This window comes from Leiobunum rupestre, chromosome 8 (assembly GCF_980474605.1).
Source record: "Leiobunum rupestre chromosome 8, qqLeiRupe1.1.hap1, whole genome shotgun sequence".
Lineage (NCBI taxonomy): Eukaryota > Metazoa > Arthropoda > Arachnida > Opiliones > Sclerosomatidae > Leiobunum > Leiobunum rupestre.
Genome location: NC_143391.1, coordinates 6,733,158 through 6,794,105, shown reverse-complemented (window position 1 = coordinate 6,794,105; position 60,948 = coordinate 6,733,158). Strand labels below are relative to the sequence as shown.

General features: G+C 36.3%; 2 protein-coding genes across 2 annotated transcripts; one reads left to right on the top strand and one right to left on the bottom strand.

The window, feature by feature from the left end:
• Positions 1–6,336: 6,336 nt before the first annotated feature.
• On the bottom strand, positions 6,337–6,933 carry LOC149932258 (uncharacterized protein F54H12.2-like). The gene has a single exon (XM_090157092.1). The coding sequence runs from the start codon at positions 6,931–6,933 to the stop codon at positions 6,337–6,339; it is 597 nt and encodes a 198-aa protein (XP_090013218.1).
• A 24,077-nt stretch (positions 6,934–31,010) lies between these two features.
• Positions 31,011–31,760, top strand: LOC149932257 (uncharacterized). The gene has a single exon (XM_090157091.1). The coding sequence runs from the start codon at positions 31,011–31,013 to the stop codon at positions 31,758–31,760; it is 750 nt and encodes a 249-aa protein (XP_090013217.1).
• Positions 31,761–60,948: the final 29,188 nt, after the last annotated feature.

The following is a 60,948-nucleotide window of genomic DNA, read 5'->3' as shown; positions in this document are numbered from 1 at the left end:
TTGCTCACTTAGAATACTTCTATATCATTGTAACTGGGAAATCATGTTTAGCAACGTAAAGGCCAAAAACTAAATTTTCAGGAATAAACAGCACGGATCTCAACGAAAATTTGGTCTATTTGTGAAATTATCAATGAACCCCTCACCACTTCATACCATCATGATCCCTGATCCGTTCACCGACTAGAGTCTTTAAAAAAAAATCAGATAGACGGCGCTAAAAACGGTGCGTGTACTGCGTCGTAATTTTTCCAACATTCGCGAGCCGCCTCTTGAGTGTTGGCGCGTAAAGAGAAAGCGGCTAAATTTCGTCTCCCGTTCTACTCCCTGCGTGTAATATCTTATTTAAAGAATTTGGCGATCCCTTGATCGTTACATTACTAAAAAATACACAAATTATTAATATATCCCACTAAGGGGAGCTGGAATAGGTTGAAATTCAACAATAATATAGCATATACAAAAAGAAATACATGTTTGTTTTTTTGCGTTGGATGAGCATAAAGGCTATAACCTTTAGCTACCCTACATTTTGACGCAACCTAAAACATCAATGTTTCATACCCGAGATAAATACATTGTTGACACGCTTCTGTTACTTTCTGGTATTGAATGGAAATTTATCTTGGGGCAAAGGGCGTTCTACTCTTCGGACCTTTATTTTAGCCAGGCCTTTAGTTGAAAATCAGCCCCTGTACTGAAATGGCCGAATCTAATGTAGATAAACGTTTTTTTAATGTTAAAAGACAGGAAAGCTAATCGTTGCTAGCGAAGCTAGGATTACGAAAATAATTAATTCAAGTATTACTAGAAAGAATAACTACCGCGTTGATTTAAATCAAAAGTTAAATGAAAATAAAACTTTTACTATATTGTATCACAAAACTTGTGTTTCAAAGTACAACTCCAAAGACGCTTGAAAAACTGGAAAGCGAAAACGCGACTTCTAATGTAGATCCACCCAAAGACGTCAAAGTTCGATGCCGTTTAATTTCAATTGTTTCTAGAGGTGTGCAAATACTATTTTTTGGGGATCGAATCGAACATCAAATATTTTTTTCAAGGCACGTCAAATACCAAATCGAATATTTATAACGTCAAATAATTTGGTCTTATATTTTTAGAGCAAAATTTTAAGCCAGTTAACTGATAGTATTTCGAATACCAAATAATTCGACGTATTTGGTTTTGAAATAACCAAATAGTTTGCATATTTGTCAAAAAAAAGTAATTGAAATCACTTTTCATTTTACTTGCAATAGTAAAATACTAAACAAAATGTATAATTTATATCTTATTTTATTTAATGAATATAAACTATAATACTAAACATTTTCAAAGACAACTTTTACAAACAAATTTTAAAATACACATTTTTAAAGTTTAACTACCCCAGGTCCAAGTCAGCTAGCGACTTTTATTTTTTAGTAACTACTAACTACAATTAAAAAAACTCGCCTGTAAAAAGGGTCTCATCTCCAGACTATTTTTCTCGTAAAAGAGTAAGAGTTGAAAGTGGTAAGTTTCTTAAAGAAAATTTTATTATTTGTCACATAAAATATTTTTTTCTTTAGATAGTCAAGAAGACAGAGTGATTCGACAATCAGAAATCTACGATCCCTTATTATTATTATTATTGAGTGGGGTGGCAAGCCAAACACTTCGACCTAAGGTCCATTGTGCATCCCCAAACTGGTTGACTTAAATAAGTCCTATTGCCGACATGAAGCTTAAAATCTGCCCGGCCGTGATATTAGAGACGTCATACGTCTCCAACCGATGCATACCCAAATGCTCAAACCTCTGGGCTGCATAGTAATCGCAGCTACAGAGTACATGTGAGGCAGTTTCCTCCTCAGCTAGACAAGATCTGCAAATCGGGTCATCACTGACCCCAATAAGCGTTAAATGTCTGTTAAGATGGCAGTGACCTGTTAGTAGGCCAGTAACAATCCTAATACTGGACCTAGAGAGCGAGAGTAATTCTCTAGCTCTCTCCCTAGAAGGGCCAAGAGTGAACTCTTTGGCCTGCCTTTGACCCTCAATTTCAGACCATTGTCTGAGTTGACGATCCGACATAAACTTAAAGATTAAGCCGCGTACAAGTCCTCGGGAGATGGGGAGAGCAGGTTCTGGACCAATGAACCCAGCCCTCGCACCTTCCTTGGCCAAGGCGTCGGCCCTTTCATTCCCAAGATGCCCCTTATGCCCAGGTACCCAACAAAGTTGAACTTTATTGTGCAACCCAAGAGTGCAGAGGAGATCTAAGCAGCTAAAAACCAGTTTAGAAAGAATACTATACTGGCTGAGAGCTCTAAGAGCAGCCTGGCTATCTGAATAAATCTGGATAACCTTCCCATGATACCCCTGATGTAAACAGTGAGCAACACAGGAGCAAATTGCAAAAATTTCAGCCTGGAATACACTAGTGTGTATCCCTAGACTTTCATAAAAGCCAAAATTATTAGTAAGGCAATACATCCCCGCACCAGTGCCATAGTGTGTCTTAGACCCATCAGTGAACCAGACGATTTCTCCTCTGGTACCGAGGGTCAAGTGACTCCACTCCGCACGGCTAGGGAAGTTGACCTCAAAAGGTTTACTAAAGTGGAGTTTAGTAACCATCAGATCAGAGCCCATTGTTAAAATCGGCATCTGATTGGACATATCTCGGAAGAGCTTGGTGTGGCTATGCTCCCAATTATTAGCCTTCCACCAGCCATTTTGGTTAAGCCTATGGGCACCTAAAAGGGCAGCTTCCTCAATAAAAAGGTGGAGAGGAAGAATATTCAGGAGTATTTCCAGAGAAGCGCTTGGGGCTGTTCTCATGGCTCCTGTAATGCCGACACAAGCCAGCCTTTGCAGAGTGCGCAGATCAAACTGCACAGTCCTTAAAGTAACCCTTGGCCACCAGACCACAGCTGCATAAGACAGGATAGGTCTGATGATCATGGTGTACAGCCAGTACACAGTCCTGGGGCTTAAGCCCCAGGTCTTGCTAACTGCACTTCTAGTTCTCCAAAATAACATTTTGCCCCTCTTGACTATGTAGTCAAGGTGTGGTTTCCATGTTAGTTTGCTATCCAGGATGACCCCGAGGTACTTCACCTCGGTGCTCTCCACTAGGTCCTTTCCAAATAAGGAAATACCCTCAAACATACCTTTTATCCTTCTACGAGTAAAAGGAACCAAGACAGTTTTATTAGGATTAACCATGAGGTTGACCTCCCTGCACCAGCTCTCAACTGATGCTAGGGCCCTCCTCATTACGTCCTTCACTGTTGCCGGGAATTTCCCAGTAATGATGATAGCAATATCATCGGCGTAACCGAAACAGCGGCATCCTCCCCTGTTCAACCTCCGAACGAGTTCATCCACCACCAGGCACCACAGAAGGGGAGAAAGAACGCCCCCCTGTGGGCAACCACGACTGGTGGAGACCATAAGGGAGTCACCCAGCAAGGAGGATACCACTTTTACGATCCCTTAAACCATCTATTAGAGTCTCAAGCGGGAGACGAGTGGCTTGCGGATCATTGGGATGAGCTTCAAGCAAATCACCAACAACCAATATAGTTGATCCATCCACTAATCAATTTACTAACCGACCCGCTAACTCACCTATAGTCGTCGAACCAGTTAACCCACCCCTTTGCACCTCAACCCAACCCGCTAGCAATTCAACCAGCCAATCAACCAATTCAAATAGAAGAGGTTAATGCACTTGGTGACCCAATTTTTTCGGCCCGCATAACAGCACCAGATGGAGTTACTGATCCAGTGTTATTTATAAATGAGCACCGTGACACCGTCGAAGGTTATCTCCAAAATAAAGGGTGGTTCCCAAACATTTTCCGCGATCAACTCTGTGTTTAGTCTCGAAGAAGTTAATCTTCTCCTTCGGAAAGGGGTTTATTCATATTCATATATGGATTCTGATGATCGTTTCAAAGAAACACAACTGCCACCTAACGACTGTTTTACAACGATTTAACAGACGAACCTCTGAGTGAAGCCGACTATGAACATGCTCAAAGCGTCTAGAAATCGTTCAACATAGAAAATTTGGGTATGAATTAATTAATTATTGCTAGTTTAAATAAATTAAAGATTTTATATCTTTAAACGGGGATACCACGATCTATATGTATTGTCTGATACACTCCTTCTAGCGGACGTTTTTCAAAATTTCCGTCAGATGTGTAAGAACTCATATCGTCTAGATCGTTTCCATTCCTACACCGGCCCAGGATTTGCGTGGCAAGCGGCCCTTTTTATGACAAAAGTACGCTTAGACCTCTTTTTGATCCCTCCAAGCTTGATAAATATATTTGCTATCTCGGTAGGAATAATAAAAATTTTAATAATACATTTAATTATACAAAAATATAATTAAAAAAATTATTTAAAAAATTTTATTTAAAAAATAAAAAATTATTTAAACATTTTATTTAAAAAAAAATAAAAAAAAATGTAATTATAATAATTTTAATTAACAGATGCAAATAGCTTGTATGGAACCGTAATGTGTGACGTCAAGCCCATGAAGGGTTTCAAATGGGTTGAGCAGTCTCCAGACAGTGAACGTGAAATTCTAAATTGCCCTGACAATGCACCGGAAGGTTTTATTGTCGAAGTAGACCTAGAATATCCAAGCGTGTTACACGACGAGCATAATTGTTACCCGCTAGCACCCGAATCAATGTCCATTAAACCTGAGTTATTATCCGACTATTCCAAAACCCAGATGACCGAATTGAAAATTCCTATAAAAGAAAGCCTACCGAAACTAGTCCCCAACCTTTTCAATAAAGAACGATACGTAGTTCATTATCGAAACCTGTAATACTACGTAGAAAAGGGGCTCAAAATATCAAAAAATCACCGAATTTTGAAATTTGAGCAAGTAACCTGGTTAAAGAATTACATCGACTTCAACACGGAGAAAAGGAATATGGCGGCTAATGACTTTGAAAGGATCTATTTAAATTAATGAACAACGCAGTCTTCGGTAAGTAATTAAATTAAAAAATATTAAAATTAGAAATTAATTTTTTTTGTTCTCCTAAGGTAAAACTATGGAAATTTACGTTTACGTAAGGATTTCAAACTAGTCACGAAAAGGTGGTAAAGAAAGCGAGTTCCACGGCGTTTGAAAAATTCTCTATTTTTCAAAATGACCTTGTGGGAATTCATTCGGCCAAGAAAAAGCTTATTCTAAACCGACCTATTTACACGGGGTTTGAAATTTTAGACCTATCGAACCTGCTAATGTACAGATTCCATTATGATATCATAAAGCAACAGTATAGTGAACTACTTGTTACCGACACCGGTAAGTACACAAATCTTCTAAAACCATTTCAAAGTCTCCGTTTAATATTTTATTATATGCTTACAGACAGTCTCACGTATCAAATCGAAACCCCTGGTTTGTACGAAGATTTCGCCAAACAGAAGGAAATGTACGATTTTTCGGGATACTCTTAAGATCACCCTCTGTTTGACGAGACCAACAAAAAGAGACTCGAGAAGTTTAAAGATGAGATGGACGGTACACCAATTGAAGAATTTTGCGGACTTCGACCCAAAATGTACAGCATCCTGTCTGCCAAAGGCTAGAAAAAGACGTGCAAGGGTGTCTGCAAACACGTAGTACAGAAGCGCGTCCGTCACGCGAAGTATCGCGACTGTTTGTTGAACCGTAAATTAACTATCGCGGAGATAATGCGTATTGTCAGCAATAAACATATAGTGTCAACTGTGTGCCAGAATAAATTATGTCTAAGCCCCTGTGACGACAAACGTTATATTTTGGATGACGGTATCACAACGTTAGCCCATGGGCATTATAAAACCAAATAAAATATTTTTATAACAAATTTATTGAGTATTTCTTATACATGAATTCAGATATCATACGATCGTTTAGATTTTTGTTTTCAGAAAATCTTTCCAATATACTAAACAATTTTTTTCCCCGACACACGTTAATAGCAAAATAAACGCAATAACCACCGCAGGTCTTACTAGAGTTTCCTTGTAATTGAACAGAATTATACGTCACAGTTATGCTGTTTCGCTCTATAAAATAGTTAAATTTAAACAAATCAGGGCTGTTCCCGAAACTCTCGAAGAATGTACAATTGAGTGATCTTGAGAGATATATCATACACCAATGTTATCCTACCAAATTGGACGTATCAGTGTTCACGATGTAAAGTGAAGGATACGTTTTCACATTCTTTGGAAGTTTATCGGCAGGGAAAACTCCTCTGAACAAATTTTTGGTATACGGGTCAGTCTTGAGTATGATTTCAAGTTGTTGCGAGTCCATTATGAACTTTGGTCATATAAAACTGCTCTGTTCTTGTCGATCTCGACCAAAGATTGATATTCGGAATAGTAAATCACGCTAACTGTTGACGGCAATGATTCTCCGAATATTAATTCGAGACGAACGCTCCCGTTCTTTACCAGGTTGAAATAGTCAGTTGAACTTCCGTTGAGATCGGGAGTTAAGTCAAATACGAATAGTGCGTTTCCATTGGTGAATTCATCACGGTCGATGAAATTTCCTTTGTCAATATTCCATTGACCAGTTTGAAGAAAGGGGTTAGCGTAGGATCGCATAAACAACTTATCTTTGAAATTTTGATTTAATGGTTTTGCCGGGACACTACTACCATCAAGGTATAGGGTGATTTGAGTTAACGAAAATTTTTTAAAGTTAATAGGTGACATTTTGTAGTCTCCCAAATACGCATTCTGGTCTACAAATCCGATCACCACCTTACTCGGTATTTGACCATTATATAAGTTGTCTTTGACGCATATTTTGTCCCCTTGCGAAATTGAAAATGAATTACATTCCGTACGGGTGATATGATATTTCATCGTTTCCAGTTCTAAAGTTTTAGCGTGGGATAACATAATCTCTGTCGTCAGTCTAACTTTTCTGACAAACATTGATGCATGTGTAAAAATGACTTTGCATTTTCACCGTCTGTTTGTAAACAAAACTCGTTTGAGCTTTTGATAAACTTGAAATTTAGGTCTATCAGGTTAGGAATAAGTCGATTTTGCTGACAAATATTGGCTCGTACAACTCTTATCATGTCAATAACACCTTCTTGGGCAAATTTTGCACGTTTCTTAAATCCGTCGTTATTGGAAAATTCGTCAAATTTCCCAGCTTTGTCTTTATAGAATAGAGACGCAGTTAAGAAACTTTCCTTGGCTGGCCCACCATATATCAAGAGCATTTGAATCATACTCTTGTAAGGGTACTGTTGAGGGCATGACGTAACTGATCTGTCACCCAATGATACATGAACTTCGCCAAAGAGACTATGTAAAAACAAATTTTCTGGACCAACTTTGTCCGCAGGAGTTGTAGTTTTAGATACAGCGTCGTGAATATCGGGTTTTGGTAGAGTTCCATCTGCTTTCACAATTTTCACTTGAACTTTAAGTAAAGTATTTTTCAAATCAATGTACGTCTCCAGCGATACTAAAGATAATTGCTTGGTTTTCATTTATGTTTGATGTTGGATTATATTCAACCCATTGACTTCATATTATGCCAGTGTGAGTATAAGGTACGTGAAATAAATCAAGTTCCGAGCTAATGCTGTTCTGCGAACTGGGGTGAGCTAGAGACATTGTTCAATGATGATGATTACGATAATATATCAGACTGAAGCAGATAACGTCTTTTCTTCTTCCTGGTTCGAGCTGAACTGATGATGGGAGACGTTTTACGTTTCCTTTTACGTCCATTTCCACTAAGTTTACTCCCTGCTTCGGCGGCTCTTCTTAAGGTTTCTTTCCCCGCCTCTTTCCCCCGATATTTTAACGCGTCTTTAATAGACACACCACTTGAGACGTCGGAAGCAATTTTTGCTCCGGTATTTAAAAATTTTCGACCGAGGAATGTGGCTCCCTTTTTGAGTAAAGGCATGGCCGACCGAAATGCTGAGGATAATATATTTCCAAGACCATATCCTCTTTGCACAGCTACTCAACGGTATACCGGAATTGATCCGTGTCCAATTTGATTTAAGTAATAGTTATTATAGTCGTTTACAGAAACGTGATCTAGATTACGTGGAGACATGTTTCTCCTTTGACTCGCTAGCCACAAAAAGGAGAAAGATTTTGCACCTGATTTTATAGATAAGCCCATGTTCTTCGGGGTTTAAAATGAAGAGTGACGTGAACTTTTATCTATTTTAAACAAACAGTTATCGAGGTCTTTCCCGATTTTCTGTAATTCCTCCTTGTAGAACACACCCGAAATGAGCTCAGTCTTTAGATCCTCCAGCTTATATACCGGAGGGTCTCTCGGTTAGCGCTCCAGATCAAGTTGCCATTATTCGTCTATCCCATACACTATCGTCTTGTTTCTTCGGAAATTGCGTCTCACTGGTCTGTGTAACGTGTACGTATCTTGCCGTTTTAAAAATTATCTCACGTCGTTTATGTTAACTTGAATTCCCTTCGCCCGGGCAGCCCGATAAAGACCACGAATGCCTCCGTAACTACCGGCGTCCTTTACATTGAAGTATATTTATTCTATCTTATCCATTCATCGTACAGTTCATTTTCCGTTCATGATACCAGTACGCGAAATCAAATAGTTCAAAAACGATAATGATAAATAATAACATAATCGCCGTAATAACTTTGGGTGATTTTAAGTATGATATCGATAAAGAGTTAATTAACCCAGACGGAGTAGGATCGATGCCACCTTCCATTTTGAGGTGTAATTCGTGAACGAAAGAATTGAAACCTGATATATTATTATATTCCTTATTTCAAATTTATCCAACTCAATAATCCATTGCCATACATTGATTCGGGACTTGGGGGAAAATAACCTGAATCATCATACACCTTTTCTGGTGAATCGTTAGAACTATTTGGTACATTATCAATGGAGGGTTCAAAGGGGAATTTATTTTTTACAAGTTATTTGGGTACATTGTCTTTGGTCAACAATTCATAAAATTTATCTAATCCAACAATTTCATGTTTCGGTTTGGTTTTGTATCCTTTAACTGATTCGTGTAAAATGTCCATGATATTAGATCTAACTATAGAGCGTACTTTATAAATAAGTTCACCACTGGTAGACCAATCAATTTTACTGTTTCGTTCAATCCACTTGAACAAAGCAATGACGGGTTTAAGATGAGAATCTGGTATCGCGATAGCTATTTCCGAATACCAGTCTTTCTTTCTTTTCGGTTCTTCAACGATTTTCACCTTCTTAGTTCTTTTGTTACGTTGTAATAAATGGTTGTACAACTCCACTTTTTGTGACTGATTAAATTTCTGATTATTTAAAACCGTTTTCGTATCCAAGTTTTCGTCAAGTTTTGGTCGCGAATTGAGTCGTCGATAAACGTCTTCGGGAACTAGGATCATCTTTCTAGCCATTTTTCATAGCTCTACTTATAGCCGCGCCTGCCGCGCTGCTCACAATTGAAAGAAGTGGTGCTAAGACTAACGGTTCGTAGTCTGTCATCATCTGACGTAGTTGGTTTCAAATCCACCCATAAATGCCCAAAGTCTCTAGCAATTGCTTGATGAAAGGCGTCGATGACGTATTTACTGTTAGTTGGAGAAATCTGTTTAGCTAAATGAAATATCACCGATTTGTCACGTGGTGTCTTGAAAATTATCAGATAGTGCGCGTTTAAATTTAACGTTCTAATTTCCTTCCCAGGATAATACAAATTTTGCATAAGTACAAAAACCAACGTGTTTTTGCGATGAGAACCTCTTATAAACAAATTCGAGACATCCTTGTTATTTGATATTTCACAAAGTAAATCATCAAGAATAACAAAATTCTTGATATTTGGGTCTAAAATTTTAACGTCTAATAACCCTTCGTAAAATTCAACTGTGGGTGTATCATCTAATACCGAATTAAAAAGTTTGGGCTGAATTCTGTATAGCACCATATAATTCTCTCTGGTGGGGGCCAAATACACGTATCTTTATATTTGATAAGACTAGCCACGAAAAAGGATTTTCCTGACTGACAAGGAGACGACCCGAGGTGATAATCACCGATTTTGTTCAAAGTCGGGTATAATGTACACCTCAATGTAACTTGAAAAACCTGCAAGGGAAAAGTTGCGACGGGCTTTCGTTTTGGCATGGCAACCGAAAACGTTTTTGACAACATATGATTTGGAATTATTTCCATTGAAAATAACATGGGAATCTGAAGGATTTTAAGGGTCCCCCAAATTGACCAAATTGCATTTAAACTTGATTAAATTAAATTTTTAAAATCAATTTAAATTTTTTTTAACATTTTTGAAATTTTAAATTTTTTTCATTTTTTAAAAGGTTTCACAGGGGGACCCTTAAAATCCTTCAGATTCCCATGTTATTTTCAATGGAAAAATCCCAAATCATGTTGTCAAAAACGTTTTCGGTTGCCATGACAAAACGAAAGCCCGTCGCAACTTTTCCCTTGCAGGTTTTTTAAGGTACATGGAGGTGTACACTATACCCGAGTTTAAACCAAATCGGTGATTATCACCTCGGGTCGTCTCCTTGTGAGTCGCACCCGCGATCAGACCGTTAAAAGGATGATGCAACCTGAAATCCATTTTAAAGAATGACACATTTTCCCCAAATCAAATAGTTTTTATTCACAAAAGTTGTTTAGCGTTACACTATTCTAGCGACCATACATTTACAAAGTTCTTCATTTAAAAAGGTTTTTAAAGTAAAATTTTTATAAATCTCAATGTAGTCAAGATTTCTTATCGCAGTGTTGTGGCTCATTTCAACACGCATATCCCAGTCTTCTAGACAGTTGTGTTGAGTCTGTGAGGGATGGTCCACGGTATAACCGTAGCAACACTGGCGGATATTAACACGCAACTGTTCCAAAATACTGTCCTTTAAAAGATCATATATCCTATTTGCTTCATTTAGGTATGTTACAACGTCTTTATACATATCCATTAGAACCTTGGTGAGAGTAACCAATGGCAAACCCCTTCTTAGTTGGGAAAAACTTTCCATACAATTCACCGTACCCCGGAATCATCTCCCGGATATCTAAAATTTTTAGATTCTGATACGTTCTTAGTTCAATACGTTTCACTTCAGAACCGCTGAAAAAGCATGATGATCCCGAGGCGTCATCCTTCTCGAAGAAAGCTAGTATTTCATCCTTTTATCGGTATAATTCATGAAAATCGGATTCGTCTAATGTGGTTGCTAGTTCACCACCCAGCACCACCCTGCCTTTGTACGTTCACCACCAACACCACCCCTGCCTCTGGCTGTATACTCGCGGGAGGAACGGGTGGGACTGGTGGGACTAGTGAGACTAGTGGGACGGGTGTGACTGGTGGTGGCCTTCCACTGTGCCTTTTGGTACCAGCTCGAGGACCCTACTGGTGCATTTGTTTGGTTAAAATCGTCATTTCCTTCCGAACCGAATGGGTGCGTAAAGGGGCATTGAGGGGGCATGGTGCATTATGGGTGCATTTTAATCAAGTAGTTAAATTTTTTAATTGGCTTCAGGAGGGGGCCAACTAAACCAACCCAAATATAATAAAATATTCAAAAATCGACATCTCAAGAAACGTTTCTAAAAAATTCACACAGTTCTTCATAGAAGATTTAGTAACCAAATTTCTAGCAAATAGATTCTCGGTTAAAGAAGTGAAAGAGGACGGAGACACACTTATTGTTAACACCACACTTGATGTACCTCATAACGGACGAAAACAAAATGTTGCATTGCTTGGAGAAGACACTGACCTATTAGTTTGGCTGCTTGCCCTTTCGAGTCCCGCTGCTAAACATTCTGTATAATTCATAAACCCGGACACTGAAATTAACCTCAATATATTCTTCGACATACGAAACCTACAAGAGACAGAAGATGTCACACAAGCGCTGCTCTTTCTTCATGCTGCGACTCACTGTGACCCAACGTCAGCACTTAATCGGCGAGGGAACAAGAAGGATTTTAATATTTTAATGAAGAATTCCAACTAAGAGAAACCGTGAAAATATTTCACATGTCCAATTCTAGTCACGAAGATATAGTTACGCTGGCGAAAAATTCTTATTGACCCTTTTAGACCAGTCACGTTTTAAAAAAAAACCAGTTGGCATGCCAAAATATACCCCTCCTCGGAAGAGTTTCTGATTTTCAGTAAAGCGTAACTTGTGTCGATGGTTCTGTGGTAGAAAGCTCGCCTATAGTGCAGGAGGGTTAGGGTTCGTATCCGACCCGTTACAAACGCAAATTTAAAGAAAATATATTAATCAAATAACCAAAAGTTTTTAACTAATTCCAAGAAACTGCGAACTCAGTGATTACCCTTTGCTCCGAAAATGCGTACGCGTTCCCAGAGCGCGCAGACCCACATACAGACAGACAGACACGGTGATTGTAAAACCCCTCCTAGGGAACATAGGAGGGGTAAAAAGTTTCATTTGCATTCGGTAACATTTGCAACTGCACGGGAAGATCCCAACAGATTTTCTGTACGTCGCCCTAACCACGCTACCTTGTCTGCCCTGGTAACGTGCAAATTTTTAAAAATAATAAGAACCATATCGTACGGATCAGTTTTCATAGCCACTCGGCCACTACTGCCCTTAACACTGCTAATTTTGTAAAAAATGATAAAAGCATTATCTGAAGGGTCGATTTCTTTAGCCATAGCTCTATAGGAAAACGTACCGCCCGCAGTCGGCAGGATTCGATCCTGCGCGGGCACAGCCCAACAGGTTTTTAGTCACACGCCTTGACCCTTCGGCCACCACCGGCCTTGATATTGGCAAATTTTTGAAAAATGATAAGAAAAATATATTACGGGTTGATCTACACAGCCATTGTGATAGAGATAGAATTGACAACCGCAGTTGGCAGGTTCCGAACCTGCGCGGCAAGATTTCTAGTCCGTAGTCTTAACCACTCGGCCACGACTGCCCTTGTAGTTCAACAATGTGTGAAAAATGATAAGAATAACATCTTACGGGTTGATTTACACAACCAAAAGCGATAGAGAATAAATTGACAACCGCAGTCGGCAGGATTTGAACCTGCGCGGGAAAATCCCAAATGATATCTAAACTGTCACCTTAACCACTCAGCCACGACTGCCCTGTTATTCCATTATTTGTAAAAAAATATAAGAATTAAATCTTACGGATTGCTTTACACCGGCCAGGCGATAGAGACCGAATTGACAACCGCAGTCGGCAGGATTCGAATATGCACGGGAAGATACCAACAGATTTCTAGTCTGTCAACTTAACACTCGGCCACGACTGCCCTGTAGTTCAATTATTTGTTAAAAATTACAAGAATGAAATCTTACGGATTTATTTACATAGCCTATGCGAAAGAGAATGAAATGACAACCGCAGTCGGCATGATTCGAACCTGCGCTGAAAGACCCCAAGAGATTTCTAATCTGTCGCCCCAACCACTCGGCCACGACAGCCCTTGTAACTGAATAATTTGTGAAAAATTATAAAAATGAAATCTTACGGATTGATATACACAGCTAAAGCGATAGAGAATGAATTTTCAACCGCAGACGGCAGGATTTGAACCTGCGCGGGAAGATCAAAACAGATTTCTAGTCTGTCACCTTAACCACTGAGCCACGACTGCCGTTGATGTTCAACAATGTGTGAAAAATGATAAGAATAACATCTTACGGATTGATTTACACAGCTTAAGTGATATAGAATGAATTGACAACCGCAGTCAGCAGAATTTGAACCTGCGCGGGAAAATCCCAACTGATTTCTAGTCGGTCGCCTTAACCACTCGGCCTTGACTGCCCTAGACAACCGCGAATTGATTTACAAAGCCAAAGCGATAGATTTGACAACCGCAGTTGCCAGGAGTCGAACCTACGCGGGAAGATTCCAACAGAGTTCAAGTCTGTCGTCTTAACCACTCGGCCACGACTGCCCTTTACTATCACCAATTTGTGAAAAACTCTAAGAATAACATCTTACGGATTGATTTATACAGCAACAGCGATAGAGAAAAAAATTACAACCCCAGCCGGGAGGATGCGAACCTGCGCGGGAAGATCCCAACAAACTTCGAGTCTGTCACCTTAACTACTCGGCCACTAACTTGTGAAAAATGATAAGAATATAACGGATTGAGCAATGAAGCATGGAAGATGTGAAAATAATCATTCTTGAAGTGTTTTCAGCTTATGGCAAGGTGGCAAGGAAAATAAGAAATCAACCATTTAAAGATTTTAAACATTGTCGAGAGCGGTCGCATAACTTGGTACAAGTCAGTCCATTCCTCATGTACGTGCACGTGGCAGTCAGGCACTGGGATGAACAATTACAGTGTACGATATCCGTGCAGGCTTTTGGGGACGGGTTCAATGGTCATAAGGATTGGAATGTACTGGTTTGAGAGAAGTCTCCAGCCATATGACTCAGGATTAATCACCACCGGTCGGGCATGATGAGCATTTTCCCACACGTTCACCTGAAAGCATTTTTAACTTGTCAGTGCCGAAAAGCAACTGGTTTTACCCGGAGTATGCCACCGCTTTCAAAATGTTTTTAACTGGTAATGGCATCTTAGCAGGTGTAGTCTCAGCGCATCGCTTGTTGGAGGTAAGGCTTCCAGCTTTTTCACAACACGGAAAAGCTGTTGACTCGCTACATCCCCGCTGGATTCGTCTTTGCCCAATTGTTAAGACAAGAAGAATTGCTTTAACATTAAATAAACTGAAGTTGGTCTTGCTGAAACACCAAAAAAAAATTACCAGCCTTGTAGAGCTGTACCAGGAATGTTTCTGCATTGGGCTTTGATGAGGGAGTCGGTGGAGAGTGCCCTAGTTCGTTCAGAAGCCAGCAGGACGTTCCCTTGAAGACTTTCCACGCTGATTTTTTCGTTATCGTTCCAGGTGAGATGTTGAGTCGCAACCCGTGACTGCGTGGAACGCCAAGATGTTCTTCTTTTGAGCATTGGGAAGTTCTTGACAGAGGAAGCGGGCGAGGTCGGCCTTGTTTTCCCCCAGTGCTAGAAAATTCTTTCAAGCTTTTGGCAGTGGAACGGCTGCATTTGTAATGTCCCTTCTTACTGGAGCGGCTCCCCTGGTTCATCTGCTACGGGTCACACTTTCAATTGACTTCGGACGATACCGATCGAAAAGGATGTCCACTCTGGCATACGATCTTCCAAGGTGAACTACCCTGTCGATGAAGATTGCAGCAAGGTCTCCGAAAGTAGTGGCGTTTGCAGGTTTTCCAATGCTGTTCACTAAAGCTTGACCGTCTATAATAAGTTGTAAAGTCTCCCGATCAATTTCAAATGAGTGTGGGCATTTCACGCCTTCAGCAACGAGTTTTACCACTGATGCCTTTTCCGACGATCTGAGGGTGCCATTCATTTCCGCCAACGATAAAGGTACAGGAAGAAGCTCGTGTTTCAAAATGGAGGGCAAGTCAATTTGTCTGCTTGCTTCGTTAGATACAATCAGACGACGTAGAACATCCCTGTCAGCCTCTACAACCTTCTTCCGATCTTTAGAGTCCTTAACTTTAAAGAGTTTTAAAAGGGTCAAAACAGAGTTTTTCGGTATGGTATCATGAAAACTATTAAAAACTTTTCCAGATGACTCTTGAAGAACAAGCCGCTGTTTCACAAGATTGATTAGCAGATCTGAGCCGCGCTTCTTTGCTACAAGGTGCGATGCCGGAATCTCTTTGGTTGCCCGGTCTTTTGTGGCGACGTTGCAGACACTTGAGCTGGGAGCCGTAGAGTCTATCAAGTTGAACGCCTGCATAAACTTGAGAAGTGCATCTTCGTATGAGTTATCTCTTTTTCTTCGACCTGGTTTCCCCTCCCAACCCGTTTTCAATAGGCCTTGTCCATACCTAGCGAAGGTTTGTTGAGTGATTTCTCATCTCCAGTGGAACGATAGAGCCCAGCGCTGAACCGTGGATACATCTTGAGTTATCCCGACTAATCCACCGGCGCCCTTGCTGATGCTGACAACCCATTCCTGCTCGTGGTCTGGATCAACTTCAGAGAATTCCTGGTGGGAACCTAGCACTGCTAAGTCACCATTCAAGAACTCGTCTTCAACTTCGGCCGGCAACTGATTCATGTCACAGATGTACGCTGTGAGAGATCTGAAGTAATTTCGGTGGTCATATCGGGCGATGAACGGAAGTATTTCTGTCAGAGATGCTCGATATGTGTGCCACTTGCCATCTCGGATACCTCTCGTAAACATAAGTAGCGTCAGAACCATGTCCATGTAGGACCACCAAAATTCAAAATTTAGGCTTTCTTTGGAATTATTTCAACTGTAGAGGGTCTTTCGATATGCGCATAAACTCTGCAGGAACGACGCCGTGCTCTTCAAAGAAAAACGTGATCTAAGGAGTTAATATCCGCCATATAGCTTGAAGCGTAATCTTGTGAGCCCTCATTCTTTTTCCATAAGCCTTGCCGTCGAGAACTTTGGAAATACTGCTTTAACCCATTAGTCCGCTTTCTAGCCACATTTCGTTGAGGCCGCTCCCTGTCGTGTGCTTTTCGATAACCTTGAGGAAGTGCATAGCTATGTGAAGGCCGCCCATCCTTAGAATAACTCGGCTCTGCACCTCTTGCGAACACCATTTCAGTTAAAACAGCCCGGTCTATTGTCAGTATTACATGACGCTTTCCAAGATTGTCAGCAGTCACAATGAATCTTCGGACGACTGTGTTTAGTGTTATCATCTCATGAGCGGGGCTCAGAATTCAGGGCATAAACCCAATGGCCGAAACGTCGTAAGTAGAGCCGGATGATTTTTTATTGAATTCCGTCCACCCTAGCTTAATCGTATCGTGTACACGAGACATCCCGAAGGCCACATATTGAAGTCGAGACTCCTCGACACATAGCGGTAGGTTTTCATATCTCCGGGCTCACTGACGCGAAACCAATCGGCTTCTACTGCTTTCGCAAAATGAGGCTCTGGTCTCACCTTTGGAATGTTTGGGGGCAACAACACATTCAGCACGCCGGGGACCTTTAATGTTGATTTAGGGTCAAGCTTCACGGTGCGCAAGACTTCATCTGTACTTTGGTCAACTCGCTGGAAAGCGACCATCTGGGGCCGTTCAAAGGTATCTGTCAGAATGTCGAAGTTGTCCTCCGTTATATGCAAAGCTGGTTCATTGCTGTCGTCAGTTGTAGCCACCTTGAATTTTGGGGGGATTACGGCACTGGTAGCTTTGTCGAGGAACCTCAAAGTTAAATTTGCGAAAGCTCTATCTGCCTGGAGGACCTGCTTACAGCTCATACATTGCCCCGCCGAGTGTAGCAGAGTTACAAGTTTACGAGATTGTGTCTGCTGAAGTACAGATAAAGCTAATCCAATATGTTTTGGTGTCAGCTTCTTACCGCCACTCACAGCGTAGACTATATCTTGGCCTATAGAGAGCTCAAAGTTTTTGAGTGAATGACGTAGTTGTACAGATTCTAAGTTATCGTCGTCTTCTTCATCGTCTTGGTCGGCGACCAAGTCGGCGAGAACCTCGTCTCCGCCTATCAGTACGCTCAGGAACAATACAAGTTTTTTCGGTATTACTGCGGCAGCCTCTTCCAGTGAAACATGAAGCCCTGAGTGACCCGGCGAATGTTTTGAAATTGAACTTTTATCGAACCTTTAAAACGGAAACCTATTTAAATCGTAATGATGGCTTAGTAGCATTTGTGAAAGCGATATAAATATTGAATGTACGGAAATTCAAATTGTAAAATCTAACTGCCTTTTGATCGATGTTATTATTGGATACTCTATTGAATACTGCATATTATCTATATATAGATCGCCGAGTACTGCCAAAATTATCTTTTTATATGACCTTGAAAGGGTGTTAAGTATATTAACTTCAAAAAATCTACCTAATTATGTTATTATCGGAGATAAAAATATTAATTTATTTGAGTTAGACCCACAAAAATTACAATTTGTTTCTGAATATCAAGATATTATGACAACAAATGGTTATAAATCTTATATAAATAATTACACTAGAAGAGAAAGCTCTACTTGTGTTGATCATATTTTTAATTAAATTAAGTATACCGAGGTTACATCTATCTCGTGTATTTTAGATAATGAAATTTTAATTTTTATAAAAATATCGCTAGTTAGAAATGTAGAACAGAAAGTAAATATTAATATTAGGTGTATCTTGACATCGATAAATATAGAAATATTATGAGAAAATAAATGATAAAAAAAACCCCTAAATATACAGCTTAAACAAAAATATTTTAAATATCGAAATGACTTAACGACGATAATCAAGAATGCAAAAAAACAATACTTCAAACAACGTATTGACAGGTGTAATAAGGATTCAAAAAAATATTGGGCGTGTGATCAATGAAGCGAGATCTAAGCCGAGTTCGGATACCGATATTAAAGTACTATTGGACCAATCAGAAAATAGATTAATAAATGTTACAGAATCTCCTAAAAAATGCGCCAATATTTTTAATGATTTTTTTGCTAAGGTTGGATTAAATATGGCCTATAAAATAATGAAGGAAAATAACTTAGTATCAGATTTAGCTATTGGTGCCGAAGACCTTCCAAGTAAAGAATACTGTAAATCTTTTTTTAAACCAGTGGATGAGATTGAAAAAAGGTTTATAATTAAAATATTAAATAAAACATCGGCAGTTGGACATGATGGTCTACGGTCATCTATATTAACTGACATTGCGGATTTAATTAGTTTCCCTTACAATACGTTGTTAATTTAAGTCTAACGAGTGGAACTTTCCCTGATTATTGCAAGTTGACTATTATAGTTCCCATGTATAAATCTGGCAATAAAACCCTACCAAATAATTATAGGCCGATATCAATATTGTGTAAAAGCTAGAATGGTATCTTATTTAACAAAACATTCTATTATATATAAATACCAATACGGTTTTCAACAAGGTAGGAACACCGTAGATGCTCTTTATGAGTTTACCAAAAATATCTCTATGAATATTGATAAGGTACTTGCTATATTTTTGGACTTAGCCAAAGCCTTCGACTCAATTAGTCATTTTAAACTATTGTCAAAGTTAGAAAAATAGGATTTAGAGGTATAGCCTTATCATGGTTTCAAAGCTACCTGCATTAGAGAAAATATCGGGTAAAATTATACGATACTTTAAGTGATGACACGATAATTAATTATGGTATACCCCAAGGTACAATCCTGGGACCAATATTGTTTTTGTTATATATTAACAATTTATGTGAGGGAAAATGTACCGGTTTAATTAATTCATTTGCCGATGATACTGTTTTATTGTTTTTTGATTCTAATTGGCCGAAGGTATTTACAAAGGCAGAAATTTGTTTAAATAATGTTAAAAAATGGTTAGACCGAAATCTTTTAGGCTTGAATATTAAAAAAAAAAACAATTACATCACATTTTCCTTTCGCCCGCAGAGTATCCCAAGTGGTAATTCTTTAAAATTACACTCCTCAGCTTGCAATTCGAATCGCACTTGTGATTGTGTTGATTTAAATAATGTTAAAATGCAAAAATATTTAGGTTTCTATTTTGATCAAGCATTAAAATGGGATACACATATTAAAAACAAAGTAAAAAATTGAGATTCACATCCTACAATTTATATTTCTCGCGTCATATTTTATCCTACACAACTCTGAGGAGTGTATATTTTACCCTGATAGATTCACATCTGAAGTACGGGATTATTGCTTGGGGCAGTGCCTATAAATCAAATTTGTTACCATTACAAAAAATGTAAAACCACATAATTAGAATATGCATAAATAAACCATTTGACTATCCCTCCTTCTTATTGTATAAAGAATATAACATTTTCTCCATTGAACTAATGTTTAAATTGTCTAGTCTTGTACACTTTTTTAAAAATAAGAATAATTATCAAAATAGTGATAATGATTACCTTACTCGATTTAATTATAGTGATAAAGTAATTCCTCAGAACCACGCGTTCCCCCTAGGTGTATATTTGAACCTTCATTCAAATTATAGAAAAAATATGTTAAGAAATGGTTGTCAGATTATTAATCATTATCTTTTTTGTATCTTATTTAGTGTTTTTTCTTTGTGTTTGTTGTAGAGACATAATTGATCCTTGTTAACCATGTGACCCATATACAAGTTCTCTTAATTGGGTCATATAAAACCAAAATGTAACCAAAATATTTAAATAAAAAACAAAAATAATAAAAAAAATCTGGCAGCTCCCCTCTAAGCAGCAGCGCAGCATGGACAAGAGTTCGAGGATCGTCATCGAGCACTTCCCTCGGCATCAAAACATCTTCATCGATGTTTCCTAAAGCAACATCCGCAGCCACCTTGGCCGAAAACTTCCAGGGTATAAGGAAAGTTTGTCGTCCGGTGATGTCCTGTGATAAGGGCTGGATGAAATGGAACGATAAATTTATCTTTAAAAGTTGACTAGCGTGATTCAAATGACTTCGGTATCACAATTGATGTGGACAAACACACTCTAAGAAATTACCGTAAATTTAACGGTCAAATTAATGGCAGCTAGCCATTGGTATTTTTCAATGAAACAAAAATTATCAAGTGACATTTTCTATAATTCTCTACAACGAAATTTTTGAAAAACGTGAAAATATTTTCTGATTTTTCAGAAAATGGGAATGTAAAGCGTTCCCATAATAAATATAATACCCTAAACAATTCGCCATTCTAACTCTTGTAGTTTTAGAGAAAAATGCCCATTCAGAGCAATACCGGACACCCTGTATATACGAAAGAACCACAAATAAAGTGTCATAGCTTTCTCAAGGATCCACAACTTAGAAATGAAGCGAATCAAAATATGAAAGAAATTCGAAGATTGTATCCTCCATCACATTTAGCAGTTTGTTCCCATCACTTCACAAGTGATTGTAATTTTTTAATTCTGGGGACCAAATCTATACTTTACACGTGTCGCAATAACAAATGTACTTGATTCTATAAATGCCTAATCTAAAAGATTTGATGCAACAATACGAAAATTGAAAAGGTCTTGGCAAAACTGTTTATCTAAAGAGTAGATTTCCAGAGCTACTCTAAATCCAATTAGCACACGTAAGAATGTTTTTGTCGTGCAATAGCTTTGCGTTTTTTCAATCCGTAGGGAAGTGTACGGAATTTCTTTGAAAGACCAACCCCTCGCTTGTATTTTACAATCTGAAAGATTACATATTCACTTGTTAATGTTACCATGGTGATCTTTTTGGTGTAGTTTCAATAGGAGTTTATCCGGATTAACGCTTTCAAAAGCGTCGCGTAGATCAGAAAAACCACTCTCAGGAACACCATTTGTTTTAAGCCGTGTTTTGCATCCAATTTTGTACGTAAGGAATGCTCAGTGGTCGAGCGACTGGAGCTAGTTGGAGTCGAGGCAAGTAACAGATCAGTTTCCAAGAGGTAAAGACAACTGATTTCCACAATCTTGTCAAAAAAAGGTTTTGGATATAAAATTGGAGGACAAGGGACCAGGGCTGTCATTTTAATCAAAGGTGTTTTAAAAAATCATTGATTTAAAATGATTAGTTTTAAAATAACTCGAAATATTTAAATTTTTTTTAAATTTTGGCATAATTCAAAAAAATAAAAAGGACAAATAGAAAGGATAGGTGAAGAAAACAAAAAATACAAACGATACTGGACTATTTAGAGTTGATAATTAGTTAAGGATTTCCAAAAGTAAAAATCAATAAATTAGGGTTGAGGTGAGTCGTAACTGGGCACAATTATTAATGATTTTTGAGATAAGTAAAACTTAAATAGATGTTACAGCTCAAGTTTTTTTAATGTAGCCATAAGCAGAAATACTTAGTCTTTTGTTTAGATAAAGCACAGTCCAATAGTTGCTTTATTTCTCATCAGGTTAAAATATGGAAATATTGAGAAAGTAGTCTTCAAGAAATTTCAAAGTGGTCATGAAAAAACTCAAGGATCGTTATCATATGGCTTTGACCCCTTCTAATTTTCTTCCTTACATAATCAACCCCGAGCATGACGCTAGTAATTTAACAGACTCAGAAAGGGACTTGTTAAAGAAGACCACTAGTCATAAGGATAGCCTAGCAACCTTGAACTGCAGTAGCATCATATGTCAGTACTGAAAGGATTTTTAGAACTTAAATTCCAATTGTGAGGATAAAAATTAGATATTATATAACAAATAGGCAGTGCAATATAGGTCAAATTTCAGAAAGAGAAATGCATATCTATATATAATTGGAATATTGTATGATACAAGGTTACCGCTATTCTTGTTGATTCTATTTCTTTCGTACTAAACTTGTAAAGGCCAACGGTAATAGTTATCGTAGGGAGCTGGTGGATCACCTTGGCATGTAGGACTTGCCACCACCCTCCTGCGCATTGTAACCCGGCCATCTGTTTAAGGCATTAAAGGTCGCTAGATGACTTGGGCCTAAGGTGGTGTCTTGGGTATTAGCCTAGCTGATTATTATTATTTAATATTTAATAAAATATATTGATAAACCAAAAACCTCTAAAAGCGGTGGATAAAGATATTCCTATCTGAAAATTCATTAAAATCTGATTTCATAATAAAAAAAAACAATTTATTTGGTTAAAAAAAATTAACAACCCTGCATTGGGCCCACGTGAATGCTGATAGTGTCGAAATTTGGCAGGTTTGAAGAATGGGAGGAGAATGGGATCACGCCAAACCGTGGAGTAAGTATGCGTTGTCTAGCATTTTATTGAGGTAGGCAAGGAGTATGAAGCACTATATTATTGAAAATGTAATCCTTTCCAGAAGCTGTAATTGTTTACGAAATCCATGGTTTGTACATTTCTTCTTAAGTGAATGGTATATAATCAGCTGGAGAAGCGTCCGGAGTATCAGCCCGTGAGTTACGCGTAGGAACTGAAAGGTTAGGGAAGCGTGACTTGTAACATTGAGTTACTAGCTCTGTCTTGCGTATAATTTTCATTGCACGCGCTTTTTGGAAAAGCCTTTTACGGGCGGGGGAAGACATACTCTGAGCTTTCTCCTTGCGATGGTAGTGGGTGCTAAAGCGTCTAGCCAATGAGAAATGTACACACGAAAATGTCAGTCTAAAAAGGCGTGTCGTACGTTCTCCTTGTCTGGGGTGTGCTTGTTGCTTCTTCGCCTCTGCAGCTGAGGCAGTAGACGTGGTTGTAATGTTGGTATAGTCCAAACTGCAGTTTCTCCTTTTGTAAACCACCTAATAATGTTGAGTATTTTTCGTTAGAACAGTGCTTTGTTTCTTTGTCCACCATCGGATGGAACTTACGGCTCCACTTTTAGCGAAATTGAGTTGAGGGGTTATGCAAGTGAAACTTTTCCGAGTATGAAACCTCAATGCTGGTGGAACATTGAGGAGTTCAAAACTTTAGAGCGAATGATTATTAGGGAATTCGAAAAAGGCTGTTTAAGGTCGATAGCACCAATTTAATCTAGAGCTGTGCGAGTAGTGATTTTATGCAATCGAGTAGGGTAATATTTTGATCAAGTCGGGTTGTCCGCTTTAGTTTGTAGAACTTTAATTGCAGAATTACAGAGGTGTCTTAACAAAACGTCGATAAATCTTGATTTGTTTTTCTTATTGGCTAAAAAGTTTTGTTGTCCAACTCTGGGTTTAGTGGCAAAGATTCTTTGGGCACTGACGGAGCTTCTGCTAGTTCTTGGTCTTGACGAATGGCCCGACGATGATTCTTCTAGTAAAAAAAATTAGGTTTGCAAGGTCTGTGGTACTTGGCTTCAGCGGCCATGAATCGACCACGGTATTTACACGTTCCTGTGCGCGTTTCTCTATCGCGTTAGTTATTTCTAATGTAGTGACTTTCGAAACGGCATCGCGTTATCGTCTCTCTATTATACCCTTCCATCAAAATAAACAACTATATTTGAAATTAAATTCTTCAAGAGCTGATCTAATTCCACTATTAGGATGAGTATAGGTTTTCCGACAGGAACAACGAACGAGAGTACTTGCGAAACTTTTTTCGTGAACTTTGTTTTTTCTCTTCAAACTGCATTCGATCAATGTTTTAATCCCTTTAAAACTAAATATGTGGTTTTCAAACTGGAAGAGGTGACGCGGACACCTGACACGGTTTAATACTTCTTCTCGATTATCTCTTTAAACTTCAACCTCACGGCGGCTCGGATAACAATAGCCCCGACTACTCCCTCCACCATGAACAATAACGAAAAAGCTTCGGGGTTTTAATCCCAGAAACTAATTATAAAATAGTGTGAAGAGCGATAATAATTTGTATCTCAGTTTGTCGTTCATATCGGAAAGAAAAGAATATGGACCTTTGAGAGAAAGTATAACAAATATCTCTACGCTAAATAAAATAACTGAGCGAAAGTATAACAAATACATCAAAATATTATATTACATAATTAATTATATAATTATAAAATAATAATTTTATAATATTATAATATTATAATGTGATAATATACTCCTAACCATAGATCTAGGTGAAAAAATATTAAAATATTTTTCAGTTTACGTTTGAAAGAGAAAAGTGTGGGGTAATAAACAAATTGTGATAGCTCGGAAAATAATAAACCGATTTTAAAACTCTAAAGACTTACGTTAACCCGGAATTACGCTAAATATATTAAGTGTTGAAAAAAATATGTATACCATTGTAAAAACAATTAATATAATGAAAATATTTTCGATTATTTGTTACTTAAAAGATGTTTTACCCCGGATTAATAAAGTATGGTGTTCAAATATGTGTTATTTCTATTAAACTCAACACATCGTTAACCCAAATTTAATTGAAATCGGTCGATTAGATCGCCAGATATTGTTAAATCCGGTGAGGCGGCCATTTTCCAAGATGGCGGTGAACCGCATCGTCCGACACTCGGGGACTTTTGGGAGGTTATATAGGACCACAAGCCTCTTCGATCCTAAAATTTTCAGCTTGGACATAATTAGTTCCTTTATCGGCCCATAAAATGCATAAGTTTTTGTTACGACACTAGTTACGATTGGTTTAAAAATATAAAATAAAAGTGTTTGAGAATGTCCAATAGATGTATTCTTCCGTTTTAAAGAATAACTCTCTTGCAAAGAAATCCCCACTTCATGAACAGATGAAGAAAAAACTACCTGTAATTTGAAATTCATTAGATAAATATGACCTCATGTAACATAATCACTTAAAAGCCAAATACGTTACTTCCATCTACGTGATGAAAAACGCGTCATCAGCTTTAAAGTGAAGCTGATTTTTAAAACTGGCAGAATTCCTCGCACGTTTCTAACTTTAACCATCTATAGGTTAGCTCGTGCCTGGGGATGAAGTCATTTCGTTTCCATGGTACCTCTTTCAATAGTTAATTCCGCTAATTTCCCAAAATATTTTATTTTATTTTATCTGCTATATTGCAGTGAAGCCCACACAAATTTTGATACTCAAACGATAGTGTTTTTCTAACTGGAATAATCCAAGGTCGTTTTCCCACCATTTCAACTCAGTTTAAAGTTCTTATCTCAATAATACGGATCCATTCGTTGGGCATATTTTCATTTTAGAATGGACAATGTAATATAATCTATTCAGTACTAGCATAAGTGGTATTACTCTAAGTACCCAAGTTCGAACGGGTTCTATGGGGGCCATGCGTGTCCGTGTGCCCAACTCTCTCTCTCTAAAATAGAACTACCTTTACCTGCTATTAAAATGATAGCTAACTATTGCCGCGGTAAGCTTACGCCTTAGTGCTTGGTTAATAGAAAACCGAAGGGGAAAAAAACGAACGTCTCTCGAGTTTCCTCACGATTCCCGAGGCTCGGCTCGATTCGCAGAGAGGGGGATAGTTTTGAATATTCTTTCCCCCAAAATCTCCTATACGAGAGAAATGGCCTAACCCGATGAGTTTCCACATTTTAGTTCATTCCCGTTTGGCACACTAGTGGGCGCCACTAGCAGAAATAAAATTCAAATCTTTCTCTCTTCGATTTTCTCGAGGATTTTTCGCGCTCGCAACGGCCCCCTGAACCACCTCACGTGCTGACGTCACGAAAAGGGGGAGAACACGTCCCAGAGAACAGCGCGTCTTGGGTACTTAGAGTAATACCACTTATGGTAGTAGTCATTTATTTCCCTTGTTAAAAATCCGCTGCTTTAGGATTTTATAAGGCTTAGGTAATATAATAATGTTAAATATATATGTATTATAGTAGAAGGAAAGTAAGGGCGAGGCTCCGAACCTGGGTTCAGGTTCAGGTTCGAGATCGGGATCCAGGATTTTCGATGTGAAATGGGGGTAAAATCGTTGAAAAGTCAATATATTTATGATATTTCTCGCGACGATTTGTTTTTTTCTCATATCAACATATTGTGTTCAGGACCATCTTGTTTTACGTTATCTTTATCTCCGCTTATCTCGAATATTTAAAGAGTACACTTATATGGTACTTGATCTTTATCTCGCGTTTTAAATATCGTATGGAATAAGTTGAAATTGTGTAAGTTGTAAAGATTGATACTTGATAACCTGGGTGGGAGATAGTGTGCGCGCGCGCATGCGTGGATTACCTGGGGCGCGGTTAATTTGAATTTAAATGATAACATCATGGATTGATATCGAGTGTTTTAAAAGTGGATAAATCAACATACACGTATTCACGCCTATCGCGGTAGTGAGGGTTCCCTCTCCGAAATACTTCATGTACCCAAAATTGAACCACAATTTTTTTCTTAACATAACAATAAAGCTAATAGGTCCAGTTTAGGGTACTTATGGTTCGAAATAGGGTACATAGGGCCGGTAATGGTGACTTTGGTCGCTTTTAAGGTACTTTCAGTCCATTTTGGTCCATTTTTGGTTACAAGACGTGTGAGGGGTTAATGAAAATAAAAAAGCTCTCGACTAGCTCATCAGCTATGCTAGGCTAATATTTAATAATTTCAAATGGGTATACGAATACGTTAAATAACATTCCGATATACAAATATATATATATATACTTTACGTGCAATACGTTAAAATATATTTCAATGCGCAAATATAGGTGGAAAAATACTACAAAAACACATTAGCTTGGCGTTCAATACGTTAAAATACTTTTCCGATACGCAAATATGATAAGAAAGATACTATTTAAACATCTTAACTCTACTTTAAATCGGATAAAATAAATTTCAGATATGCAAATACATAGAAAAATACTACCAAAACATCTAAACTCTACTTTTAATGCAACAAAATACAATTCCGATATTCAAATATTTAAAAATACTTAATTAATGTACTAAGTTACGTTTAAAAGAACCTTTTGTAAACACGCTTTCTAGTTTTCTGCTCTCTTCCAACTATCTTGCAATATTTTCAATCCAATTATATCGGTTTTTATATCTTTAACTTTATTTCTCAGTACAATTTCTCTTTGACTAGCTTCATCTAGCTTAAATTTCCACTCTTCAATAAGCTTTTCCATTTCTTCCAAATGCTTTCTTATTTCTTGCACATCTAACCACGTCACATTATACTCTTCCGCTATTTTACTTGCTTCTTCAAATGTATTGAAATCCATATGGTTATAAGTAATAAAACATAATTAATATAAAAAGTTCAGAAATGCTAAAATTTAGGTCGTCTGAAAGACCCTTCTCTCTACTACGTCACAAGTGTTTTGTTATAGAGAATCCAATTAATTATAAACACCATTAAATATTATTAAGTGATTATATACCAAAGTAGTGCTTGGCCAAAATCACAAGCATTTTGTTAAAATAAATATCTCAAGTTTTAGTATGAGAAACGTATCTGTCTTAAGTATTGTAATTGTACACGTGATTCCGTATGAGGACCTGATAAATTTATATATACGTATTTTGTAAGATGAGTCGAATATGATATGCCAATTGTAATAAACTTATAAATTTAGGAATAAAGTTATATATTATAGAATGAAAAAATAGGAAATAAATAGACAATTGGTATTTTATTGTTAAATTATTCAAAATTAACGTTATTTATAAAACGTATGACCGTACGATCACGGGGTGAAGAATGCGAAGTGTTCGATTTTTTGGGTTGTTGTCACTATTTCCTATGTATTTGCATATCTGAAATATATTTTATCCGATTTGAAGTAGAGTTAAGATGTTTAAATAGTATCTTTGTACCTATATTTGCGTATCGGAAAAGTATTTTAACGTATTAAACGCCAAGTTAAGGTGTTTTTGTAGTAATTTTCCACCTATATCTGCGTATTGAAATATATTTTAACGTAATGAACGTAGAGTATTTTCCGACCTTTATTTACACATTGGAAAGTTAATTTATCGTATTAAAGTTGAATAAAGAGTTTTTATAGTATCTTTCTGACTATATTTGTGTATAAGAATTGTATTTTATCGTATTTAAAATATAGATAAGTGGTTTTTGTCGTATTTTTATACCTATACTTACATATTAATTTTTTTTAATTTTAATTTTCTTATTTACAACATTATCTTTAATATATAAGTTTATTCCTAAATTTAAGCTTATTACAATTGACGGGTAATGTGACCGTGTCCGTTGATTAGTGTGAATTCCAAATAAGGCAGGCTAACTAGTCCGCCTGATTTAGTCAGCTGACTAAACTTGGATAGTGGGAAAGAACCTTAAGGCAACTTTTTACTGCGCCTCTTTACGTTTCAAGTCAATATATACCAATGACATAAATACTTAAATTTATGTTAATAATGTTATGTTGTTAATACTGTTTATTGTCCGGCCTTAAAATTAAGGGCAGTTGTAAACACGTTTTGCACATTCATCACCATTCATGATTATCACTGAGCAACCACATGGTCCCCCTCCCCCTATAGTCCGGTCCTGAATGCCTCACATAGCATACGAAAAATATGATAATAATTTATATTTTTAGAAAAAGGTTTATACATTCAGCGGTGAAATTTTTAGATTGTGGTTCGTTTCGCTCGTGAAGAAACTCGCGCGACTCGTTGCTTGCTCGTCAACAAACTAGCTCAACTCGTTGCTCGCTCGTCAATAAACTATCGCGACTCGTTGCTCGCTCGTCAACAAACTAGCCCGACTCGTTGCTCACTCTTCAACAAACTATATTGACTCGTTGCTCGCTCGCTCGCCAAGAAACTAGCTCGACTCGTTGCTCGTGAAACAAAAATGGCCGTCTGCGATGCACAAGCTCGATTTTAAGCTAAGCCTTGGATAACATTGTAATTACTGGAAAAGAAATTCGAAATGGAATTGTAGGCGAGATAGGCCGAGAGGTTAAGGACGTTGTACTATGATCATATACCGCGAGGTTGTGTGTCCGAGTCCCAGTCTCACAGGAAGTAGTCTTACAATGTTAGTTATTTATTTCTCGTAATAGAAAGTATGCATCTATTTTTTAAATAAAGAGTTTTATTAAATATTAAAGAGTTTTATTAAATATTAAAGAGTTTTATTAAATATTAAAGAGTTTTATTAAATATTAAAGAGTTTTATTAAATATTAAAGAGTTTTATTAAATATTAAAGAGTTTTATTAAATATTAAAGAGTTTTATTAAATATTAAAGAGTTTTATTAAATATTAAAGAGTTTTATTAAATATTAAAGAGTTTTATTAAATATTAAAGAGTTTTATTAAATATTAAAGAGTTTTATTAAATATTAAAGAGTTTTATTAAATATTAAAGAGTTTTATTAAATATTAAAGAGTTTTATTAAATATTAAAGAGTTTTATTAAATATTAAAGAGTTTTATTAAATATTAAAGAGTTTTATTAAATATTAAAGAGTTTTATTAAATATTAAAGAGTTTTATTAAATATTAAAGAGTTTTATTAAATATTAAAGAGTTTTATTAAATATTAAAGAGTTTTATTAAATATTAAAGAGTTTTATTAAATATTAAAGAGTTTTATTAAATATTAAAGAGTTTTATTAAATATTAAAGAGTTTTATTAAATATTAAAGAGTTTTATTAAATATTAAAGAGTTTTATTAAATATTAAAGTTTTATTAAATATTAAAGAGTTTTATTAAATATTAAAGAGTTTTATTAAATATTAAAGAGTTTTATTAAATATTAAAGAGTTTTATTAAATATTAAAGAGTTTTATTAAATATTAAAGAGTTTTATTAAATATTAAAGAGTTTTATTAAATATTAAAGAGTTTTATTAAATATTAAAGAGTTTTATTAAATATTAAAGAGTTTTATTAAATATTAAAGAGTTTTATTAAATATTAAAGAGTTTTATTAAATATTAAAGAGTTTTATTAAATATTAAAGAGTTTTATTAAATATTAAAGAGTTTTATTAAATATTAAAGTTTAATTCAATATTAGAGTTTAATTAAATATTAGAGTTTAATTAAATATTAAAGAGTTTAATTCGAAATTAAAGAATTTAATTAAAAATTAAAGAGTTTAATTAAATATTAAAGAGTTTAATTAAAAATTAAATAGTTTAATTAAATATTAAATAGTTTAATTAAAAATTAAATAGTTTAATTAAAAATTAAATAGTTTAATTAAAAATTAAATAGTTTAATTAAAAATTAAATAGTTTAATTAAAAATTAAATAGTTTAATTAAAAATTAAATAGTTTAATTAAAAATTAAATGGTTCAATTAAAAAAAACTCCTAATCTCTAATTTTTTTACCAAAATTTTAATTTGTAAATTTTTTAAAAACTGTATTTAAATGGTTGCAATAAATGTTTTTGGGTTGTTCGACTGCGACTTGCAAATCTGATAGTCATTCTTTTGCTTCTGCTCGCGGCTCTACAATTGGTGACTCGAGACTCGTAACGCATCATGTCTAAAGCCACACCTGAAGGAGACGATAACTTTACTCACTCTCGGAACAAGTTCAACAGCTATCGGAACAACTCAGACAGGCCTTGTCATCGAGAGATCAGCTCACGCAAGACAGCTCTATGAATCAAGAAATTGCCCGTGTTTCAATCAAGTTGCCACAGTTCTGGAGGGAAAGCCCTGATCTATGGTTTTCCGCGATTGAGTCACAATTCCGGATCCACCGCATTACTTCAGATCAATCAAAGTTTGATTATGTGCTACAATCCTTGGGCCAAACGATCATTCCATACGTCTCCGACATTCTGAAAAAACCACCGGAGGCCCCCTTTCAAGCAATTAAGTCAAGAATCATTGCGTCGTTTAGCAAAACGGACGAGAAAAGACTACGGACGCTTCTCGGCGGAATGCTGATCGGCGACCAAAAACCTTCGCTTTTCCTACAGACGTTGAGGAATCAAGCCGGATCACAAGCAAACGACGCTATTTTAAAGTCATTGTTTTTGGACCAATTACCCGAGCAAGTCCGTGGCATCCTTGTCATGAGCAACGAGAGTGACCTGGATAAAATTGCCGCCCAAGCAGACAAGGTCGTCGAAACTTTACGACCGAGTACCATATCCGCCGTGACCTCGCAAACATCCACTTTTCGAGAAGCGTCGCCCATCGAGCACCTCGTACAACAGATCAACGAGTTAAACATAAAATTCGAATCGTTCAGCCGCGGGCGCACCCAGCATCATGGAAGAGACTACTCTAGCGGGGAACGCAACCGTTCACGATCACGAGGACGCAGTTTCAACCCAAGAGGGAAGCTCTGTTTCTACCATTTCCGTTTCAGCGAAAAAGCAAATAAATGCCAGGATCCCTGAGATTAGAAGCGAAACTCTTCACCACACAGACGTTCGGATCCGGAAAACTAAGTGGCCGGTCGGGTTTAGCGGCGACCGACGATCCTGGCCTAATTTCTCGTCGTCTTTTCATTTTTGATAAAACATCACAGCGTAAATACTTGATTGACACCGGAGCTGACGTATCTGTAATCCCACCCACTAATCAAGATAAGCGTCAAATAAATCGTCACGTACAACTCTATGCAGCCAACGGAACGCCAATCAGGACGTACGGGACGAAACTCCTGCAACTTGATCTCGGACTACGTAGATCTTTCAAGTGGAAGTTCACCATCGCAGAGGTGGGAAAACCGATCATAGGAGCTGACTTTATGACGAATTTCCACCTCTTACCTGATTTAAAATTGAAGAAATTGGTGGACAGCGCAACGTCACTCGCCGCTCGCTGTGACGTCCTTGATTACCCGGCCAGAGGAATTACTACGATTTCCGGTTCATCAGACTTTCACAAAATCCTTGCTTTATATCCTGAGATTACCCGTCCATCGGAAGTACCACGGCAGCCAAAACATAACGTTTTCCACCACATCGAAACCACTGGACCACCAGTAGCAGAACGGGTTCGCAACCTTGATCCGAAAAAACTTTCGCGAAAAGAGAATTCTGTTTCATGATGGAACAAGGGATTTGCCGGCCATCAAAGAGCAACTTCGCAAGTCCACTTCTTATGAAGCGCAAGAAAAACGGCGAATGGCGACCGTGCGGGGATTTCCGAGCTTTGAACAAACATACCCGTCCTGACCGATATCCTTTGGCTGTTCTAAACAACTTTACCGCAAACTTCGCTGGATGTCAAATATTTTCGAAATTTGATCTCGTCAAAGCATTCCATCAAATACCCGTTCACCCCGACGACGTCCACAAGACAGCCGTCATCACCCCATTCGGACTGTTCGAGTTTTTACGAATGCCGTTTGGCCTGTGCAACGCCGCCCAGTCGTTCCAAAGATTTATGGATGAAGTCTGTAGGGGTTTGGATTTCGTGTTCGATTATGTTGACGACATCGCCGTGGCATCCCCCAATGCGGAGACGCACAAGGAGCATTTGCGGTTACTTTTTGACCGGTTTAAAGACTACGGGATCATCATAAATCCTTCCAAGTCACAGCTCGGCATGGAAGAACTCACGGATTCACTGCGCCCAAGTCCGGCATCGAACCCCGCCAAGCAAAAAGTTTTTGTTCACAACGATCTGCTGAAATGTTCACACGTCTGGATTAGGAATGATACCGTGCGGAAGCCATTACAGCCAAAGTAATCAAATCAAGTTGCAAATCAAAAATCGAGAAGATCATGTCACCATTGATCGATTGAAACCCGCATTCCTTGAGCCTGAGCTTCTGTTGGAGGAACCTGGGGCGACTACGGCCTTTGTCGAACCAAAGATGTTTTCGAAGAAGGTATCGTTTGCCGACGTGGAACCAGGAACAAAAAATTATCAGACACGGTCCGGTCGTGTTTCAATGCCAGTCATCCGGTATCATTGTCATTAGAGCGGAAGTAATGTGGGCGCCTTTAAAAAACTCCTAATCTCTAGTTTTTTACCAAAATTTTAATTTGTATATTTTTTTAAAAACTGTATTTAAATGGTTGCAATAAATGTTTTTGGGTTGTTCGACTGCGAATTGCAAATCTGAATGTCATTCTTTTGCTTCTACTCGCGGCTCTACAAGTTTAATTAAATATTAAATAGTTCAATTAAATATTAAATAGTTCAATTAAAAATTAAATAGTTCAATTAAAAATTAAATAGTTCAATTAAAAATTAAATAGTTCAATTAAAAATTAAATAGTTCAATTAAAAATTAAATAGTTCAATTAAAAATTAAATAGTTCAATTAAAAATTAAATAGTTCAATTAAAAATTAAATAGTTCAATTAAAAATTAAATAGTTCAATTAAAAATTAAATAGTTCAATTAAAAATTAAATAGTTCAATTAAAAATTAAATAGTTCAATTAAAAATTAAATAGTTCAATTAAAAATTAAATAGTTCAATTAAAAATTAAATAGTTCAATTAAAAATTAAATAGTTCAATTAAAAATTAAATAGTTCAATTAAAAATTAAATAGTTCAATTAAAAATTAAATAGTTCAATTAAAAATTAAATAGTTCAATTAAAAATTAAATAGTTCAATTAAAAATTAAATAGTTCAATTAAAAATTAAATAGTTCAATTAAAAATTAAATAGTTCAATTAAAAATTAAATAGTTCAATTAAAAATTAAATAGTTTAATTAAAAATTAAATAGTTTAATTAAAAATTAAATAGTTTAATTAAAAATTAAATAGTTTAATTAAAAATTAAATAGTTTAATTAAAAATTAAATAGTTTAATTAAAAATTAAATAGTTTAATTAAAAATTAAATAGTTCAATTAAAAATTAAATAGTTCAATTAAAAATTAAATAGTTCAATTAAAATTAAATAGTTCAATTAAAAATTAAATAGTTCAATTAAAAATTAAATAGTTCAATTAAAAATTAAATAGTTCAATTAAAAATTAAATAGTTCAATTAAAAATTAAATAGTTCAATTAAAAATTAAATAGTTCAATTAAAAATTAAATAGTTCAATTAAAAATTAAATAGTTCAATTAAAAATTAAATAGTTCAATTAAAAATTAAATAGTTCAATTAAAAATTAAATAGTTCAATTAAAAATTAAATAGTTCAATTAAAAATTAAATAGTTCAATTAAAAATTAAATAGTTCAATTAAAAATTAAATAGTTCAATTAAAATTTAAATAGTTCAATTAAAAATTAAATAGTTCAATTAAAATTTAAATAGTTCAATTAAAAATTAAATAGTTTAATTAAAATTTAAATAGTTTAATTAAAATATAAATAGTTTAATTAAAATATAAATAGTTTAATTAAAATATAAATAGTTTAATTAAAATATAAATAGTTTAATTATTTATTAAATAGTTTAATTAAAATTTAAATAGTTTAATTAAAATTTAAATAGTTTAATTAAAATTTAAATAGTTTAATTAAAATATAAATAGTTTAATTAAAATATAAATAGTTTAATTATTTATTAAATAGTTTAATTGTTTATTAAATAGTTTAATTGTTTATTAAATAGTTTAATTATTTATTAAATAGTTTAATTGTTTATTCAATAGTTTAATTATTTATTCCATAGTTTAATTATTTATTAAATATTTTAATTGTTTATTCAATAGTTTAATTATTTATTCAATAGTTTAATTATTTATTCAAAAGTTTAATTATTAATTTAATAGTTTAATTATTTATTAAATTGTTTAATTATTTATTAAATTGTCTAATTATTTATTAAATTGTTTAATTATTTATTAAATTGTTTAATTATTTATTAAATAGTTTAATTGTTTATTCAATAGTTTAATTATTTATTCAATAGTTTAATTATTTATTCAATAGTTTAATTGTTTATTCAATAGTTTAATTATTTATTCAATAGTTTAATTATTTATTCAATTGTTTAATTATTTATTAAATTGTTTAATTATTTATTAAATTGTTTAATTATTTATTAAATTGTTTAATTATTTATTAAATTGTTTAATTATTTATTAAATTGTTTAATTATTTATTAAATTGTTTAATTATTTATTAAATTGTTTAATTATTTATTAAATAGATTAATTAAGTAAACCGAAAAGTTGTCCGAATACATTGAAAGAGCTTACAAAATGTACCGTAAATCGGGTTAGATGTTCATTAAACAGTTTCTAAACAGGATAAGCGGTTTTTTAAACAATGTATTAATCCGCGATTTCCCGTAGAAAATGAGTTGGCAGTCAAGGGACGACTTGCACTAGCGGAAGGTGAGAGAGGTGAAGTTAAGGCCCAACTCGATATGCGCTCAACTAATTTATGACTCGGTTCGACATAGGCTCGAAGAAAAGTGACTCGGCTCAAGCTCGGCTGGGGGGACATTTTAGCTCGCCGATTTCGACTCGTGTATAGCTCGCTCGAAACCGGCCTTGCTCGAAGCTGACAAAGTCAGCTGACAACTTCAAAGATTTTGGTGAGACGAACAGGGCGGGTAATGTGACCGTGTCCGTTGAATAGTGTGAATTCCAAATAAGTCAGGCTAACTAGTCCGCCTGATTTAGTCAGCTGACTAAACTTGGATAGTGCGAATAATCTTCGGTTATAAAAACTTGTTGAGGTTAACGTTAATAGTTAGTGTAGGGATCTGTTGGCTCGCGTGGCTTGCAGGGCTTGCCACCACCCTCCTACGCATTGTAACCCGGCCACCTGAATTGAAAAAGGCTTTAAAAGTCGCTCGATGACTTAGGCCTAGGGTGGTGCCTTGGGTATTAGCCTAGCTGATTATTATTATTATTATTATTATTAAGGCAACTTTTCACTGCGTCTCTTTACGTTTCAAGTCAAGATATACCAATGACATAAATACTTAAATTTCTGTTAATAAAGTTAAGTTGTTAATACTGTTTATTGTCTGGGCTTAAATTTAAGGGCAGTTGTAAACACGTTTTGCACATTCATCACCATTCATGATTATCGCTGAGCAACCACATGGTTCCCCTACCCCTATAGTCCGGTCCTGAATGCCTCACATAGCATACGAAAAATATGATAATAATTTATATTTTTAGAAAAAGGTTTATACATTCAGCGGTCGAAAACGAAAACCGAAATGCTAATAGGACATTTTTTGTACGTTGGTGTTGGGACGTTCATTGAGTTTTAATAATCTTTGGAAACAAATTAATGTGTAACTAATTTAACGTAACATGAGAAAGTTTTGTTTTCTCCAGTAGCTAGGGAAAGGGGGTTATGGCCCGTGGCGGCGTCCCGGGCGGCTTATAAGTAAGGGCCGGCCTGGAAAATAGTGGGGGAGGGCGGCAAATTAACGGTTTAACATGGATTGGCCCAGGGTAGCATTGGTTCTCTCCTAAAACCTTACTAACCATCTAATCTAATACCTGTCCCTTCTTGGCCGTAGTGAAACGATAAAAGGTTAGCTATATATCCCCTTCTTCTCAGCGCAGCTGAGCTTTTTCATATAATAATTTACTACAAGATGCATGATTTTAACGTATTTAATGTAATCGAGGCTTCATAAGCTATGATCATTAAAAAATTTAGAAGTTCAACCGTAGACCCGTTTGGATCTCGAATGACAGCCCACAAAAACGTCATTTTTTTATAGCCACAGAAACGTAAATAATAGATCAATTTAGACAACGTTATAATTTTTAGCGGCCTTGATTACATTAAAGTTAACTCTTATTGTATGAAAATATAAAGAAGTGTCCATTGTTTAATCTTGGATTAAAAACGTGTTACACTCCGGGAATTTAATGATTTTCAAAAGTCTGAGATGCCGCTCCCGCCATCTATCGGATTTTCGCGTTTTGGTGATACAAACAAGACCGTCAAGACGGCGTGTTTCTTACATGTGTGTTTTAGCTTGGGTCAAAACGTTATAACAGTTTTCAGCGCAAATATTATAAATCTCTGGAAATTTCCATATTTACCACAAAATAATCATAACAACCAGGATCTAAATGGCGAAGAAACCGGGAAGGCGGTAAAATTTTCAAATCACTGCACGTTACGCGCATGCACCGAGAGTTACTTGTATCACCGTTTCCATGACAACCCCACCCCTCCCCGATTTTTTTTGAGCCATTCGTAAAGCGCCCGAGAATGCATTGGCGAAGGTAGAGTGTAATATCCAGTAACACGTTTTTAATCCATCTAATAATTGTATTTAGTTTTAATAATAAGTATTCCAAGTTCAATACCGGCATTTCGGTTCTGAAGAAAATGTTGCTATTTCCGGGACTCCAGTTTCGGTATTACCGGTATTGGATGCACTATGACTTTTTTGCGTTTACTTTACCTTTAAGACTGTGTTTAGCTCGCTATACCCTTAAGATTTTTGGGTTCAATATACTTTTAAGATTTGGCTTTTAAGAATTTGTGGGTTCAACATAACCTAAAGATTTTTATATAAAGAAGTTTTGGACTCACCATAACTTTAATAATTTTTTAGCTCATTACGCCTTTAACAATATTTTAGCTCACTATTCACGACCGAAACGAATCTAGGTGGCGTAACGCCGCTAGCTTATCACGAGGTAGCGCCTCTGCTCTGACCTAGCATCTTACTTACAAATGATAGTCATAAGAATGTTTTTTTCTAAAATAAACTGATCAAAATATAAGCAAACCATACAAAAATTACATTAAAATGCAAATATCATTATATATAAAGTCAAATTTACGAAAAACAATGAAGAAAAAACTAATAGCGTCTGCTTTAGCCGCTACCTATCTAGATTTCAGTTTTGATTCAAAGGGGGCGTAGCGATAGTTTTCGGTCGCGAATACATTTAGGATTTTTTATTCATTAGCGCCTTAAGAATATAGAAAATGAACTTTAAATCGGTCTATAAACGATAACATAAAAAATATAGTTTTGACTTCAGACAAAGGTATTATGTCACAAAAGCTAACTAACTTGTAAGTAAAATTTGAGATGGATGGACAAATTAATTAGGAGCTATAACGTCAGAAAATTTAAAAAAAGCCCAATTTTCCAAGGAAAAGACGTAGAAGTCCTTCTTCGGGTCTTCGACAATAGTAATAGTTCAAAATTGCTCGGAAGCCATGAACTCTTTCTGGCTTTCCGATGATTTCAGTTATTACTCGCACAAAACTTACGTGTGCAATTACATTTGAAATATAACTAAAAATAACGATATCCTACAATAGTGAAAATTGGCATACAAGTGGTTATGTTTGACACTAATTTGTAAAATAATAATAATAATAATAAATATCATCTTTTTTATTCCTATATAAACATTATATCAAATATAACGAGCAAAATTAAGTAAATATGGAAATAATGAGTATATTTTTAGAACAAGCATTGAAAATACGATAAATGACTTAAAATTAAGATATAATCTTATGTTAAAATATTCTTTAAATTTATATATTTAAAAAGAGTGTAAGCTTTTAACGAGACATCAAAAGATTGTATTGTTTTTTTTCAAGAATATATTTAGGGTAACAGAGGCTTCTGCTTTCCCAATTTCCGTAAGACAGAGAGATCTTGGATAAAAGGAGAAAGATTACACGAGGAACGGCTGAGGGGCGTGGTTTTTCTTCCGGGAATTACGAGTGTGCTGAACTTCGGTTTAATTTATGGTGGTAGCCACATTGTCGGCCCCGCCAACCCTACTTTGACATTGTAGTATCTGCGAGGTGCGTGGTCTCTCTTTTCAAGTTATCGGACCCTCGATCTTGGTCCCATGGTCTCTAATTGGAGAGTGACCTCACCAGGACTTCTAGGACCCAGGTCGAGATTGGTCAGAGCAATCTGACGTACGACTGTGAAAGTGACGCGAGTCCTGGGCCAGTAGCATTATTACGACCAATGTAGCGAAGCATCCTATCACTGTAAAATTAAATTATTTATAGGTAACTCTCTCCCCATTACGGTTACTAGTCCAGTGGTAGCGATGCGAAGTATGTTTTTTGCGTTACACAGTGTGCTGCCCACATATTCTCTGTTCATCTGAATGTATTCTTAGATTTATAAATTAACGCCTATACATCACTCTGTAGAATTACATTTAAAATTCCCCTAATGCACTTAAAATAAATAAGTGAGCGATTGTACAGTAAAAAAATGCAAAATTACGGCATTATCTAAACTAGAATAACAATAGATTTCAAAGTAGCAATTCTAAAGCGCAATTTTGTACGGTAAATAAAGTATTACACGCGATTTAGCGTCGATTATGCAATTTTATATCCGTCGTGCTCGCGACTGATCAAATCAGAGGAGAGCCGGCCGATAAATGACACAGCCGACAGAAAAAGATAAACAGTCTGACTAAAGCGGAACCCGGGGAATTGAGAGAAAATGCTATATGCTTTCCAAAATCGTTTCGGTCGTTACTACCTTCCAGAGCGCTACTTTTTCTCCAACGAGAGATTACATAGCGTATCCTTCCGCCGTAGAGATTCCCTAGTACGCTAAAGCCGAATGGAACTTTTTGCTTTCAAAATATTTTTAAGCTCCGTTCTTCGAATGGGAGAAAAAGATCTTGGCTAAGTGGATAAGAAGACGATTCCCTTTAAAACGATTCGGATAGATATATACATATCTTTTTATACTCCCACGTCTTCACCCCTCTTGAAAATTCGATCGTGAAAATCGAGGCGCATCACCATTAGGACTAAATCTCCGAAAATAGGAATCGAATTCCACTTTCTTTCTCTATTTTCGGACGCTGTGAGGGGGGAAGCAACCGGGGATATAAAACGGGCTTCTATATTGGCCTTTCTTTATACAACAGTACCTTGGAATTATACGCAAACGGAACGATAAGTTTATTCCATCCGGATAAAAAAACTAAAGGAAGATTTTCAAGATCACGTCTTATTAAGATAAATTTCTTCCGTTGGCGTATCAAAATGTAAAAATATGCAAAGGTACCGTCTGCGTGAACACTACTGGCCTCCCTCCGAAGGGACTTAGTGCCTTAAATGACCTATCCCCATCTGGCGTATTATTTATTTCCTTAAATTTTCTTGAAGTCGTACGGTTTTATAACTCCCGCTTTTTCGGTAAAGGGAATTTTTTTATTACCCGGATACCTCACAGAGACACGGGCGTATATTTAAAAGTGCCATTGAACACTTGAAAAAGCTAATGTCAGATTTAGTAAGTGAGGTTTATAGATTCTAAATGGTACTATATTCTTACGCAATCCTTAGAAACAGCAGTTAATATAACTTAGACTTGGACGAAGACTAAGACTTCCGCGACCCAATTATTTAGATTCTTAAAGGTGAACGGTCAAGGTTTAACCAGTTAGATAGCCCTATTGCCCATTAAAAACTAAAATTTATGGCGAAAACCGCGTCAAAAAATATTAAGTGGTTAATTTTTAATAAAATAAAGAAATTTCGAGAAATCCAAAAGCGCGCGTCCGCCGCGACACCTGGTGAGAAGTCGGTGAGACAGAAAAACAACGTAAAAGCGCGCGCTGGTGAAGACGCAAAAAATTTGTTTTGCACGCGCGGCGCGTTCCAGTTATAATTATAACTGGAACGCGCCTAAATTGCGCGATTTTAAAAGTTAGGATAGTTCGCAAATCGCTCATACGGGATTAGGGGCGCTGGCGGCAGCCCCTAAGATGGCGGCGTTATTTTTCGTTTCAACTCTTTGGGCCAAAAGCTATTTTTTCAAGACAAAAAACGGTACGTGTTAGTAAATTGAACATCTTGTTAATCTTTTGATACGTAAATAAGGCCATATTTGGAAAAGCTTGGCCGTTCCCCCTTAAAGAAAGCAGTGTTGAAATTCATTGAAACTGAACTAGATTAACCTATAGTATCATGAATATATTTAACAATGAATATACAACGGCAATAGGGTTGACTGGTAGTACCTAGAAAGAGGGTTGAAGCTTATCTAGTGACGGCATTAGTCACGTGTCCCGAAATATCAAACGATAGAAGCTCATGATTTTCAGAGTTTGAAGAAACAGTGACAAGGCTTAAGGTTACCTACTGTTTTTAATTCTAGATGATCGAAAACGCCACACGCGGTTGTTAAAATTGCTTTTAACAATTGTATATACATTCATCTGTTAATCTTCATAAATCCCGAAACATGATTATCGCCCGTCGAAGCTTATTCCTGAACAAATAATACCGTCTGCTATGACCTATCGAGGACTTAATATACGTCATTTCCTAGTCTCTCCTGATTGGAGCTTAGAAACATGTAAATCGCGTCACTCGGCTCATAAGCTACCGCCCTTTTCAAAGCGACATCGTAGTAGGGCCATCTTATACAGTTGTATATTCATTGTTAAATATAGTCATGATCGTATGAAATTTTCTAGAAGGGAATTTTTGGTAGGTTTTTCCCCCGAGTTCTTCGGTTTCCCCTTCCATAAAAACTTGTTGAGGTTAACGGTAATAGTTAGTGTAGGGAGCTGTTGGCTCGATCGCGTGGCATGCAGGGCTTGCCACCACCCTCCTACGCATTGTAACCCGGCCACCTGAATTAAAGGCTTCAAAAGTCGCTTGACGACTTAGGCCTACGGTGGTGCCTTGGGTATTAGCCTAGCTGATTATTATTATTATTAAACATTTTATCATATTTCTGGTCACTATTAACAAAGTTGTTTTTTGTCGAAACATTTGTTTTAGTTCGCGAAGATCGTTTTAAACGTTGAAATTTAAACTACTTTTGATTACTCTGTTATATTATTCATCTCAATGTACTAACTGTTTTTTTCGTAAAATAGATACCTATATTCCAAAATTTGGCCGGGGTGGTAAATTTCTCCAAAAGTTTATATTTGAAGTGTCTAAAAATTAGGAAGACTTAAAAACATTAATTCATTAATTGAGTCGTTGTCCCTTTAAAAGTTTCTGTTGTCTGTTTAAGCTTGGATTAATAATAGTGTTACCTGGATATATAACTTCGACATTTTTCTGACAAAAAAATGGCTTTTACGACTCTCGCCCCGCGTAACGGGAAATTCTTGAAACTCCCGTAACAAACAGGAAACCTTTTGTTTTTAATACTAGGTCTAAAATGTCGTTTTGATATAAGCGCGATTTTGCAACTTCAATCTTGGATTGGTTTCTTTTACTTATAGGTAATTGCTCTTATAATATTAAACTTCTGCTTTTTGATTGAGTAAATTGACTTACTAGCGGGGGATACGCGACTTTGCGTTTGAACTACAAATAATAGAACTACCTTCTAAAGTTTAAAGAACAATAAATAATTTTATTGAGCATTAGAGAGGAGAACCTAGTGTTGTTAATTTTCCGAATTGCGGGAAAATTTCCATAAATTGGAAAAATAAAAAATTTAAACATAAATTACTTTTTAAGGGTTTTTAATTTTTTAACTTTTTATCGATATAAAATGTCTAACAACAGTAAACATACTACAAAACATGAATAGTGTTACATTGTTAATCAGTTTAAAGCTATAGTCTAGAGGTTTAGTTTTACTTTTAGATTCGAAAAAATTAGCAGCTTTATTTAAATTTGCAAAAAATACTAGACTAATCATGGAATCAAAACATTTTTATTTTTATTTTCGGAAAAATACGGAAAATTCTCCGGAAAAAAGGCCTCGGTCATTTTCCGGAAAAATTTCCGACTTACAACACTACGAGAACCTCTCTCTCTACGCGTTTACTGTAGAATGGTATATCCAGGTAACACTATAATTAATCCAAGGTTTAAGTAACGCATTTCATCTTTATGTACCGTAACAATGAAATATTTGGGATAATTTCGAAGTAAACCTCAATAACGTTGCCTTTATTTTGACTAATTTGGGCCCCTTAAAAGAATTTTGGGGCCAATTTCGAAATTCAGGTTAGGGAATGGCTAGAGGTCGGTGACGGTTAATCATTATCCATGATTAAATTGATTTTTTCGGGGAAAAAATGTAAACAAAGAAATTTACCGGTTAATATTTCGGAAAATGATTAAAAAAACATTTGAGCTTTTTATCGAAAAAAACGTCGTTTTTCCGATTAATTTTACGTATTTATCAAAAAATTAATCGGATAATACAGAAATATAAATTACTTGATCAAAACGTTTTACGAATAATTTTGAGAGCTTTATCTATTGACTAAAAGTTAACCGTCCCCGACCTCTAGGAATGGCCTACCCTGGTACCACCACTGACATAGGCGATTGGAGCAAACTCTAAAAATTGTCATCTCTATAAGTAGAAATAAATAATTCCTTGTTACATTCGACGCAAAAAATTCCCATTAGGCTTAATAAATAGTTTTTTTGCGTCAATGGTCGTCGTCGTGGCCATTTTGACCTATTGAAAACCATTCTTAACACCTGTAAAGAGGTTGCTTTAAATTTACGTATCATTTCACCCATAAATACTAAATATCCAGGGAATATAGATTGATAGATCTAAGGAAGCCGCCTGGCCTAATGAAATTTAAGACCAATTACGCGTAAATAGCCCAAAATATTAAAGAGCGTATTACTAAAATAGTCGGGGATAAAAAGGGAAGGTGGGAGAGGAGAGCTATTAGTCAAAATGAAAGCTAATTACGATAAAAGTTAGCGCGGTGGACTGACACACAAGCGCCGCTCCGATCGAGAGAAAAGAGAACTATTCAGGACGAATTTATCAAAAGCGCGCTTGATTCGAGCCTCATCTAGTTTCATTTGCACGCGAATAAAAGCCGTCTAAAGCGCAAAAGGTCCGCCGCGTGCCCTTCCGCCATTCAGAGGGTTCAATTCCCAGGAAACTTCCCGATTCCTTCCCGAGCGGAAACACCGCCTGATGATCAAACATTGAACTTTGCCAAAAGCTCGTGTTCCGACACTGAGCAAAAATTCTGGTAATTAGCAACACCTATATGATATCGTCTGGGGCAACCTTTCCTCCCCAAATTATATTTCTCGATTGGCGCGGCGGACAGGGTTGGAACTACTTTGACTTATTGACGCAAAAAATTTACGAAGCGGGATCTCGAACGCGTTTTCGGCGTTTGACGTTAAAGTTGGACGTGGGCGCTTTCAAAATGGTGTTTTTAAAGAAAATGATCCGTAAAATCATATTTTATCAACCCGACCTACGCCCTGGTGTATAAATAGATTGTCCATACATTGACGAAGGCGTGGTATTCATTTCTACAGCTTCTCAGAGCACCAATTGCGGGCGAAACCTTACAATTCGACGAATAGAATTAAATCAGTTGCTGACGTGAGCATTTAAGTGGATAAATTGTAGTCTTTATAAGCTAACTGTTTTTAATACGAACTGTTACAGTATTTCAGATATTTCTGACCTACTAAATATAGAGTTGACCTGATACGCGATTGGATTCAAATGATAATTGAATTTAAATGCTGGATCACCGAAAGTCGGTTTTAATTTACAAAAACTATCGAAAGCCACAGGCAACACCAATTGGAGTAACGAGGATTCGGTGCTGAAACGTTCACCAACAGTTGATATTATCAGAAAAATTGGTTAAATTAATATTTACATAAGTAACATAATAACGAATAAGTATGTTATTTTGCCAAAATTATCACCAAACTGATTTTCAGAGCTTTTTGGCAATCTAGGTTTAGTTATAAGCGTGGGGCCCCTAGTGTCTAAATATGCTCCAGGCAAAATATACTACTACCAATGACGATAATATACTACTACCAAGGACGATAAAATACTACTACCAAGGACGATAATATACTACTACCAAGGACGATAATATACTACTACATAGGACGATAATATACTACTACCAAGGACGATAATATACTACTACATAGGACGATAATATACTACTACCAAGCACGATAATATACTACTACCAAGCACAATAATATACTACTACCAAGGACGATAATATACTACTACCAATGACGATAATATACTACTACCAAGCACGATAATATACTACTACCAAGCACGATAATATACTACTACCAAGCACAATAATGTATTACTACCAAGGACGATAATATACTATCACCAATGACGATAATATACTACTACCAAGGACGATAAAATACTACTATCAAGGACGATAATATACTACTACCAATGACGATAATATACTACTACCAAGCACAATAATATATTACTACCAAGGACGATAATATACTACTACCAAGCACGATAATATACTACTACCAAGCACAATAATATACTACTACCAAGGACGATAATATACTACTACCAATGACGATAATATACTACTACCAAGGACGATAATATACTACTACCAAGGACGATAATATACTACTACCAACGAAAGGATGATAATATGCTACTCAGTTCGGTAGTTCATATCGGAATTGACCGAGAATGTCAGTAGCGAAAAAAGGTTCGGTCAGAAAATTAGCATTAAAACAATAGGAAGTATCATACTTATTTGTTATAAGGTTACTTAAAGTATATATTTAGACCGAAAACTCGTACTACGAGGGTGCCTAATCAATAAACATTTTGTGATGATAAATGTCACACAATGTTCTTAAAAATATTTTAAAAGTCTTACAATGATCTTTTACAGAAATTTAAATTTAATACAATATTTAGACTTTAAAACGCGTCTAGCAAATAACACTTTAGATCAAATTGGCATCAACTGGATAGAAGAGCAACTTGAAACAAATTCTTTGGAAAAATAGGAAAATAACGTATTGTGGGCAAATCACTTACATCTCTCAATAAAGGAGATACACACGGAGGAAGGATTTCGAACGATATGTCTACGTTGGCCATTTTGACATCAACCTTTGTGGTTTTTAGGCCAGCCACTCCCTCAACGTTCGCTTTGTATTGGAAGCGTATGGGCCCCTTCAGTCTTTGATTTTATTCCAGTAAAGGTTTGATAGTTCATTTCGCTTTCCACTAGCTGTCAAATAAGCAAGCGCGGAGAGAAGTGCTGGCGCAAAAAATGAAGCCATTATTATTTTTCTGTCCAATTCAGGCCTCGTCCTCCCCATCTATCGCGAATACCGCGACGGCCAAGTACGGGAGCTCTCGTGCAAAATCAAATATCGGAATTTCAAAGCTTCCATAGTACGTCGTTGGAAGAGCTCCCCTTTTTATACCAGTCGCCCTTTACCGATTATTTCGGCGCTATATAAACGGAGCGGACTTTACCCCGCAATTCGCCCGCGGTCGGGCTATCGAGTGATCTCCTTTTCCGACATCGATTGATATCTTTCCGATAACAATCAATAGGGGGCGTGCCACGCCTATAATCCTGCCTGGAGAAACTTCAATTACCCAGAGTCCCGAGTAATCTAATGCAACCGGATTTATAGCGGGACTCCCCCCTCAAATTTCGTTGTAAAAACAATAACCTTCTATCATTTCGTATTATTCGATCACCTACTACTCTCTTTTTTGAAGAAAAATAAAGAGCTTTTGTAAGAACAAGAGAAAGGAAGCGACGAAAGTGTTATATTGTCCATAATATTATCTTCCTTTTCAAAAGACGAGATAGCCGTCCCGCAAAAAAGTCAATATTTGAACTGGAAAGAGACGCGTGTAACGGGACACGAAAAGGAGTGGCTATTACTCGCGGTGGGTTGAGAACTTGAAAATTCAATGGCCCACCGGGTCGCCTATCGAATCATCGTCGACATTCCATCCTCGTACTTTCCTCTCGTAATAGACCAACTCCACCTTAGTGTCGAACGGATACTTTTAAATCGACTACTTTGTCACCCTTCTCACAGATGGCGCGCGACATTCAAAAAGATCGCTAGATATTGTCAACATAAAATATTCTTTTGAGAGATAACGGTGTGGCCGAATTACGAGATACTTGACCGCTACATGGACAATAATTAAGCACAAACCGAAATTATACAGGTATTTTAATCTGGTCACGGAATGAACTACGCCTAAGTAGTAGTTGAAGCTCCTTACAAATATTTTCCTAAGGCCTATTCGTACGAGCCAGCAATTTTAGTCAACTTTGTTGGACAGCAAGGGTAGCAAAACGAATGACTACGTGAGAATGGAGGTACATATTTCCACAACGAGTTGACCACATAAACGCTTTTGTTGACCAGGTTTGAAAGAATGGTAGGTTTTTGCGGCCGAGGCTTAAATTAAAATATTGAAACCTAATAATTTTCGTTAACATCCTTTCAACTGAACGAAACTAAATGAAATATTTACTTTGGTGACCTTTAATAATTTAACTTGAGATGTTTTCTTGCAGTCCCATTCACTGTTAAAATAATTCACAATTTGAGTTCCAACTTTGGTGAGTGAACAAGTCGAGATTTCGTTTTTAGCCGACAAAGGAAAAAAATACTTCTTGTAGGTAGTATAAAATATGTCCATTTATATTATTAAAACCATTTAAATTAAATATTATAAAAACTTGACCAACAAAAGTGTTTGTATAGCTAACACGTTGTGGAAATATTTTCTGCATTCACACGAAGCAACTCGGTGCTTCAATAGCAGTTTAATACAGGGTTGGCAAAAACATGTGCGAAAAACTTGTAAAAACCGGAAAAAAGTGGAAAAAACTCTTTTCATGCTAAATTAATCATTGATATATTTATTAAGTGACTAATTTGGTCATTGCAAATAGGATAGATGACAAAAAGAGTGAATATAATAGAAGAATATACTGCTTTTATTATTTATTTTTATTGAATTTTGCCACTAGAGGTGGAAAAACCATGGAAGTACGATTTTCCACACGGTTTTTAACAGGAAAACAATAGGTGGTTAAAACCGCGGAAAAATCTAGTTTTTTCCACCCTTGGTTAAATTGTGCCAACCCTGGTTTAATACGATAACTAAATCGTTAAGTAATCGAAAAAAATTCTAAATATACGGTACTGATTTAGCCAATTACACAAGCCAATTATTATTATTATTATTATACTTCATCCAGAAGCACACAATATTTGATTTTAAGTAAAACGGTGACACCAGAGAGTAAAGCAATTATGTATTAGAGTAACCAGATAACACCGTAGCCATTGTCTGTCCGCCACGTGATTACGGAAGAAAAAATCAAGCCCTCCGAATTTTCAGGTGTATTCTTTCCACTGCAAAGGGGGGGGGGAGGCAAAACACTCCGGTATACTCTCACAGCCACATATTCTCCGCTAACCACCATAGATTCTTGGTCCCTAAAACCTGTTACGATGGGCGTAATTTCATCCGTGAAAGCGGGACTTAAAATTCTTCGGTTTTTCGGTCTAATAAGGGACGAAAGGGATAAAAAATTGTCCGAGACCAAAATGATCGTCCGAGTCGCGCCAGATGAGAAATGAATGGAACGATCATTGTAATTTAGGCGAAAGAAGATTTCTACGGACTGACAATGGCGGCAAAAGGAAAGAGAGTACACCGAAAATAGAAAGTTCGAGAGGGAAAAGAAGAGAGTGCGTGCGATGGAGAAGAGCTCCTGGAGACACATTCATCAAAAAAATTACTCTTCGATCTCTCTCTCAAAAATTAATGCTTGTCTGGGCACGTCCCTACTTACCTCCTCTCCCATTTCGTCACCCTCTTTTCAGTTTTTCTTAAGCAAAATTATTCCGAATTATCAAAAATATTAGCGAATAAACTACTTTAAGAATTAAATAACTATTTTATTAACCTCGTGAAAACTAGGAGCAACAAACACAAGGAGAACGCAGCCAGCCTTTAAACACGCTAACGAAGGGTTGTGTACGAATTTCATTGGACGAGCTTCACGAGCCTTTACGCTGAACGTTTTACGGGCGGGGGGGAAGACAATTTCCGAATTTTCCCCTTCCGACGGCAGCAGGCGCTAAAGCGTCTAGCCAATGAAAAACGTACACAATAAAATCCACGACTTTTGACGGGTTGCGTTCTCCTTGTGTGGGGTGTTGTGTTTGTTGCTCCTAGGTGCCACCACGAAATGTACGATTACACTAACAAAGTTCCTCTCGAACCAAAATTCACTTTGGTCGTACATTTGTTTTTGATAATTTGTTTAAGAACCGCTATATATTAGATGGAAATCTTTTCTCAGCTTTTCCAACTAACTCATTTACAAGTAAGTTTGCTTAAAATTAAAATATTTTTTATTGAGCTGTCGTTTCTTGGAAAAAAACAGCACTGCGGGCTAGTTCGAAACTAACTCGTTTGTTGCTTTTATTTTAAGTGTAGCCGTCAGTCTAGGTAATTACATATTTTTCTGGTCATTTTTTTAGGCTTCCTGGAATTAATTTCCGCTACATTGAAGGTTGGCGTATCATCGCCCACGACAAGTATAAAAGTGGCCGAGTCTGTTATGATTACGTCCAAATATTCATAGTTTTTACTGAGACAGCTGGAGAAGAAATATCAGTTCCCATCAGCTTTTCATCTCGCTAATGGAAGAATAATGTATTTAAGTAAATACTATAAGTACTTTGTTGCCACAGACTAACTCTTTGTGGAGATCGATGCATGTTTGAGTTGAAATCTTTGTTCGGGTACGTATGGAATCTAGGTAAATTAAGTAAATCAGGGATCTTCAAAATGGACGGTCTGGGATTTAAATAATTTCGTATAAAGCCAGGGATAAGTCAAGGACTTTTATAATTTCGTATTAAAATTCAGGGATTTAAGTAATTTCATGAAAATTCAAGGATTTAAGAAATTTCAGGGAAATTCAGGGATTTAAACAAGTTCATGAAAATTCAGGGATTTAATCAATTTCATGAAAATTCAGGGATTTAAGCAATTTCATGAAAATTCAGGGATTTAAGCAATATCATGAAAATTCAGGGATTTAAGTAATTTCATGAAAATTTAAGGATTTAAGAAATTTCATGAAAATTTAAGGATTTAAGAAATTTCATGAAAATTCAGGGATTTAAGCAAGTTCATGAAAATTCAGGGATTTAAGCAATTTCATGAAAATTCAGAGATTTAAGCAATTTCATGAAAATTCAGGGATTTAAGCAATTTCATGAAAATTCAGGGATTTAAGCAATTTCATGAAAATTCAGGGATTTAAGCAATTTCATGAAAATTCAGGGATTAAAGCAATTTCATGAAAATTCAGGGACTTAAGTAATTTCGTCAACTCTCTAGGATAAGTCACGGATTTTAATATTTTAGAAAAATGTCAGCGATAAGTAACGGATTGAAATATTTTTGTAAAATGTCAGCGAAAAGTAACGGATATAAATATTTTTGTAAAAATTCAGGGATAAGTCACGGTTTTAATTATTTTTGTAAAATGTCATGAATAAGTCATGATTTTAAATAATTTCGTAAAATATCAGGGATGAGTCAGGAATTTAGATAATTTCGTAAAAGGTGAGGAAAAAGTAAAATCATGTGATTTTATGATCTAAAACATCATAACACATCAGAGTTAATAATAACGCAGCCTCGCAAAGTCGATGCTTCCAAGAACTGTCACCAGGTGGTAATGCATTTTTGTTATTGTTAATAGATTTATATTGAAACTGGTAAATTTATAGGGAAATCTAATAAGTAGTAGCATAAGTAACTTAACAACTTATTCTACCAACGCAATTTTTTTACTACTATCAGAATTTCGTATTTTACCGTCGGTAATTTTATAGTAATAGTTGATTCGTCTATAAAATATAAAGCGTTACGACGCTAAGGTGAAGGGTCGGACATTCAAAGAAATCCCGTACACTTTCCAAGAAATCTGACAGGAAATCTGAAATCCAGCCTAGATTTCTTCAAAATCCGAAGATTTGTTCAAATCTCGAAATTCGGTAAGAAAACCAGAAACCCATCTGATGCAAAAAATTCAGAAATCCAACAAGAAATCGATAAATTGCGAAATCCCGAAATCCGTCGAGAAATTCAGAAATCCAACAAGAAATCGATAAGTTGCGAAATCGCGAAATCGCGAAATCCGACAAGAAATCCTGAAATCCAGCGTGAACTCCCTGCTTTCAAAATCCCGTACACATTTTTGTTGAATGTCCGACCGGTCGAGCTAAGGACTGAGACCTGTTATTAGTCTTTTGAAGTGTCAAGTAACGTCGTCCGAGTAAGGGGCACCGACTGAGTATTTGTTGGATCAGCCAAGGTTTATTGAAAATTGATACACTTTCAACAGTAAACATAATGTTTGCTTTGGCATAATAATGGTACATTATTGAATCGAAAAAAAACTTACAGTTATAAAGTTATTAATGAAATTTTAAATTTGGAATTTTAGATTCAAGCGAGTATTTATTGCCATCAGAATAACCTGCTAAGTATTTTGCCAACGAAGAGAGTAAGGTGTGATTACGCGATCAATGCGTGGCAGACTACCTTTAACGGCAATCGCCAAGTGTTATATTTATGTTTATTACGTAACTTGTGCCATTATAAATATTACATTATTATTGAAAAATAAAGCTTACCGTGGCAAAATAATGGTGAATTACTGAATCGAATCGAAAAATTGACAATTAGAAACACACATCTTGGTTTTGACGGTAGTTTTCGAATTTGAGACCTTAAACGCATTTTGTTTCGTATTTATTGATATCAAACTAACCTGGTAAACAAACAAATTTAAAAACAAATGTAACTTACATTTGTCATTTGTTAAGAGTGATTAAAAACTCGAATAAGTAGAAGAGTCCATTATGAAATGTGATAATAAAGCTAAACCCTCAACAAATTTGAAGAAATTTAAAAACTTACTAATAGGTCGTACCAATAGGTCTTCGAGCAAACATAAAGACGCGAAACACGGACCAAATAGATCTTCGAGTGAAAAACTAAATTAAATGAAATAGCCAGAAATTCCAACGGTAGACCGGTTTCGTCCTATTTGGGACTCACAATATAAAGGTACTGTCACGTGCAATAACGTAATTTTGAAATCGCTCAACTAAACCACGGCCAACTTTGATCTCTCGCGCTACAGCGGCCATCTCATTCGTTGACGTTTCTGTGTTAACCTATGAGCAAAAAATATGTATGACGTGAGCGCCCCTAGCGGATTATTATTATTAAATTAGTTTTTACATTGAAGCCAATATGAAAACCGAGCGTGGTGCTGAACTCCTACACGTAGGCCCTAGCCACTTTGCCTAGTCTGCCTTATTTATAATAATAATCAGCTAGGCTAATACCCGAGGCACCACCTTAGGCCTAAGTCGTCAAGCGACTTTTGAAGCCATTAATTCAGGTGGCCGGGTTACAATGCGTAGGAGGGTGGTGGCAAGCCCTGCATTAAATAAGGCGGCCCCGGAAATGGGGAGAGTGGTGGATAATAATATGTACGAAATGTTAAGTTAATCGGATAAAAAACGCAAATAGATTTTCTATTTTTTTACGTCAATATAAGTTATTTCAAGAATGTATTTATTTATACTCAGGGAGAATGAATATGTCGAGATTATTTTTAGCGTTTCTCCAATTCCACCCGTTGGGGCCCCCGGTATGCTCCTCCGCTTTAATAAAATCAAATAATACTGCAATCTCATTGGTTCTTAAAAATTACGTTTTTCGACGCGATTAACGCCGCTGCGAGGACGCAAAAAATAAGACCGACTCCTCCCCCCCCCCCCTTAGCGTGATGGGGTTAGGGCCTCAACGTGTCCGTCGATAGTCTCGACATATTCATTCTCCCTGAGTATAAATAAATACATTCTTGCTAATATCAATAAATGTTAAAAACTATTACCCGTATCAAAGAAATAAAAACGCGCTTACTCGGGTAACTCCAGCAACGAAAAATAAATAATTATATTTACTTTCAATCTGCACATTTCCCCGATAGGTATCGCTAGCGGTTCTGCGAAGTACGCTCTCTTTCTCCTCCCGCCGCTTGGGAAGCTCAGGAGCAAAGGATGGAACGGTGGGAGGGGGGGGACTGGCTGGAAGAGGAGAGAGAGAGAGCTCGTCTGGACCCCAACCGAGGGAGAGAGAGAAAAGAGGTATTTAGAGGCAGACGAAGGAAAAGCGTCGCTTCCCGAAAGATGAGGCGGACTTTAGTTGTAGTCAGCGTCTTGCCATGATCGGATGCGAGGGGATTTCGCTGGATTTTCTCGTTCTCGCGGACTACATCGAACTACTACCTCGCGTCGAAATTGACTCGACATACTTTCCAAGTTTCGAACATTCGTTATCCTCTCGTCTCTTTTCGATGTGAATTAATTAAACGGACTGCCGCCAAAGAGACAGAAACAGATTTCGCAAACCGCGTTCGACCAACAGATACATCATAGACATTATACACATCGCGAGGAAACGGGTAAGAAAATCACTTTTCATTATTTTATCATTATCTGTACCACTTTCAAAGTAAATTAATAACAGCACTAGGGTTACTTAAGGTGTTAAATCATATATCATAGCTACAGAGTTAAGAATTAAAGATGCTTTTAAACGTACATTTCATTATTTGAAAGGAGTAAAAATGATTGCGGGTGAAAATTCTAACTTTTTAATATCGAGGTTTTAAGTAAAACTATCCTAAAATGGGAAAAAGTATTACAAAACTCCACGTATTTATTGACAGCCTATAAAATAATTTTCCCCTGTATTGATTCATTTAGTTTCAGTAATTTTCATTTCAATGGTCATTTCAGTAATAAGTAACTCGACAACACCGCAAAACTAGTATTTTGTCACGATGTCATTTCTCTTTGAATTATCAATTTCCAATTACCAAAACTATTTTAAGACCCAGATCAAACTTTATTTAACGAAATCCGACTTGGCTTCTGTGGTTTCATAACTGATTGAGGCAATTTCCCACGATATAATTTATAATGGATTCCTTTAATATCAATTTAAATCTAATTGTTATATCAAAGTATATCTCTCTTTATTGGAATCTTATATAAATTATTTTCATTATACTAAAACTTTGCACGTTAATTTTACCTAATCAGATGTCAGACCACATTAAAAGGCTCTTGTGGTTTTGTAGTCTATGTTTAAGTGTATTAAATAAAGAATACACGTGTAAAAATCATAAAGGTAAGTGTTAGATCTGAATTATTAATTAAAGATCTAGAAAAATATTAAATAATATAAGAACCGGGAAAGATCATAATTTTTTTAAAAGCTTAAAAATGTATATTAATATAAATACATAAATAGATGGAAATTACGTTTATTTTCGAAAGGTACTTAAGAATAATTCAATTTTTTTTAAAAGGCTAAAAAATGTATATTAATACAAATACATAGATAAATCAAAATTACGTTGATTTTCGAAAGCTACTTAGGAATAATTCAATTTTTCAAAAGGCTCAAAAATGTATATTAATACAAACACATAAATATACAGGGTCTTTTTTTTTGCTCGGAAAAGTGTTTTTTTTTCAAAAACTATTTATAGTACCGATTTCAAATTTGGAAGGTCAATTCTCTATACCGGGGGACATCAGTTTGAGAAATTTGAGCGTTTTCGGTAATGTTTTTCACCAATTTTGAAAAATTATTTTTCGACCACTAGGTGCGAGATAAAAAATTTCTATTATAAAGTTGTAGGCCGTCATCGAAAACCCTTAAAAATTGTTCACTCGACGAAAAACAACTTATTTATCAGTGAAAATTCGAGCTTGAAAAATTTACAAGTTGGTGAAGCCAAATTACGATTGTTTGAAACGATAATTGAAAAGGGAACAAGTCTAATACAAACGTAGTAGAGTTTTCACACTTGAAAAAATGTACACGTTTGGTTTTTAAATGCAGATATTTTTTTCACATAAATTTTTACAAAACATTTTCAATAATATCACCATTGGCTGCAACACAGGTTTGTGCGCGGACAATTAAGTTCTCAAACGCTTTCTCTACCATTTCTGGTGTGACGTCTCGGCAAGCACTGAATATTCGTCTAATGAGTTCCTCCCTAGTTTCAATGGGCGTGGCGTATACCTTTGCTTTAACGAATCCCCAGAGAAAATAATCCAGCGGTGTTAGGTCAGGTGACCTTGCTGGCCAATGCACTGGACCATTTCTCCCTATCCACCTTTCAGGAAACTCGTTGTTGAGGTGCTCAGTTACTTGCCGGGAAAAATGCGGAGGGGCGCCATCTTGCTGAAACCACAACTGACGTCTTTCAGCCAATGGAAGGTCGTCGATTGCGTCACTCAGTTCGTTCTGTAGAAAATGTAAATACCTTTGGCCGTTGAGGTTCGTCGGCAGGAAAAAGGGACCAATCAAACGGTTTCCAACAAGTCCAACCCAAACATTGACCCGTTCAAATTGAACCTGGTGATGATATTCAAAACCCCAATGTGGGTTGATGTCAGACCAAAGATGGCTGTTTTGATGATTAAAGGGCCCATCTCTAGAAAATGACGCTTCGTCGGAGAACAAAACATGGCGCAAAAATTGTCTATCTTCTTGGACAGCATTTAGTAACCAGTTGCTAAATTCATAACGTCTTTGATGGTCTCCGTCAATTAGTCCTTGGTGGAGCGTAGTTCTGTATGGGTGATAGCGATTCTTACGAAGAATTTTCCACACACGATTTGCAGAACAACCCAAATCAGCAGCGGCGTTAGCGCAACTGTGACGAGGATATGCCACAAAGTACGCGAGTACATTGTTCTCGAAGTCTAAATCCGGTTGACCCAATCCGCGAAACCTAGGTTGCAAGTTACCAAATTGATTGAAATCGTGAATTGCTCGTCTTACTGTATTTACAGATGGTGCTCCATTTGGATGTCTTTCTGCGAAGATTTCAGTCACTCTTCTAAGGTTTTGCGCTGCTTCTCCATAGTAAATGGCAACTATCTCGATACGCTCAGCTACTGAATAACGAGGCATTGTTCGAAATATTATCAAACACTGATAATAATCTCCCAAAGTTTTCCTTTAAATACCCAATGCATGTTTAGGATTGACCTATAGCCTCGTGTTTTTTAAATCCGGTCGTTTTTTTAACCAAAGTGTCAACTGGATTAGGTAATTCGGTTTCAATTATCGTTTCAAACAATCGTAATTTGGCTTCACCAACTTGTAAATTTTTCAAGCTCGAATTTTCACTGATAAATAAATTGTTTTTCGTCGAGTGAACAATTTTTAAGGGTTTTCGATGACGGCCTACAACTTTATAATAGAAATTTTTTATCTCGCACCTAGTGGTCGAAAAATAATTTTTCAAAATTGGTGAAAAACATTACCGAAAACGCTCAAATTTCTCAAACTGATGTCCCCCGGTATAGAGAATTGACCTTCCAAATTTGAAATCGGTACTATAAATAGTTTTTGAAAAAAAACACTTTTCCGAGCAAAAAAAAAGACCCTGTATAAAAGTTACGTTAATTTTCGAAAGGTACTTAAGAATAATTAAATTTTTGAAAACGTACATTTAGTATTAAGATACTTGTTTATATATTTATTTCGGATTGCTTCAACCGTTTTGTATCCGCTATGGCGTACGTAAGATTAATTAAATTTCGCAAAATAAAAAGCTTGATCTCGTTTTAATTTCCAAATTAAGTAAAGCCATAAACAATGTTTATACGAATCTTTTTTTCCATAAATAATACCGTAAGTAACATATAGCTCGTAAAAGTGTGCCAATGTAGAAATCCCTAGATCCACGGAGTTAAAATCCGTATGACGTTATCGGCGTCTTACGAGACTTAAGAAAAAGATTTTAATGAACCAAAATAAGCTTTTGAGCATATTTCATAATTATGAGGAATGACGTCACGTTTGATAATAGTCGGAGACAGCTTAGCATCGCCTAAATAATGGCTGAACTTAAAACTGGCCCAGTTTACAATCAATCATCGCGTTAGTTATATACGGTAGAATCATTAATTAAAACTTGAGTAAAAGCGGTATTAGGGTTTGGTTGACTCTGAAACAGTCGGTTCTTGGGAAACGAAATTTTAATTAAGCGAATCTTCGAGGGTTTCAAAAAAGGGAACTAATTAACGAAGCAGATTCCGTTAATCCCCGCGTGAAAACAGGAGAGGCGCCCGCTATAGACCAGCGAGAAGGGATTCGCCATTTTCAAGGCGATGAAACTGAGGAGGGTGGCTGCATTTGGGTACGGATGATATCACCAAATCCGCGGAGGATTAAAATCTTACCTTGCCGAGATATATCGTCGCGAAAAGGTTATAAAAAAGGAACTTATTAATAAGGATATAAAAAATACGCCGGCTTACCCCAATAAAGAAAGATTAAAATTCTTTAAGAATTACGACAACTTTCTTTTTGGCGTTCGTTACTCCGTAATAAAGAGGGGATTTGCTTATTTTTAGATTTAAGGTAATTAGGTAGCGGATCATCTTAAAAGGGTATTGGGATCGAGAGGGGGTCGAGCCCCACCCGCGGGTCTTAAGAACTACCTAATGAGTTTTTAAAATTAATCAAGACAATATTTCACGAACTTTTCTCTCTCTCTCTCTTTCGCTCTGCTCTCGAAAGCTTCGATTTACGCGATGAATTCGGCGGAGATTAGCTATAATTATCACGTTGGAAAACAATAGTCCCTACCAACTTCAGTAGTCGACGATTGTGTGTTACTGTTCTGATAAGACTGTACGAAATTCATCTTTATAATTAGGTGGTAGCGCCAACTATATTTTGTAAAGTTATAGGGCTAAAAATAAATAATTATTAGCTAACTCACCGTAACTTGAGTTAAAAAGGATCGTGTTGACAGAATAAAATTATTTTTAAACAACTTCAAAGGTTTGTTTGTTACGAGTAATCATACATTTCAATTTCGCATCAGATTAGCGAAAAAATTCAATTTCAATATGGTTGCCACCACTAGAGACAGATGCCGCCACGGTAGAACGATAAAGTTGATAAAGTCTCCTTATTGAACAAAATTGGTCCCGCGCCAGCCAGATTTAGTTGTACCTCTATTTATTCCCAACTCAATGGTTCAGCGTAAGTCCCGACGCCATTTATAAGCGACCGCGATTTCCTCACTAACTATCGGTGTCTCGTATATACACCAAAGAAATAAGGTTTTTGAGAAAAGCTACTAGAATAGTGGGGGTGTTATAAAAAAGGGTAAGCGAAGTGGAATAATTAATAGTCTCTAATGAGGTGGCGTATCTCGCGTTACGTACTGTAAGCGTATCAGCGACGAAAAGAGAAAATGGAATGGTCCGAAAGGAGATTACCGCAGACAGCGAGTTCTAATTTTCGAGGACCGAAATAACGACGCGACGAAATTTATATTTATTGCATTCGGGGATAGATGCGCTCGCGATCTATAGTTCCCGAAAGTTCCTCGTGACACTAATTATATAGTAATTTGATATCTCGCGAGGTTAATTAATTTAGCCCTATATAGAGCACCGTTTCCGAAGGTAGTCACTTTAGACAGTTTCTCGAATTTCGAAGTTAGTTAGGATGCGGTATATAGACTTTATAATTTATTTGGTCACTTTTTACAAACAGGGAATCAATGGGATTACAAATTAATTTAAAGTGCAAGCGTCATTACAGTTTCGATCATAGTGGTGCGAATTTGTATCATTGTCGAGTGTGGGATTGAGCTAGTAGATACTATTACAATTGTCGGATTTCCAAACGGGGCGCCCGCAGAAAGTTTTCTTCACACCTAGTGAAAAGGGGGAAGGAACTTCATACCTTTCTTAGTGCATTTATAGCTTATAAAAGGAAGGAATTTTCCCCGTTGCCCCTCCCTTCCTCTGCTACGTATTGACACCCTTGGTTTTAAAATTTTGTGGGCAAGTCACGGTTTCTACTCACTCGTAACGTGCTTCCGAATAAGCAAACAATCAACCTGGTTTCAATTGACCAATTGGTTCTGCTGCCCACAACCAGCTGAATCAGTGGTTCAGAAGAACTCACAGTATTTTTTAACCAGAAGCCTATAATAAGAGAAGCCCCTAACTCGCCCAAAATCTTGAAACGTCTCGTTTTCGAACTAAAGGTATTCGGAGGGATACAGATTTGTTGTGGCCAGAAAATATAGTCCTCTCGATATATTCATTCCGAGGGACTTCAGGTGTACAAATCAGCAGTGAAATCACTTGAAATCACTTAAATTTAGTAGCTTTAATAACTTTAATCAATTAAATATTGAAATCACAAAATTTCTAACACTGAAAAGATTGGATAGCCCCTCGATTCATACGCGAGCAGTAGCGGAGAAAACATTTGAAAAATGCAGACGATTCTTAACATTTTAGCTCGTAGAATTCCCATCGGATTTTGCTGGGGATTTTAAATTTTGAGAGACTGGCCTCATTTTGATTGAACTTGGTAATTTCTACATTGTAAAGGTAATACATGTTAAAATTATTATTTGCTATTATAAATATGCATACTAATGAACAATAATCGTGATTCTGAAGGCGATATCTCCGTATAATTTGCTCGATACGCTTTGAAAAATCTTAAAATTGGCGAATAAGTAGATAAAATTGGCGAATAAGTAGATAAGTCCACAATGAAAAGGGATAATAAAGCTAAACCCTAAACAAATTTGAAGAAATTTAAAAACTTACTAATAGCTCGTACCGATAGGTCTTCGAGCAAACAAAAACGCGAAACTGGGACCAAATAGATCTTCGAGTGCATAATTAAATTTAATTTAATTAAATTAAATAAAATAGCCAGAAAATCCAACGGTAGACCGGTTTCGTCTTATTTGGGGCTCGTCAGTACCGTGCGGGAAATCTGGCTTGCGACTATAACACCGAATAGAGAAACTAAGCCTAAATATTAAAAATTTCAAAACGAGTTGCGTAGCGACGGAAAGCCGAATAGGGGAGAATGGAGGAGATTATTATATACGTAATGTTAAGTTAAAAGGAACCACCTATGGACTGCATTGTAAAGGATGATAACTTGAAAAATCTTAAGCCTTGCCCGCCTTTCGCGTTTAAAGTTTTAAACCAAGGATGAATATACCCAAGGTTCGTAAAAAAGTTAACTATACGGTTGCCTCGATCGCATGGTTTTTTTATCAAAATATTACGGCTTTTGCGTTGCTAGGTAAAATCGTGACGTCAGCCAGATGATATCGTATGTAAAATAAACGGAGGCTCACTTGGTGGCGTCATCAATTTTAATTCGTACATAAATTTTTTCAAAAATCTTCTTGGTCGAGACCCCCTTGATCTATACCTACGTTTCAGGTTTGCCAACCGACGTTTTGGAGAGCAAACTACTTTTTCGCTACAAAGACTAAATATAGCTCTCACTCGATTCGCTAGTCCTAGGCCGCGTTCATTTCTTCTATGCTCCGTGTCGAAAACAAGACGTTTAAAAAGTTTTACGTTGGTGGTATAGGGAGCTAGAGGCTTCTTTTATTATAGGCTAATAATAATCAGCTAGGCTAATACCCAAGGCACCACCTTAGGCCTAAGTGATCGAGCGACTTTTAAAGCCTTTAATTCAGGTGGCCGGGTTACAATGCGTAGGAGGGTGGTGGCAAGCCCTGCATGCCACGCGTTCGAGCCAACAGCTCCCTACACTAACTATTACCGTTAACCTCAACACGTTTTTGTGGAAGGGGAAACCGAAGATCTCGGGGGAAAACCCCTTAAACCAGTGGGGAGAGAACTTGCAAACTCTACGCAGAAGGAGTAGTTCCGAGTGTTCACCCAGTGCAACTTAAATATCCAACTAACTTGAGGATTATAAGGATACGCGTAGAAATATCGCCGTCACTTACAAGG

Excerpts from the sequence above, each read along its gene's own strand:
- LOC149932257 (XM_090157091.1), top strand. The coding sequence starts at position 31,011 with ATGAATCAAGAAATTGCCCGTGTTTCAATCAAGTTGCCACAGTTCTGG.
- LOC149932258 (XM_090157092.1), bottom strand. The coding sequence starts at position 6,933 with ATGTTATCCCACGCTAAAACTTTAGAACTGGAAACGATGAAATATCAT.